Source organism: Homarus americanus, unplaced genomic scaffold, assembly GCF_018991925.1.
Source record: "Homarus americanus isolate GMGI-L3 unplaced genomic scaffold, GMGI_Hamer_2.0 scaffold50924, whole genome shotgun sequence".
In the NCBI taxonomy this organism is placed as follows: domain Eukaryota; kingdom Metazoa; phylum Arthropoda; class Malacostraca; order Decapoda; family Nephropidae; genus Homarus; species Homarus americanus.
Genome location: NW_024718094.1, coordinates 3,217,080 through 3,289,168, shown reverse-complemented (window position 1 = coordinate 3,289,168; position 72,089 = coordinate 3,217,080). Strand labels below are relative to the sequence as shown.

The window sequence follows — 72,089 nt, the reverse complement described above, 5'->3', positions numbered from 1 at the left end:
TTTAATTTAACTAAGGGAGGTGAAGGGATGCAGGGGATTGGCTTTTCAGTGTTTAATGATTCATTTACTGTGATCACCCTTTTTATCAGGGCCAACTTTAAATTTGTTTCATAGCTGCAACTCCAAGATTTGCTCATCATTCTAAGTGGTTTTGCTTTCTACTGAATATAGAATATTAAAGACTGGTATCTTAACCACTGATTATTATTACAGATGTTGCTGGAGCACTTGACATAAACTGGGCCCTGTTGGCTCGAGACTCCTCCCGAGTAGCAACTAATGAAGTGGCAGCTGGGACTGCGCTCAAACGTTTCAGTGCTCCCCACTTGCTGGCTCGTCTTGGAGTTTCCACCAGGTTTGCTCGACCAGAAGTGGTGCAGCAAATTAGAGAACTTTGCTCTGTAGATGCTACCCAAGATGATACAGGCAAGTGTGGACTGTAGTGTATTCGGTGGGTACAGTACTCCCTCAATTTAAATGAAGGATATGTTCTAGGAAAGGGCCTTGGAAGCAAATTCATATAAAGTGAATCTCTTTTAATATGGTACACAGGAGGATAGGTTCCAGACCTTGTCCCAAGACCCAATACAGTACTGAACCTTTTTCTATTAACTGACATAACAGACAAATAATGCATAAATATACAATTATATAATTCAAGAGAAATACAGCACAGTATGAGTACTCATCAATACAGGCTGGTTTTTATTTAGACTGAAAGATGATGTGGTCTGTGAGATGGTTATGCATATTGTCATTGTTTCATGTAATGAAACTATGAAAGTTGTGGAAAAATAATTACAATACAGTACTCTAATGTACCTTAGATATAAGGAAAATATAATATGAAACTTTAAATAAGAAAAATTAAGAGCATGGATGTACAGTATATGTGTGGGAAGTGAACATATGTGTGGAGGCAGTGGACTGTAACTGCATTGCTAGCCCAGGCTACCTAGCCTGGCTGTCTTCCTTTATATAACATTACAGATTACACACAGTGCAACAGACACACACATCTCTGAGTCAGCTGGATGGCTGCTTGGTTGAACTGTCTCTCATCAGCCAGAGGAGGGTTTGAGTGCAGGAGCTGTTTTTTTGTACTATTGTATTTTACGAAGTGTTATGTATCAATTTTATTCTTTATCATAGCATTTTTTGTAAATGTTTGGAGTATACAATTTGAAATTTATTCAAATTAGGCTCACCTTGTTCTCTCTAAATCATGTAACCCTGAACTGTACTGTGTTTATGAAGAATATTTGGTGTTAATAAACTAGTTGTTTAACATCAAAACCATTTATAGCAAACTGATGTAATGCGAGTGAGTGCTGCATAGCTGTTAAATGCTGCAGTTCTATTTCCTAAATAAGGTTGTGATGCTTTGCTAACAAACTGAAACTTAACTTTTTACCCCAAGCATTATTACATTGGTATAAGTTGCACCTTATAAATTTTTTTATCATTTTCCACAACTTTCATAACCTGATCTAACATTTTCAAGGATGGTTTGATTAGCTGCATTTGAAATATTGTCAGTTTTAGTTTTTCTAAACACTGTACCGTAATATCTTCTTTAGCCGGAACTCTACAATAGCCGAAAGTAAAAAATTTGCTTGGAATTTTTCTGGAAAATTTCTCAATTCCAAGTTTGGGAATGATTTTCCAAAGATGAAAATCAGGCGCATTTTCTAGAAGATTACGAGATAAATTCCAAAAACTCTCTCCAACTTTTTTCCGGGTCTGGAACCAAGTTCCGAGACTGAAAATCGGACGCATTTTCTGAAAATTCCAGAAGCTCTCCCCCCAAAAAAATCTGTGTCTGGGAGCAAATTCCGAAGATGAAATAATGTGTAATTCTGAAAATTTCCAAGAAAATCATGGAAACTCTCTCCAATATTTTTTTTTTAGGTCTGGGAGCAAATTCCGAGGATGAAATACTGTAATGCGCAATTTCCAGAAAATTCCAAGAAACTTTAACTTGTACTGTACTCAGGAAAATTCCAGGGATGGGGAATTTTTTCTAGGTTTGAGAATCATATCATTACACAGAAATCTTTCATTTCTGGTAGTGCTTTGCACCAATTGTTCCGGCTCATGAGGATATCACTGCTAACATTAATTTTCTAATTGTTGTTTTTTATTGTTTTAATTAATTTTTGTGTTACCATTTACAGAAGTCAAGAAGATGGAAATACCTTCAGTAGTTGAATCAGGTGGTGTGCTGCGCTTACTAAAGGCCCGGGCTGAACACTGTCAAAGGATTCTAGATGGCATTGGACCAAATAGAAGGGCCTTGTGTGCCCGTCAAGATATAGCTCTTAGGTGAGTAGTTACATTTTCTCAATCCATTCCCATTTTCCTAGCTTAGAATTGCACGACAGCTCCACAGTACAGTATTACAGATTAACATTTAGTGGCACTGCTGAAGTACATGTCTTAGAAAATGATTTTTGTGATGGTTTTTCCAGCAAATGAAGCGTTTTCGCATAGCTACCATATTGTACTCGAGTATGGTTCAATTTTTTTATGATAAAATTGTTATGCAAAAGTAGGGAGCAGAACTATACACACATAATATTGTTAAGGGGTTATTTACAGTGAACGATAGCTACCCAGTACATGCTCAAAGTATGCTAAACTTATCAGTAAGCTCCTTTAACCTGATTTTACCTCCTGTACCTTTAGATTCTTTCTTTATATTGCTACATGAAGAGCAGAACCTTATTCACCTTCTGCCACTTTAAATCTACAAAACCTTGTACAAGTGGAAATTTACAGATAATTTTCCTTTCGTTTGCATCTATTCACATCGATGGTGGTTGAGCTGTTAGTTATATACTGTACAGAATTCCCTTAAAGCTCGCAGTTTTTAAGCGTGCATCCCTCGGAAACTCACGGATTGCTATTAAAATATATCTGAGGCTGTGTGCCAGGGATCAAGAGGAGTCAACACTACAGGACATTAGAGAGCACCATATTTCCCAGGTCATAAGATGCACCCTATAATTAGCAAGATATATTTTGAAAAAATAATTTTTGTAGATTTAGTAGCCTACTGTAGAACAGTAGGGTCGGGATATATCGCGAGATAGGGTCCAAGGATGTTCGCTGTATACTAAATTGCGATATATAATTACATGTAATCAATGGGGAAAATAGGGTTAGTTTCTGGAGGCCAATAAAAGTGACTAAACTTGACATAAAATGGCACAGTCTAAAGTTAGCAGAATATAAATTCATAAGTAAATACCACTCGGTAAACTTGGCCGGCTGCTGGGCCAGCTGTCATAATACATCAACTTCTGGCAAGATTGAAAGTGGTTTTAGGCTTAAAGTTTTTATCTTATAAATTGTCATAGACTAAAGTTAGCAGAATATAATTTGCATTGCTGGAATCCATGCAAGACAGCGAATAATTTGAATAGAGACATCATATATTTTGCACAAGAGATAGAAATTTTAGTACATTAGTGTAGTACATTTAAGTACTGTACAGCTTTTCAACTCGTATTTTTGGGATGATTTAAAGGATTTTTAGGAGTGTTTCTGGCTTTATAGGTTTTGGCTTTATGTGAGGTCCCAGGAACATAACCCCACATAAGTTGTGAGTTGCTATATATTGGAAAATGACGATAATTTTGGAAGTCGTGGTAAATTTGAAATATTTCCTGCCTGATTTTCCTCATGGAAAAAAAAATATATATCGCTATAGTATATAGGGAAATGTCGATAATTTGGTAGCCGCGATATAAAAAATTCATTATATAAAGTTGCTATATATCCTGACCCTATTGTACTGGCTATATGCTATCAAGTTTCTCACTACCACAGCTCAGGACTTACGGTAAAAGTAATCGCAGAATTAGTACCATCTAAATTAGTTCAGCTTCATTAGTAAGATGATTAAGATTATATTTTACATTAATTTCTAAAACTTATCATTGTAAACAACAATATACTCTAATATTAATATATTGCTTGCTTTCCAGACGCCAACTGTGTAATCTTCCAAAACAAGATCTCATCGGAGACAGTCCTCTTCTGGACAAAGATTTGTTCAAACAATCCATTTCTCTTCTGAAATCGTGTTGAGATTGGGACATCATTCAGTGTTTGGTATATAACTTGAATTTTTATTAAACATTACATATGCTTTACATACATAAGTTTTCACCTAAATGAGTGAACCCATTAGTTTAGAGGGAAAACTTGCATGGATATGAAAATATCGTTAGTTTTAATAAAATCATATAAAAAAATCATCCAATGTGTTTTAGTAATTATTTTCGGTGAATTGAATGACATTATTTTAGGAATGCAGTAGAAGGGAGTACAGTAATTGTTTTTTTGTTTCTTTGTTTTTTCTTCACTTAAATATGAGATCAAACAATATAAGAGACTATTGTGGAAAGTTAATACTTTAATGAGTGACTTTAATGAGACTATTGTGGAAAGTTTGTACCTAAATCATCTGAGCAGAATAAGGTGAATTTGTTTTGATGGGAAAAATTAATGTGTTGCCTCGAAAACTGAACCGCTACCGCAGGTGGGTTAGGGTTATAAGTTGTGGATGAGATCCTGAATGTAATTTATATGTCATAGCTGTGGAGGAGATATTTTATAATTAACAACTACGTGTATTTTGTTTTTTTTTAATTGCCATAGAAGTTGGTTTGTATGGAAATATTTTTGGATATAAAAGTACAACAGTTGTCTTATTCTGCCAATACATTTGTGTTAAGCCTTTGCTGACATATTCTACAGGCTCATTTTAAATTTTCCATTCTTTGTGATTTCTGAGCATCCTTGTGGAGCCTCCTGGCAACTGCCCCAAAGCAGCTGCAGGTCTCTTAGCCATAAGTTTAGGTTGGCCAATGGCTGAGTCAAGACAACAGTATGACTTCCACTCATGTCCCTCGCAGGAGAAAATTGATGTCATATTATGTAATTTGGGAAACAAAGATGACTTTCTTGTGCATAGTGACAGTGATACAAGTGAAGATGGTGACTTTCCTCGAGATTTGAATTGTGATTTTAGTGAATCTTAAGGGAATTTGAGTGACAATGATTTTCTTGTCAATTTTGATATTCACCCGTCCAGCTGGTAATAACCAGGAGTTCCTATCACCATCTTAAAAGGATTAAAGAACCTTGATTGAGGTGACTGGAAAGAATAGTTAATAAATATTTATTCACTAGAGTATGCATAATGTTAAAATATCAGTTACATTATTATTAAACCCAAATAAAAAATTGTTTGTGATACCTGGAATGACGATTAAATAGAAATTCAAAATATAATTTATCTTCTAATAAGTGTGAAAGTTTTCTGTAACTAAGGGTGGGCAATCTGTGTTATGTATCATTAGATTTTTTTTTGAAAATTTTCAGGTTCCTGTCAAAAAAAAAAAAAATGCAAGATATTTCTGCCCATAAGATCAAACTCATTTTCTTGCTCATTTTGTGACCTGACATCATCTGGAAACCCAACCCACTGTAGCTGAGCTCGACTATTTCCTAGTCTTATGGTTACATTGATTGAAAAAGATCCTGGTAACTTATATGAACACAGATGAAGAAGAAAACTGGAGAGTATTAATCATGGAAACAAGAGAAAATGGGACCTCATTTATTTTTATTTAATGAGAATCCCCTGATTTGCAGTATTGAATAATGGTTCCACCGTCCTGGAATCAGACAATGACTTTAAATACTTGGGTAATGAAATTTTTATTTGTAATTCTCCAGGTAGGCCCATACTAGATTATCCAGGTGAGTGTTTTATATTTACAAAATTTAGTAAAGGCTAGATTGACCATTTTCTATCTTTGATATAAAAAAACACTAGATTAAAGGTCTATTCAAACTGACTGGATCAAACTGTTGACATCACAGCAGCAAGTCACAAGACAGGTGAATACAATGTAAACATCAATATCACGTGTATTATGACAAGATTCATTGTTCTAGAAACATATAGATGAGAAAAACAATGCATTACACAGCTCTTATATGCACCAAAGTGACAGTAAAGGCATTAACTGATTTGGTCTATAAATATACTTGTATGGAATGCAGCATAAAAGTTCAAAAGAGAAGTAGAAAATACTGCAACTCCTCGTGCAGATTTATAAAGAACTAAAGAAAATAGCACAACATCTTCTCATAACTGTGTTCCTAACAAAACTTAAATTAAGTGTGACACCGGTGACTGAATCGGAACACGGGTAACTCTCCTTCTCCATCTTTTCCCACACACACACCAACCTTATACCTCTCAGCTCCCCACTTCTCCCTCTCCGATGCCAGCCACTTTCCTCCACACCGAGCCAACCTCATATGATCAGCTTCCTGGCTGCCTCACCATCCTCATCTGAGGATCCAGATGACCCACCAGTTGACTGTGATGCCAGCAGCAACATTATCAAGAACTTCAATATCATCATAATAAACATCTAGATTATCATTACTGCAGCCTCCTTTCTTTGGTATCAAGATTGTTAAAGGTATGTGCAGTGCTTTAGGTACATATTTATTATTGATTGGATTGTATTTAAATATTGTCGTCTACTTACGTTATTTGTTTTAATTTCACCTGATCCAAACACAGAGCACAAATCAAAACATAACACACAATGCCAGTCCCCTGTGGCCGGTGAGATGCTTTTGCAGTACACACGTTGCCATTGTTACATTATGAAACTTTATACAGTATGTTGTGGAAAAATCATTTCAATACTCTAATGTGACTTAGACCCTTGATAACTCTGAATTTGATCACTTTTATTCTATATAACTCGGCACGGCAATAAAATATGTTACTAAATTATATTTTACATACTCGCAATATTGCGAATTATAATAAGGCAGTCTCAGAATGGCATAACATGTGGTACCCACACAAGATGTGCGGGAGGCTCTGCCTTTCAGATAAGCATCAGTCGGCCTTATTTTTCTTATTTTCAGTGTTTGTCCAAATCGCTAGTCAACCTTATAGATATAGGGCATTAAAGTTGAACTCTCTAAATATTGGGGTGGGAGGCAAGGGGTTATGAAAACAGGAGGCAAAAGACCAGGAGGAAAGTGCCCCAATAACTCAGAAAATCTGTTAACACTAAATGGTTACAGTTCCATATAATCAGAATTACCAAGGGATTACTGTACTGTACTTTATATAGTAGGGAAAAGGGCCATTTTGCTATGTGATAATTTTTGACCCCTATGCCTCACAGAAAACTAGGACTTGGTGTACTGTTTTCAAAAGAAGGCAAATTGACTGCATTTTCCTGTCAAACAGACAGTGAGCACAGATATTCCTTAGTTAATATGCATTTGAACAGTACAGGTATTTTGTTTTATACACTGTACTATTCACCAATTAGAGAACAATTTTCACAAAACTTACAGTGCTGTACTAAGCACATAATAGGTAATACATTAATATTTGTGACTCATTATCTCTCACAAACATGCCATTTGTTTTCCTAAGGGATTATTAATTGCACCTTACATGACAGCTTTTGTCTACTGTACTGTGTTCAGTGAGGGATACTTGTATCAAATGTATGTTAAGACAAGTCACACCAAAAAACTTTGTAATTAAATGTGATTTTTTTATTGTTTCACATTTTAATTATAGATACAGCATACAGTAGTGTATATCCTCTGTTATCTGACCATTCTATTCTTAACCTTTATCAATATCTTAAAGGTGTTCACCCCATCACCTGTAGTGCACCAGTTGTACAGTAGATACCTATTTTATTTAGTTTATTATGTTTTTTTATGCAATATAATGTTGTGTTTATTGTTATTCATTAACCAAATTAATTTTTTTAGATACAGTATAATATTGTTGAATTTATTGGTGGTTTATCATAAGCCTCTCTCATTGGTGACTCTTGTGTGTAGTTCAGTCTTTATATGGGTGTATTTGTGTTATCTTGTTGTGAATCTGTTCACAATGTCGTCCATGTGTTGTACTGATTCCTTAATTACACCCACCATCATCAAGAACTGTGTAAGCCTGTGATAATTTAAAACAAACTTGAAATAATGATGCCATGGACACAGGAAGGCCCTACCAGGGTCAGGAGAGCTGCCTCACCAAATGTAATGTACTCCTTGTACAGTATTCTGTGCAGACAGTCCCAGAGTTACAAACAGGGTATGTTCCTGGACCAGGTTCATAAGTCACAAGTGTTAATCCCATGGGTAAGGTTAAAACACATCCCTGCCCATACATAACACTCTTGGGTTTAGGGTATGGCTAGTTACTTACCTCACCACATGACAGATAATTGAACTTTAATGAACCGTAGCAAACTTGTTATTTGAGGTAAAAGGGTGGGGTTTGTTACTTTTGCTTTGCAAATAATTTGTCTACAAACAGTTTATATGAGTAATCACGATAAAATAATGGTAAATTTAAATTCAGCCACAACTACTGTTCAACCAAATTTTTTTGCTTTCCCGTGGTATTTGGTGTGATTCATTCGAATTTGACCATCATTTCCATCGGAAATTAGTAGTTATGGAATTATCAACCCCCCCCCCTTATACAACCTGACCTAACCACCAACCAAATAAACCTGCCTAACCTTACCTAACTTCCTAGCTGTCAGCACTATATTATACAGAAAGTACCCATGAAGGCAACTTTGTTGAAGCATAATGGTATAATTTTGTTGTGGACGTGAGAGTAAGCTCAGACTGAACGAGTCTGGCTGTAAACAAACAGACAGCATGCGGTGACTGCAGATTTACATTAATTTCTATGTGAATTTACTTTCTCGGTTAAAATCCATTAGCTAAGGAAGTGGTATAAAAAAAGGTTGTTCCTTTTAACAAGATATAATTAATGGTAAACACAAAATTACTCTAACCGAGTTGTGGCTGAAACTAATACAGCTCCTCCCCGACTTACTACCGCCCGGTCATACGACAGTCTCAGTCGTACCAAAATTTTGTCAAATTATGTATTTTCGAGTCCCAACGTCAGTGATTGTGCTGTGTACTGACAAAATTTTCATTTGTAATTCTATTTAAAATGGCTGGCAAGCTTAAAAGTGAGAGTTTTTGGTGCTGAGAATAAAAAGAGACACCCATTTTAGATTTCCTATGTATTATTTAAGCATTTTTGACTTATGACCTGGATTTGGGTCCCTAACCCTGTCGTAAGTCTGGGAGGAGCTGTAATACCAAAATAATTATTTCTATACATAAGCTCGAGTAGAACACAAAATTTTGGTTTACGCTTAATGAAAACTATTGTACATCACTTTATATCTTTGTTATTTCATGTGATCGCAATACGAACTTTATTCCATTATAAAGTGTACATGTTTAGCAAAAAGTAGTTAAAGGAAAAAGTTGTGAAAAAAATACAGTATTTCACTAGGTAATACAGTAGTGGTGAAAATTGTGCGTTCTGATGAGCGTGCCCAGACCAAGTACAGATTACGAGTACAGTATTAATTTTTCCCTCTATAGCAAGCTTACTATTGGAGATAAAAAGGTCAGGTTTGTTGCATTAGCACTGTAAATACATTATCTACAAATAGCTCTATATAGGTAATTACAATAAAATTATTAAATTTATATGTAGGTGCGAGTATAACACAAATTGTAGTGCATGGCAGCCACTCAAGCTCTCTAATGTTAATATTTCTTGCTAAAAGTTAAGATTTTTTTACATAAATTTTACATCTGCTTATTAATTTAAAAATTCATATGAAATAATAATTGTAAATTATTGGTTAAGTGTAATTCATAAAAATATTTGATAATATTTTTTACAAAAATAAATGAATTTCTGTACTTACATGCTGTTAGATCTTGGAGCATTTGGTGATGTTCCTTTCTCCTCCTGCCCTTTCCCCTCCTCCATGCCACACAGTGCCATACTTAGCCTGAACAAGGCGACTAAATCTAGTTGTAGTGGTAGTACAGGTTGTGCGCACTTGTGAGGGAGATGAGCGGTCACGAGGTAAGCCACATTGTGATGGCTGAGATACCAGGTGCAACACTTTTATTTTTCCTTTTAGCCACAACGACATGCCGGGCAGCTCCTTTCACACTAGGACTGCTTGTTGAAAGGCCAGACAAATAATCACTTGAACTAGAAAGGCCAGGGACACTGGGACAAGCCTCAGGAAGCACCAAATTATCACCATGTGGTGCAATCTCCTTGTACTTTTTAAGTTTTCCCACCTCTCCACCTTTGCCAGCAACACAAGGCATGGTTCAAAACTATCACAACACTGTTCTCACTGTGAAAAACGAGAAATCACCACAAGCCATGAGAAAATGGTGGGAAATATATGTCAAGGTTATGTCATGTGCCATTAAACCACAAAGGGAGACTGGTGTGGTCACTCACATAACCTTGGAGGCAGTCTACATAGGTGCCAGATCACACCGACATTGCTAAATGTGTATCCTGCTTATCTAGCAGTCAAATGCAAACATAAAATTATTTTATTGTAATTTTTTAGTACAAAATACACAAATTTGCATATGCAAACCCCAAAGCAATAATTTAGATCATACGCAAATTCACATAGGAAAACCCCAAGAGTGTTAGTATTCTATATATAACAAATAATGTAAATACAGTACTCTACAGAACTGTAAATAAAGTTATATTAAATAATACTGTTGTGTATGAAGTTATGTAAAAAAAAATTAAAGAATTTTGTGATGAATATATTGGGATGCCATTCGTAAATACAGGTGTTAGTAAGTCAGGGACTGTCTGCAAATATATTTTATGTTATTTATAATATTATTATTTTGCTTCATTAACCAAATGATTATTTTTTGGTTTAATATTTTGTTTGTTTTTTGTTGGCGGGAAGGTCCGGGCCGACTTCATTATTTTTAGGTATAATATTGGGTGTTTCTTGTAGTTAGGTACTAAATTTCAATATTATAGTAGGTACGAATATCCTCATTAGCCGGAACTCTACAATACCAGGAATTTAATTTGATCGGAATTTTTTTAAGGAAAAATTCTCTCAATTCCAGGTCTGTGAATGAGTTTCCAAAGTTGAAAATCTGGCGCATTTTCTGAGACAATTCCAGAAAATCTCTGCCAAATTTTTTTCCGGTTCTGGAACCACATTCCGAGGTTGAAAATCAGGCACATTTTCTGGAAAATTTCAAGAAAATTTCTGTTAACTCTCCAGATTTTGTCTGTGAGCAAATTCTGCAAATGAAATAATGTGTAATTCCTGGAAAATTTTGAAACTTTTCCCAGTACCCAGAAAAATTCCGGGATGCAAGATTTTTGCAGGTTTGGGAGTCAATTTTTTTTTTTTTTAATGGGTATTAGCCCACCCGGGCACAGTTCACTGACCCACATCGGGGCCTTGGGGGTGAAAATTTAATAGTAATAATAATTATAATAATACTTGTACAGGTAATAATAATAATAATAATGATAGTACAGTAATAATAATAATTATTCATAGTAAATACAAATTTTAATAAAAAATACACAAAAATAAAATAATAATAATAATAATAATAATAATAATAATAATAATAATAATAACAATGATACTGTAATAAAGAAATAATAATAATAAAGAAATACAAGAATGAAAAAATGATCAAGTGAGAAACATGGCCTAGGCCTATGAATAATTATTATTATTATTATTATTATTATTACTACTATTATTATTATAATTATAATTATTATTATAATTATTATTATAATTATTATTATTATTATAATTATTATTATTATTATAATAATTATAATTATAATTATAATTATAATAATAATAATAATAATATTAATAATAATATTAATAATAATAATATTATTATTATTATTATTATTATTATTATTATTATTATTATTATTATTATTTATTTTTTTTATTTTTTTTTTTTTAGCCCCAGGTCCCAATGTGGATCAGTGACCTGTGCCTGGGTGGGCTGATCCCTGTTTAAAAAAAAAAAAAAAAAAAAAACCTAACCATTCTGAAATCCGAAAAATTCCAAAAACCGAAATGCATCTGGTCCCAAGGATTTCGGATAAGGGATTGTCAACCTGTAGTAAAAGCTGCATTATTTTAGCATAATTTCAATACAGTATTACTGAACTGTACTATATGTACTCATAGGGGGGAAAACATACAAAAATGGCAAAAAAAATCTTCTGATTTTTCATTCATAGATCAAATCATTGGACTTTTTTTAACAAGATTTTCGTAAACTGAACCTTCAAAAATTGGAGATTGCCAGCAATGTATAGTAGTGCACTACTTAAAACAGTCAACTACATAGTCACAACAGACGTGGTGAATACAAGCATGAAAACATTGGCAAACATGTCATCAAATCCCAAATGTATGGGATTTGCCTAATGACCACCACACCAACACCTAGAGGTGGCCAAGATAGGAGAAGGAGACCAATGGTCTGTTTAGGATCAACCATTTTTCTTGAGTCTCGATGATGTCAAAATCTCTTTTGAAGCCCAGTACTGTACTGTCCACCTGTGTGTGAGGAAGTACAGGTACTTCCTTTACTTGTCCTGTATGAAATCTTGGCAAATTTAATAGTTTGTTCTCTTGTAATAGTGGCACGTGACATCATGAAAATTTATCCGAGCTTACGTCTTCCATCCCTTTCAAAAATTCTATGTCTCTATGAGATCTGCCCTATTGTCTTGTATGAAGAATTGTCAGTCCGTAGGCCCTCACAATCTACATGGCAAATCAAGAGAGAATTTAGTTCAGGAATATTCTTAGTCACTCTGGGTTGCACCTTTTCTAGGGATTTTATGCCTTTCTGGAGGTATGGTCTCCATGTCTACATCTTTATCACATCTGCTATATTTGACCAAATATTCATATTCTGTTAACTACAAGCTTGCAACTGGGCCAAAGTAAAGGAAAAGAAGCTTGTGATTGGTCAAGTCATTCTAGCAGCCAATCAACTCCATTGATAAACTCTGCTCTAGGCCCTGATTGCAAAGCTCATGTGAATGGAGTATAGCATTATTCCTGCAAGATCAATGAAACAAGAGTGAACAAAATATTATGACAAACTTTATTACATTTATTCACATGAGGCAGTCTAAAATTTTCTGAAATGTTTAAACAAACTCTTAGTATAACTGTATCACTAATATCAATCATACAATAGCTGTAGAAAATATAAACAAGTAGGAGAAGACCTGATGTACATACTAGTGTTACTAATGACCATTCAATAAGCATGAACAAATTGTTTTTGCATTAAAAGTGAATGATAAGCTGCAAAGCATGTCAAATGTTAACAATGGGTATCACCTGATGCAAGTATCCTGATGATTTTTCTTCCTAATTATTCTTGACAACTGCAAAACATGCATTACTTTGTGTATGTGTGTGAGGGGGAAGGGGGGGGGAGGGGTGTTGTACAGTACATGCTACCTGATGACTTAATCACAGATTTTTAATGGTTTGACAATGGGTTTTGGAAGCCTAATGGATAGTGGCACAATTTTTTTTTAATTAAACAATATAGGATCAACTGTTGCATGTGCTTAATGATACTAATTATTTTATTACATTAGAGTATAAATATTGTTTTAACAAAATACATTTCTAGGGTAGAACTCAATTTGTTCTTAGCTGGCCCTTATATATGAATGCATTCAACCTAATGTGAGCCCCAGTCATATGAAATCGTTGACACAAGGTCTGCTCATTGCATATGTACAATCTATGAGTGAGCAGCAGTGCAGTTGCAATGTTCTTATAATAGACAATAATATAATATGTACATCAAAATACACTACAGTACTATTATACATTATTCACATCCATAAAGGAAGTCAGCCACTGAAAATCTTTAGCGTTGACAACACTTGGAATAAACTGATTACATTGCGTGCACGCAGCAAGATTCACCACAACTTCTAATACATAATCATCTACATTTTATATATGCATTTAGAGCAGTCATGTAAAACTGACAAAAGGAAACCTATTAAAAAATTAACAAAAACTAGTTAGCAGACAAAAATCAATATAACCCTGGTAGATTTATGACAACCATTTTTAAAGGTACAATCAGAGTTTTATATATATATATATATATATATATATATATATATATATATATATATATATACAATTATCAAAGTCCTTAGTCTAAAAATAAGAATACAGCGTATACAGTATTACATTACAAAAGTATGATTAAGAAAGAATTAAACCACCATTACTTAGTATTTCCTACATTTTAAGTGGAAAGCCCAAAATCAGCATACAGGTACTTATTAAAAATTTCCTGACTATTTTCTTTGAAGTTAACTTTTGAGAATGAGAGGAAGCATTGTTTTGATGAAATCACAAGTATCCATGAACTGCTTTTGAAGAAGTTATAATCAAAAGTAATTTTTTTTCAAATGACCTACTCAAGGAAATGGAATACCCACTGTTGATGACCTGCCAATAAATACTCTCAATCAAGTCCAATTTTGAAAATACTCTTTGGTATTGAGAACCACATACTGTTCAATATATATTTTAACTTCACTTGATTACTCTATATAACAACTACAGTACTGTACTCAAAAGCATAATTATGAATGCAATACCACTACCATCATGCATTTTTAATAAACTAATACCTACAATCCTCGGCATTTATTGTAAGTTTTTGTAATGTATCTAGTAAAATTAGTGCAACAGTATGTGTGACATACTGTACGTCCAGTCAGTAATGATTCAGGTGGAAACAGTTTGAGACTCATCTTTGCATACCTGGCTAGTAATACAAGAAAATTATAAAAGTAATACTCAAATAAGTTACCGCAATTATTTATAGTCCTTTATACAAGCAGCGTACGAAATGAAATCATGTAAGTATTGCCTCAATAAAAACTACAGGTTACCATAATTTTTGCACCATTCACCAAGTGGCTAAAAAGTACAGCTAGACCCCGACTTACGACAGGGTTAGGGACCCAAATCCAGGTCGTAAGTCCGACATAAAAATTTTTTTTTTTTTTTTAATAAAAAATCTACAATGAAATACAGTACAGTAAAAGTAATAAATAATGAGGAATGGATACAGTACAGTGAAAGTAATAAATAATGAGGAGTGGATACAGTGTGACTGAGCACTTACCTTCAATGTAGTCAGCTGAATGCACATGGGGCCCCCATAATTTTCTAATTATACATGGAGACTACATTAACTGGAAACGTTTCGGTATAGAAAATGCGTGTCATTTGAAAAAAAAAATGGTCACACCTGCAGCGGTCGTAAGTCGAAGCAGTCATAAGTCGGGGTCTAGCTGTATTTTACTTACCTGGATATCACATCAATGAACATGGACAGCAGATGCCAACAAAGTGTCAATTATTCCACCCTTCATGATTAGTAAAATTGGCTGAAAATAATTATTTTCATAAATAAAAAAAATCTGGAAATGTTTTGAATTGGATTCATAAAATAGGACCAGAAGTATTTGAAGAGAACAAATTGTAGTACAGTAATGCAATCATTATAACACAATATTATCCCATCCATTAATGCCTTAAAAAATCATCCATATCAAATGAACTACGTACTACTTGTGCAGTTTTGAATAACTGCACTCTCTTTTTACATAATTTTCTCAAACAAATCCAATGCCATTAACTATAGATATCTTTACCCGATACACAAGTCTGAACTTTTGACCTTCCTTTACCGGATACCTAGGGTTGAACTTCCTACATCCAATACCCATGGATGAATCTAGAGTTTCCTCAACCTAACCTAATGCCCAGAGGTAAAATCTGGGTTTACTAAAATTTGCTCAATACCCAGAGGCAAAATTGGGTCTTCCTCTACCTGATATTTGGAGTTGAACCTAAGTCTTCCTATACCCAATAAAGTATAGTAACCTGGGTCTTCTCAAGTCTTTTAAATAAGACTTAACCTTGATCTCCCTAGGATGTATCATACTGATCTTAAACTAGTGTCCTCATCAAATTGTAAAATGAAGAGATAGATATTTGTGAAAAAATATTTCTTTACAGGTAGTCCTTACACTATCTAGTACAGTATACTGTTTTGTGATGCTTCATATTACAGTACGTATATAAAAAATACCTATTGTACAGCCAATCCAAAAAGTAACGAGGCCCCAGGGTCCGGTGGAATAAGAAACGAGCAATAACTTCAGACAGTTTCATGTATCAGTTGGGTTGGTATCTCAGACTATACTAGTACAGTACAGTACAGTCAGTCCTCGACTTATGACGGGGTTAGGTACCGACGACCAGGTTGTAAGTCGAAAATGCGAAAATAATACATAGAAAATCTAAAATGGGTCTCTTTTTCTTCTCAGCACCACGAGAACTCTCACTTTTATGCTTGCCAACCATTTTAAAGGGTATTACAAATGAAAATTTTGTCAGTACACCGCACGATCACTTAAGTCAAGACTCGAAAATACATGCAGTATTACCCCGCTTTACAGGTTTCACTTTCCGCAATTTCTGATTTCTCATTTATGCAGTACCTTGCCAGAACCGGACTTTCACTTTCCGTGGTGCATCTACTCATATACGCATGAAGTATATATTTGTTTTTTTTTTATTTAGCTCATAAAATTCATACAAATTACCCGGCCAGAATATAATTTACATTGCTGGAATTCTTACAATATGATGATCATTTTGAATATAAACATCATGGATTTTGCATTCGACATACAAATTTTAGATCTAATGTAATAATTTGGTTTACACAAAGCAAGTATTTTATCTTTTGTGCAAAATATATGAAGTTTACATTCAAAATATTCCCTGACCTGCAAGGAATCCAGAAATGTCAATTATATTATCCTAACTTTAGTCTGAGGTATTATTTATTACTAAACATTAAAATCTAGTGTTTCACCCAATCATTTCTCAGAGAGGTAGGGGCCAGTGAGCTGGGAAGAGGGGGGGGGGATTTGAGTCCATTATTTGAATGGACATTAACCTGGCAACTGTATTTCTCTTAAATATTAATTGTGTGAGCATACCATCATAAAATTTAGATGTTATTTTTACTACAACATAGGTATTGTACCTGTGTCGGAAAAAGTGGAGTTTGGGGGTCGGGCCAGTCTCTATCGGAATTAATCCCATATGTTCTGTTGTTCACTTTACGCGGTTTTCACTTTCCGGGTACCCTGTGGGTTCAATTGACCGCGTAAATCGGGGTACTACTGTAATTTGAAAAATATTTTATATGACTGCGGTCGGAAGTCGAGGAGTACCTGTATACATTATGAGGTTCAAATATGGAGTGGAGGGTTTATTCACCGATTCAAAGTTGACCTGGTAGGTGCACAAAACACAGCCATATGAAATGTCCACAAGCACCTACAAAGGATGGAAGGACTATTTTATCAAGTATCTCATAGAGATACAGCCGAGGTAATTGGCGTTGTTTTCTCCGTGATAATAGCTTTTACCTTGTCCTGCTGGCTTTCCTTTTATCAAGTTTGGCTTTTAAATTCAGCCATTGCCACCTGTATTATTAAACCATATTGTATGTAGCATAATCCTTTTTCTAGCCATATGGCAATACCTGTACTGTATTTTCATATTTTGAATATGTATAACATTATACAAATGTGTACACTTACTAAAAAAAATATTCTGCACCCTTGGCTCTGAAACCATCTGCAACAATCACTATGACAGAAGCCGTGATGAGTGTCATCAGATTTCTTGGTCCGGGGTGTCATATTGTATAACCTAATAAAAGTGCAGAACAATCTTTCAGTAAGTGTACATATTACATAAAGTTATGGCATCACAAGCAATTGTAAGCATTTCACTCAAACATGAAATTGAGCTGAATATATACTGTATATTGTTCTCAAACACATGACTAATAAGCAATACATAATTTATCAATCAGCCATATTATATGCTGAATACTGTATGTCCTGGTTATACATTGCATGATATGACCAGAATAATACGCTACATACTGTAGATGTTTCAATACACACTCAAAGCACCATATCCACCTTCTATGATGGTTACTAAACAGACACATCTGCAGCACCCATAAGTCAACAACATTGTGACAATGGTGTAGCCATGTTTACCACTAATATTGGTATCAATGTAATATTGTACCATAATTATACTGAGGTATAAGTAACAGGTTGGTGTTATGAGACCTGAGTGTTAACTTTACCATATGCGCCAGCTAGTCATAATATATCTTTTTTTAAAAAAATATTTCAAATGTATCCAACGAACCATATATATTTTACATACAACCAAGTTAGATACATATTGGGACACAATAGATATGGAAGTATCATTTAATGTAATTATGGTAACACTGCCATACAGGTGCAGCTGGCCTACCACTACCGGTACCTGCCTAAACCACAGGTATATATTTCACGTCCACCTGATATTTCCTTTTCTTTCCCCCGTCTCGAGTCTCGATACTTTTTGGATTGACTGTACAGTACACCATTACACTGTCCTACATTTCAATGTCATTGTGTTTCATTTGCTTTTGAGCTCTTTTGAATGTACCATATTCAAAATAATAGTACACTCTTCCTTAAAAACAATCTGAGCTGCACTGAAAGATTTTGAGATTTAAACACAGATTTGTGTCAAATCAAAAACAAGAAGCAAGCAGTTAATATTAATCTGTAAATGAAAAATATATGGGCATAGTAAAGTTGTCACACTTAGTCTGGTGTAAAATGACTATAGCTGGTGAATTATCATAGAAAAAATAAATAAATAAAAAAAAAAATTCAAACGATCCAAAGAACAAAAAGTCATTTGATGACCCTACCACACAATGTATACTGCAATATTACAAAACACCCAGTCTACACTGAGCACCAATGTCTTCTCCAGTATACAAAACTACAGTACTTGGTCACAAAAGATGAGATGACCCCCCCTACCAAAAAAAAAATAATATATATTGGTTGTTCAGGAGACTTCATCTTAAAGAGGAGAATAAGGGAACCTGAGGGTCATATTTCTACCACCCCCTTTTTACACCTATTTTACAGTTTTATTTTTTTAATTCATACATATGCTTGCATGCTGTAGTAAATTACAATCACATTTGAAGACTTCTCTGGACTCCTTGGGTAGGGTTAAGAGCCCATTATTCTACAGGCATTCCCTTCCAGATCACTATGCTGATGCATTGGAACAAATATCTTGATGGCATGGAATCGCCTGTGGTTTCAATGACTAACTCCTATGTCTCTTACCCTATTAGGGCAAAGCAACATTCCAAGCTCTGGTCCTATATTTTGCTTCTTCTAGGTTTTCCCTTGAGCTTATCACCCTCTGTTCCAGCATAGGTAACTTATTCCAATTGCCTAACTTATTTTAAAGAGCAGGGGAGCCCCAGGCAGGATGTTGATTGCCCGGTGGACACCTCTGGCAACCAACAAAATGCTCCTCAATCATTCGGTGCAGTGCTCATCAGCTAAGATGATATCACATTTAGAAATGGAGGGCAAGACCTAGTGCCTCTCTTGTGTGTCATCACTTATTTGATATCCCCTAAAACTGAATCCACTGAACCTGCCAGTGGCATCATCATAGAGCCAAGGGCCGTATTCACAGTTTTGTTACACCACCAGACCGATAAAGCGTCATTGTGAGTGATTATTCAGATGCCTACAGACCCAAAGACAGTTCTGGTGAATAAGGTTTCCTATCGGGATCATTGGAACAATTCATCAGGAGGGGGACCTGTCATATGGCAGTCCCCGATGAATATAAAATCTTTTTCACCCTCCAAATTATCACATACTGTATCGAGATAGAATATATTAAAAACTGTTAGGAAATTAGTTTGTTCGTCAGTCTTTTTTCTTATACTGTACTGTACATTCAAAGTGTCAGTTATTTACAGGTGTTAAATAATCCTGACTGATCATGAGCATGCTGCAATGCATCCACACACAAACATAGCAATTCTCTTCTTATCACAGCTCCGAGGGTCAGATGCCTTTTATTGTATAATTTTCCCTTCACTTAAATGAGGCTAACTGGAGCACTGCACTGTTTAAAAGACTGCTGTAAGCTACATTCACAGTCATTCACATTTCCCCCCGCTGTGTTGTGACAGCTGACTCGCGGCACACCAACCACCGGCTATCCCAGTGTGGCCAACGCCCGGTGAAATATAACCTTCAAATCAAAATTTACAAACACCAGAGAATAATAATTTCTATATCCCAGATAACCGTTTAACACTTTTATGTTTGTTTGGTCATATGATGTAATTTTTTTCTCATTGTTGGTTACTTTTTTGTGTGTGTGTTTGAGGGAAACATTATTGGGATACTCAACTCCTGGGTTGTGACAACAGTGGGCCATCCAGCCTGGTTGATAGGGATCCCTACCCATCATAGTGCCTGAAGCACATTCTAGAATAAATTCTCCCTACATAAGCTTCGGGTTCCCAATGGCTGGGCTCACCCTATGGCATGGCGACTGTTGAGTTCACTGGATAAACTGTCTATGAGCTCCTTTGTCATTAGTGCTGAACACTTTCACTTAAGAAATCTAATTTCTACCAAATACCAGGACTGCATCCTTGCCAATCCCTGCTGATAAGTAGGTCAGAAGACAGAAATGGCAATGGATGGCTTTGATCACCTCATCTCTTTTGGTCTGATTAAAATAATTCTGAAAATCTAATTTGACTACTGTACTGTACCAAATTGTCATTGTTGATTAAGACCCTTGGAGCAAGCTCGTCTTTGCTGGTAAATAACCCCATCTTTCGTATTGTTTCCCCCTTCCATTATTTTCCAAACTCACACCCTCGGTTACAACTGAGTTCCCCTCAGTGTTGATTTGAAGGGCTCTGGGGATGCCTGATGGAATTGCAGGCTCTAGAGAAATTTATAGTCTCGGAGATTTGCCTCCCCTTGCTGGTTTGGGAAGACAAATATTGCCATAAATATGAATGTGTGCATTTGTATGTACATGGATACTGTATATACAGGTATATATATATAGAGAGAGATTATAACAAAACATGGGCTGAATGAATACTTGGACTATATTAATATAAGAATAATAAAAAAGGCAGAGGTGCCACAATATCTTGGGAAAAGTTATATATCAAGGCACTCATATGAATTTATCAATAATATATGGAATATAGCAATAATAGAACAATTACTTATTATATATTCTTATAAGAAATTACTGACTAATGCCATATCTATACATATGACTATAAAGTAAAACTTTGTCATAAAACATAATACAATCATCATGACAAATAATACATAGCACTGGAATAGTATTTTCCCCTCCAAATCTATCAAATACAAATCAACATATTTGAGCCCAAAATCCTGAAAATATTTCTGTAATACTCCCTTCTTTAACCTTTCTGATACAGTATATATATATTTTTTAACTGTTTTATCAAGCTCATGAAACGAGTCTATTTTTGAATGGCCAACACTTCCCTGTAGTCCATTAAGCTTTGCCAGTTAAAGACCAAATGAAATTATCACACACTTCTTTGGTTGAAAGCCCCATCCTTTAAAAGTTATGATATACAGTATGGAGGCAAAAATTTCTGATACTAAAAAAAAAGTTCACAAAAGTTAGAAATCATGCCAATACACCCTTAAAACACAAATGTGCTATAAAAATCTAATAACATTCAAGTATTTTAAATATTGTAAAACCATTTTTTGATGATACACCATAATGCAATAAACAAAAACAACAACAGTGAAATGAAATGTTTGTGTCTTTTATATGAACTTCTTTGCCCAAAAATATATCAAGAAAATTTTTAACCTGCAATGTATAATATTAAGAGGTATCAATAATAGTCATTAAAACATACCCTCAAGTGATCATCTCATAACACAGCAAACAAAACCTAGGTACAGGCAGTCTCCGACTTACGACAGGGATACGTTTCTGAACCCTGATCGTAAGTCCATTTGTTCGTAAGTTAGAACAGTGTTAATTCCATAGTTTATGTTAGGCTAAAGCCCACCCCATTCATAAAAAATAATGTAAACACTGTAAATAGAGTAATGTTAAATAATATAGAATAATGAAAATAATGTAAAATAGTGGGATTTTAATTACAAAGTTTTGCGATGAATATATTGGGATCCCGTTAGTAAGTGTGGATGATCGTAAGTCGGACAGTCGTAACTCGGGGACTGCCTGTAATTATGATTAAGTATGTGGCTGATCATAGACTCAATAGTTTCCAAATTAGCAGATTGACTAGCATACCAGAAGACTATGTACAGATTATCTGATACAATACAAGCAAACCCAGTAATGCCATGGGATTCTATTACAAGCATCAAGTTCTCCCATGTGTAGTACAGTATGTACGATAGGACGGAATTCTCAAACTCACTACAGTAATGGAAAACCTACAGCAAAATATGGATCCTTTCTTTCTCTACTTTAACATAACTGCTTTGGGGGGGGGGGGTATTTGTTCATATTATCTCAAGAAACCATAGATTTGCATTAATATTTCACCAATACCCTGTACTTCAATACCAAGGACCTTGTTGACAAGAAAAATAATTCATGAGTTTAGTATTATGTGAAGAAAATAAAGTTTATGAAAAAAATAAATGGAAATGAGTTGTTTTAAAATGCTGTATGTAGAAAAGTTGGAAGCTGAGGACATGGGAACCAAGACAAAAAAAAAATTATTCAATGTTTCAGCAACGCTGTACAGTTGTGGACAAAATGAATTCGGCAGGGAGGAAGTATAAGCTGCGCCTTACCTCAAACAAAAATATAAATTTGTGGTGTAAAAAGAAAATCACAGACTTTCAATTGCTATGTCTATGCAACTTTGTCAAGTCTCCACTAACCCCTACCCTCCCATACACCACCTCCCTCCCTGCCTGCCAAATCCTTTTTGTCCACCACTATATATAAAAAGAAAATAAAGAAAAAATATTAGTATAAATGCATATGTTATATTTCATGAGAGGAAAAAAACAGAGTTGTAAATTGTATATCTAAATCTTTGATGACATTTCCCTCACACCAAGTGTAATAAGATACAAAATGTTAGTTACGTTCTACATAATCTAAAGAAAGGATGTAATGTGGAAACACTCTTGTTGTACAAGTTACTAAATGAATCCAGAAATGAACCCAAAATTCATGTTACTGTATTCTAATTTGGGTGCTGAGAAGAGAGAAGAGGACAGTAGAGTACAATTTAAAGGATACACCATACCCGCACTGTACTGATAAAATTAAAGATATGAGCTGTTACACTAAAAGGGAATAGGATAGTAATGAAGATGAAACATTTTAAATCAGTACAGGTATTCCTCACTTAACAACGGAGAAGCGTTCCTGAAAACCTAAAGTAAAGCAAAATTATCGTCACACGAGGGATAACGAGGAATAATATCCATGAGACGGCATGTAATTGTGTAGCTGACTCACCACCCAGTAGCACTAAGGGTGGTTGAGGCTGAGCTGTGAGCTGTTATTCCAACTCATAATTTCGGGTAGATATACAGTACAATATTACTACTTTTCTAAATTTTTCTTTTTACTCTGTTACATGCACACACATTTGTTCATACAGAATGTGCAAAAAAAAAAGTATATAAAAATATTTATCATAAGGTCGAAAACAAAGGGAATAAACATTTCTTACATGCGCGGCAGTTAGCGCGCAGAGCAGAGAAGGGGGGAAGAGGCATGGGGGATCTCTCAGCTGTTCGCTGTCTCGTGTCCCGTGTGTAGTGAAACGATTGCCAAATGACAATGCAGTATTTTTTATTTTAATTTATTTATTCCTCACATTTACTGGTACAGTATACACGCAACACAGTTCAGCTGGGCCATCAATAAGCTGATTCGTGAGACGTGTGTGGCTGCTGCCTGTAGTAGGTAGTAGACAGCTATCAAACAGGGAGGAACTACCATCTGGGAAGATATTGGAAGCATAATGTGTTGTCTAATGGTAGACCCTGCTGCCATATGGCATCACAAATATTGTGACCAAGTCCCAGGTTGGTGATCTGACTTTCTGCCTCATTTACACACAACTGCAGGGTCTCAATTGTTTCTCTTACTTTGACAACACAACACACATAAAGTATATCGTTTCTCATTCTTGACTTATTTTTTTTTTTTTTTTTATTTATTTATGGTTGTTATTATTATTGTTAGTTTTTTATTTTTATTATTTTGTTATTAATTTTTATGAATTATTATAATAATAATAATACTGTAGCTATTATCATTATTATATTTTCGCCCCCCAGGTCCTGATGTGGGTCAGTGACCTGTGCCTGGGTGGGCTAATCCCTGTATTATAGGAAAAAAACATCACATGCTCGAGGGGGGGGGGGGGTTGTGCAACTGGCCCCAGTTACAGCTCACTGCCTCAATACATACATTCACTTCTTACACATACACACCCATGCTCTTCATTTTCCTTATTTTATAGTTTAATAGTATATTTTCTATGTTTCTAACCCACATTAGAGTACAGTACATGTACAGTATTGTAATAATGCGCACTTTGAGCACAGAATCTCCAGTTTTTCCGATTTACCTCCTGAGTTTTCCCAGTGAGTCAAACATCACTAAATCGAATTTTGACCAATCGTTAAACAAGAAAGTGTGTTAATAATTTTATAGCTATCGCTAAACCGAAATATCGCAAAGTGAATGAATGTTAAACGGGGGATACCTGTATCTTAAAAAATTTCATGTTAACCAGCTTATCCTAACTACAATGGCTAGAATAAAATGTGGAAACACCGTATGTCATTTAGGCTCTAGGTATATCAGTACTGTAAAGGGTTGAAAATCAATACCAGTTATTTTTAAGTACAAAAGCTTTAGTCTCTGCTATGGTCATGATGTAATATCCTGGTTATCTAAAGTCATAGTAATTCCCTCATTAAGGTTTCTGTTCTATGAAACATACAGACTGTAATGTCTCCTGATATCCTAACAACTTACCTAATATAAATGTTGAGCATCAAATGATCTTAAGTTACACCATAATTTTTTCAAAACTATTCCTCATTCTACCTGGACAGTAATTTTAAGTTGATCTACTATAGCTGTACATAGTCAGTAGATGACTCATGATGTTTATCTTCATATTGGAAAGTACTTGTAAATATTATTTAGTAATGTAAATCACTTCATAGAAGCTATGCCTCTTGTAAAAAATATTTACAAGCCTACATCCAAATAGGTAACAAGAGTCTACATACAAAATCACGTAAATTACAAAGCTAACAGGGAGATGCTCAGAAATAATTAGAAAATCCTACACATCATTGAATTTCTCAAGAGAGTCTCGTAGTCGGTCAGTTATCTGAAAAGAAAAAGAATCACAAAATAATAATCAAGCGTTTCTAAATTTCCTCCATACAGACAGACATCCTACTACAGTATTCTTATCTCCTGTTGGATCATCATTTTCCTGCTCTCCCATATTTTCCTTGCAGTTGCACACTCATTACTCTCTAATTAATGTTGTATTTTCATCTGTCCTTTATCTTGAACAACATTCTTAACTCTCATCCTTTTTACAGCAATACTCTGAGACTGACCTTAAACACATTCACTTAACCTGTAAAAAATACAGATACTGTACCTAGTTGTCTACGAGTATATTGTAAGTATAGTATTTTTATTCAATTTTCTTCCAACTTCACAAATGACTTTTCCAATCATAAGCAATACTACCCAAATACTTCTGGAGCTACATCTAAAAGAGTGCATGTAAATATACTACAGGTACATTAATGAAAAGTTCACTTAACCCTTAGGCAACAGGTGACGTTCCAGAACGTCTGCCCATTTTCCCACTTTTTTTTATTATTATTTTTGGAAAAGTTGACTTTTTTTCCACAATTTAACCCCGCAGGGGGGGGGGGGTACTGCCAGCAGCACCTTAACCTGGGGCTTAAGGGTTAAATGAGACCAATTTTTCCCATTCAATTGTTAAGAAATTTGATCACAACCTGATGTGTGATTATAATCACGGACTCTAAACCCCACAATCCAACCAGTTTGTGTTGTACCAGATAACTAAAATTTGACCAATGCAGCTGAAAAAATAAGAAACCTCTTCAGCTATATCTAATATTAAAGAGAATGCACTCACCTTCTGATAGAAATTTATTTGCTCAGTAAGGAAGGAAGTCATGGCTTTCTTAAAGTCCCTTGTCCGTTCTTGATGAAAGTGTGCCACCTCAGCATGGAGAGCATATGCTATTGTGTCTGATCGTCTGACCATAGGTGGTACTTGGTCATAATCTAGACGCCCTTCACTTGCCTCCTTTTCAACTTGTCTTCTCTTGGCTATTGCTCCCTGTAAGAAAAAATAAAGGCATAAATGATGAATAAAATTTTGATGAGAATGGTGCAAAGGTTCCCTGTGAATCTCCGTAAAATATCCAGATACAAATTAGTGTCAGCCCTCGTAGCAAGGAGCACTTTATAATTAAATACCTGTATGCATTATTTCAGAAACAATTTTCTGTAGAACCTACAAGTACGTATATGCAGATTTATCTATCATAAAATTAGTAAAGATGCTGTTGCATCTTCAATAATACAGCTCCTCCCCGACTTACGACCTACTCGACTTACGACCACCCGCACTTACAACCTGCCTCGGTCGTACCAAAATTTGGTCAAATTACATATTTTTGAGTCCCAAAGCCAGTACACAAACAAAATTTTTGTTTGTAATTCACTTTAAAATGGCTGGAAAGCTTAAAAGTGAGTCTTTTGTGGTGCTGAGAAGAAAAAGAGACACCCATTTTAGATTTTCTATGTACGTATCATTTAAGCATTTCCGAATTACGACAATTTCGACTTACGACCTGGATGTCGGTCCCTAACCCCATCGTAAGTCGGGGAGGATATATATATACAGTCGACCCTCGTTAATTAGGACCCCTTTAATCCGGATTTCGGATAAATCGGACGAAATCTGAACTGTCCATATCAAATTTCTGGTTCTGGGATTGTCCCAGTTGCAATTGGAGTTGCAATTTCAAATTCTGTGTCATTACTAAGAAATAAAGAAGTCACTGGTGTGCTGCATCTCTAAGATTAAGAGAAAACGGACGACTCAGGCGTCCTGAAGTGAGAGAAAACGGACTCCTATGACGGGGCACTCAAATAAACATACACATAGCTGTATAATGCAATATTATGCAATATTAACCCCTAAATCGGTTAATTCGGACAATCGGCTAAAACGGACACCCTTCCCCCCCTATTAGTCAGTTTTAACGAGGGTCGACTGTGTGTGTATATATATATATATATATATATATATATATATATATATATATATATATATATATATATATATATATATATATATATATATATATATATATATATATATATATATATATATATATATATGTGTGTAAAAACATATTTTGGGGCCTCACCATGATATAAAATTTCTCTCTTTATTCGGTCTTGCCTCATGAAATCTCATCCTCTTACAACGAAAAATTTAGTTTAAATTTATATGTATTTACAGTGCAGAATAAACAGGTATTGACAATCTATTTACATTGTTTTAATTGTGATGCATGCTATAGGAGTGAAGGGAGGCTGGGAACATAACCTACATACTTATTTCTTCTGTTTCTTATGGGAAAAATTTATCCACTTATCGTTGTTTCACGTAACATCACGGTTTGCAAGAATTTAACCACAACGTTAAAAGAGGACTTACTGTATTACAAAGATAGATGATAAGTTAACAGACCTTTGTTATGGAAATGACACTAGGGAAGCCATCAATGAGGCCTCTATACTCAAAGAGTAGGTGACATAATGGGTCCCAGTCATGCTTTGGTTCCTCCTCAAACACTGTACCAATATCCGAGTATGCTTCACTCATGTGGTGAATGGCTTCGGTTAAACCAGGAGCACCTGCCATCAAGAAAAAAATAAAAATGATATATATATATATATATATATATATATATATATATATATATATATATATATATATATATATATATATATATATATATATATATATATATATATATATATATATATATATATGCAAGTAAATCACTGTAGGTGCGCATGATCCAGGTATATGCTGATAACCACAAGGAAAAAGAAAACATGAAGTTCCCAAGTGCTTTCGTGTAATTCACATCTTCAGGGGTGAGTTCAGACTGTACTCACCCTGAGATGTGATATATATATATATATATATATATATATATATATATATATATATATATATATATATATATATATATATATATATATATATATATATATATATATATATATATGAAAATTACTATGCCATTAAATTTTACTTCATTATGATGAAATGTTTTGAAAATTTATTAACTGTTTGTACTGTAATATTAAATATGAGGGAATAAATGTAGTTACATGGTAACTAGTAGACTAAAGTACCTAAATATGCACAGAGCCAAATCACATGTTAAGGAAACATATTATGATAATGCTGCTTTATAGAAATTACCTTACCTATACTGTACTGTTTGTTACTTTGGCATAATTTTTAAATTTAAATATGATAATTGCTTTGCTATTTCTACTCAAGATCCAAAACAATGATCATATTGTACTTACAGTTAGAAGGGTCTGTGTCAAAGGCCCTACTGAGTTTGGAGAATGAATGTGAAATTTTATTATACTCCCGCTTGAAAGCCGTCTGATGCTTTTTGGCCTGGTCTATACATGTGTTCTGGACCAGCTTAACAGCATCATCCAGAGTGGAGAAGAAGCGATTGTAACCTTCCAACTTGGCCTCTCTGAAAAAATACAAATATTTTTAATTTGGGTAAATTGTACAAGACTACCTCAAACCTTATAAACACAGATTTAAAAAATTACACATTAAAACCTGTCATATCCAGATTTTACCTCAAACTGGTCTGCATGGAGGATTCAAGACCACGCCTATGGTCTGGACCTAAATGTCTAGTTGGCCCCGCCTTAAAATTACATACATGTACTACTATCAGTAAGTAGGACATACTGGAACCTGTTCCTATATGGTTCTTCCTCAACATGTGACATTGGTATAGTAGGTGGCCATATCTCTGTCCACATACTTTAAACTAACAGTCTGTATTGTTCATATCTGCATTAGGGCCATATTGCCACAGGTACTTTCTCTTAGTTTAGTAGTTTCAACATCTTGTGGTCTAAGGACCTTGTTACTTGCTTCTTACATGCCATCTTTATGTTGCGGTTTCCGGTTACTTATTGGAATCACTGACAATAAAGTCTGTTAACTCCTACGCCCCGGTTGACGTTACGGAACGTTCATCTAGGGCGCCCTGGTTGACGTTCCGGAGCTCACGCCTTTTCGCGCCATTGTTTGAATGCCCAGCACGGGTTATCAGTTTCCAGCATGATTGTTTGGTGGTCACCCCACACGCAGGGTAGCATGGGTGGGCTCATTGCAGTTAGTACGCATTAGCCTGTCTCCATGGAGAGTCATTTGTCCATTTTATCATGTTGTATCAAAGTAATATTGCTAATAGTAGTTGCATTGTAGTGTAGTATTACTGGAAAATAATGCTATGATTATGTTATAAATGTATTTATTTGTGGAGTTATTATTGTGCTCTCCCAAACACAAAGACAGCCTGGCGACTGACTGTGTGTGTCGCCGAGCACTTTTTATGAAAAATAATGCATATAAAATAAATTCTGAATGAATTACTTATAGGAAATAAGTATTATGCTCAGTAAATATATGCATTACTGGCCATCCCAGACACAAAGGCACGTAGAAAATGGCCGCTAAGTGCGTAAGTGACCACGAGCGCTCGCCGTTTAAACAAGCTGTCCCCTTATCTCCCTTGCCACTGCGGCCCCAGGGAAGTTTCTAGAGGGTCAATATATAGTTTTCTTACGTCATTTGATTGTTTTATCATTTAAAAGGGTTAAAAATTATTTTTGGATAAGTTGATTTTTCTCGATTTACCCCACGTGGGGGATACAGCCAGCGGTACCCTAGCCTGGGGCGTAGGGGTTAAGTCAGGATTAGAGGTGAACTGGAAGCAGCATTCAAAAATGTTTATGGGTTAAGTTTTCACACCAAATGGTCTTTTCTACATTTATTAAGAAAATAAACTATTCCACAATAACTAGGATATGACCGTAATTAATGCTATGAGCAGTGAGCAGTAATAAGGGACGAAGCTTATGTTTAACTAACTTCTTAGAGCACACGTCTGAGTGGTTCAGAGACGAGTCAAACTGTCGAGAGCTGGCTACTTAATTAATGACTGCAGTCAAAGTGTGAGGGCTCATTGGGAACACACTGTCACTTGACCAGTTGATGACTACTCACAGCTCATAGGAAAGTTACCATGGGTGATGTAATTATAAAAACTTAATGTATGTAACCCACATTTATATAAGTATTACTGTCTATTTGACAGGGGCTAATACATTATAATTGTATCCAACTGCATTTGAATAATTTCACAGGGTCCCTAGCCAGCAGACCATGTGCATGAATTTGCCCGAGGTGAACACTTTAGAACATTAAACAAGTACTGTGAGTAATTATCGATCATCAGAATTATGCCGAAGATTATCATATTCACTTCTTCACACATTCGTATTCTCTTATCTTTATAATTTTCTACAGTAATCAATAGGTAACTGCTAAAACATCAAGATAAATAAGACAGGGATTAAAAATAAAGATACAGTATAGTCTGCATTTACGCGGTCAATTGAACCCGTGGAGGTCCGCGTAAAACGAGAAACGCGTAAACGAATTAATAGAACTCATGGGATTAATTGAAATAGAGACTGGGCCGACCCCCAAATTCCACTTTTTCCGACACAATACATACGTTTTAGTAAAAATAACATCTTAATTTTATGATGGTATGCACACACAATTAATATTTAAGAGAAATATCAATAATATTAGGTTTTTTAACACTTACGTTAGTAGAAAAGATGGCTGGGCACACGGGGATGGGGGGTTGGTTCCGAGGCAGAGGGCAGATTATTGGCCCTCACCTGTATCACTTGTATCTATTGTATCACTATCCACCACAGAGGCTTGCAGGGCCTCTTTGTCAAACCCTTCAAAGTCCATATCCTCACTATCACTGACTTGGGCCGGCTGTGGCGGGTGAAAAACTCGTTAATGTTTTGATGACTGAGCGACCTTGTGCGCACCCTGCCCGCATAGCTTCCCGCGTAAATGATGAAATTTACCGCGTAATTAAAACATTTCATTCTGGCAAGGCACCGCGTAAATGACCAAACGCGTAAACAAAAACCGCATAAATTCAGACTATACCGTATTTAACTAATATAGTCTTACATTAAGAATAAAAATCTGAGTGATCACCATTTTCAGTAATTGTCATTAGAGGGTTAAAGGTTCAAGATATGAATACTGCATTGGTCATAACTGCAGATGTATGAATGTATTAAACAGACTGGCTTAAGCTGAAGCATAACAACAACACGCATTGTTATGTTTCCCCTGAAGTCAGCCAGTTAGGAACTATTTTACACCTTCAGGTAAGAGGATAATACATCATACATTCTTTTGTGAATCTGGACCCAAGCTTCACCTTGCCTAATCTCTGAACCCTCACAGGTTCTCTGCTGTTGCTACAATTCCCTCAATAATGTTTAGAATAAATTTTCCCTGATACACTTAAAATGTTTATTTGTGTAATTTTTGCATACAGTCTTCCTACTTTCCTCTTTATAGAGAGTAACTATAATAACAATTTGGAGCAGAAATACTTTAGTGGTGTCTGTGTAGTACATGGCAACAGAAAATTGAGAGTTAACTGACAAACAAGTAGATAAACAGAGTCCACTTATTGTCCCTGTCCAGTTTCACTATATCATCATCATCCACCATTACGGTCATTTTCTATGCTTCCATGGGTTAGCTGTGATTACCGGTACATGACGGCAGCTCTTCAAGCTGCATGGTCTCTAGCAGCCTGCAGCCTCTCGTCAGGTTCTTATTTCCGGGGCCTTTTCTCAAAACCTCTCCCCATATCATTTCTGGTCTACCCTTAGCCTTCCTCCACTCCAGATTCCAACTCATGCATCTCATAACCCAGTTGGTCTCCTCCCTTTTCTCCACATCACTAAACACTTTCAGCCTACCTCTAGGCAAAATCTTGCCAATGCTTTCAATACCCTGAAAAGTGTCTTATCTCTAATATCACATTACACATTCATTCCATCGTTATCATGCAATTAGCATGATAGGGTGAAACCTTGGTGTGCACAATGTAACATGTCCACTATTCACGAAAAAAAAAAAATTACTTACGTTTGCATTACATCCAATGCTGTGTCAGGCCTTTCAATTGCCAAGTAAAAATTTGCTCCAACCAATTTGTCATTTTCTGCCCTGCGTTTCCCAGTTTTCCATAATTTTTCATCATTTGGGCATGTAACAAAATGATGGAACACCTCACACTGTGATATTACTGGGTGCCGGCATATACGATCTACCCACGATTGAAGCATTGTCATTCTATATTCTATCAAGTCCTCTTCAAATCGCCCTAAAAGGAAATTTAGAGATTAGTTTCCTTACAATTGCTGAAATTATTAAATTTCAGTACAGTGGAGTCGTAATAATTTACGGGTTAGGTACCAGAAGACAACGTGAATTATCAAATCATGACTTAAAGTTTAATTGATTTTAATGGAAATAATTAGTTAGGTTGCAGAGGCCAAAAATAGGCATAAAATGTTCCAAAACTGCTTTAATAAACATTAAATATCATACATAATACATAAAAAATACAGTAACACAGAAATTATACAAAAAGTAGTTACTGTATACTGTATATACATGTGCAGCTGCTCCCCGACTTACGACGGGGTTAGGGACCCAAATCCAGGTCGTAAGTCGAAAATGATTAAATAATACATAGAAAATCTAAAATGGGTCTCTTTTTCTTCTCAGCACCATAAAACTCTCACTTTTAAGCTTGCTAGCCATTTTAAAGTGAATTACAAACAAAAATTTTGTCAGCACACAGCGCAATCACTGACGTTGGGACTCGAAAATGCGTAATTTGACAAAATTTTGGTACGACTGATCAGCCCCAGCCTGCTTACAAACTCATGTGTCTTAGTTCTCAGTTGGCGAATTCCGATATATTGAAGTCCGATTTATCGTGGTTTTACTGTATTGCCAAAAAGTTCATGAGACCATCAGACATGACCACCCAAGCTTCAGACTGGGTTAATCTTTTAATCCTTTAGAAATGCTAATTACTTTTCCCTCCCCAATGTGCTAATAACTTCAAAATAGGGAGACAAGATATAGTAATTGTTCTAACGAAATGGATTTCTAAAGAGACCCTTGAACATTGAACTAGGTAAACAATAGCAATGATAACTGGTTCCACTGTCTATGAACCCAAATAAATCTAAGTGAACCTGGCCCAGCCCTATTACCAAGAGCAACATGATACCATTGTAAAAGATTGTTACAACAGGAAACTATAAACATAACTATTTCTTATTGTGTGGGTGGAATACACCATTTTTACAGGTATAAACAGCACGACATTATTACCAATTAATACGTGGAATACAATATCATAGCTGTATGCTGTTATTACAAATGATATAAACATTATACTTACCGGAGATCTGTTTCTCAGGTAGTGGTGGTATTGGTATAAGAGGAAATTTTTCACTTAAACGACCGTGTATCCAATCAAAGTGCTTGTACCTCCTTGAAACAGGTGCAGATGCAAACTGTATGAAAACAATAAGGGTTTTAAGGACTTTTTCTAGATAAAACAATTTGTTTATGCCCACTTCTGCACTCAGTACGTACTTATAAAATTCTTAAAAACTTTCATTTTCACTCCATTAGTGAGCCCAGTAAATGCCTTTTCATTAGCAACTTAAAACTGATTTTAATATCAACCCCTCCCCCCTCACTGTGATATCTACTTACCTAAAATTAAGGCTTGATCTTGAACACCCATATTGAGACTGCACAAGTTAGGAAGAACACATATACTGTATACAGTAAAGCCAAATAACATCTGTATAAAACCAGATTCTAACTCAAGATATGTTGACCAAAGCTCATTGCTAGGCTTCATCTTACCTATCACAGTATTCTGATTTATGTCTGGGATGATCTCATTCTGCTATTTTAGGTCAATAATTACCTAAATGGCAGAACAAGCTCATCTCAGATATTAAATTTGACACACATCTCTCCAATCTCTTAGCACAATCACACCTTCCTTATTACACTATTTACTTAAGTAAGATGTGAATTAAATTCACATACTGTTATTTATTCATTCCTACTGCAGCAACTTATGTGTTCTGCTATGGTACTGTTTTCCATTTCACAATAAGATCTCATATATCTACATGGTCTGTCCCTGTTGCATTAAACAACATAGCATCATTGGTCAGCACTAAGTCTATCACCAAAAGAACTTAACATCATACCTTTTGGTTATTTACATACAATTCTGATTCTTGGATGTCCATCCCCTCTTTTCTTGCATTATTCTCTCCATCCTTCTAATTCCCTCTTGGTCTTCTCTTCTCTCTCTAACATCCAATTCTAAATTAAAGCCTCTTATTCCCAATACGTATTTAACTTCCCATTCTCTCAATACTGTACTGCATATCCATACCAGCTGAGGAAACCCAGATCAACTCGGTCCAACACTTCCTTTACTTCCTAATTTCCATATTTCTGCTCTCTGTATCTTCTTCACCCCAAACACTGCTGTTGCCTCTGATTCACAACATCCATGCTTCACAACTATATAATAAAGTCAGTTCAATGATTTCACTGTATGTACAGTCGGCAAAAAAGTTATCAAACGCTCTAAGTGTCATAAAATATGACAAAACTAATGAGAAATCTGAACATTGATTTCTGAATTATTTTGGGGGCAAATTAAATTACTTCTTTCCACCTGCAAATACTATAAAGACGAGCAACATACTTTATATTATTATAAAATATGTAGTCACTTCACTACCAGACACCAACCATTCTGAGCCATCACAAGCCATAGTGCTCATTCTGAAATATGTTGTTGCCCAGCTGTTTGAGAACTTTTTTGCTGACTGTACATCCCATTTTATGCCTCCTTTGATAGTTTTCTGTGAATCCACTCATCATTGCCACATTTGCTAACACAATCACTCCCAAATTATAATACAGGTTGACAACCCTTTATCCGAAATTCCGAAATTCCGAAAACAGAAAAGCTCTAAAAACCGAAAGTTTTTTGTGGGGCAATTTTTTTTTTTTTTTAACAGGGATTAGCCCACCCGGGCATAAATCACTGACTCACATCGGGGCCTGGTGGGCGAAAACGTAATAGTAATAATAATTATTCATAGAAATAAAAATTTTAATTAAAATACTGTACACCAAAATAAAATAATAATGATAATAATAGTAATAATAAAATACAATAATAAAATTAATAATAATAACAATAATACTGTAATAAAATAATAATACTAATAAATAAATACAAGAATGAAAAAAAGATCAAAAGTGAGAAATGCGACCTAGACCTATGAATTATTATTACAGTATTATTATTATTATTATTATTATTATAATAATAATAATAATATTTCCCCCCCCCCCTCCAGGCCCTGATGTGGGTCAGTGATCTAATATATATATATATATATATATATATATATATATATATATATATATATATATATTGTCAATCTGTATATCTCACTTCATCCATTCATTTTTCACTGTCTCCATTTTATCACTTTATGCATTCACCAACAATTATTTTTTCTTCCGAATCACTCATTAGAACAGAATTAGCTGTAAACAGCAGCTGACTCATCTTCATATCAATTGCTCTTGCTTTCACCTCTTTTACTATCCTATCTGTGATAATACTTGAACAACCTTGGCAAAAATACAAATCCTTAATATAATTTTGTGCTCCCACTTTAATCCAGTTTCCCACATACTGTATTTCACTCTCCTAATACAGAGTTTGGAACCATTCAGTAATTTTCCATTTACCTCGTGTATCAAAAAACTACTGACAACACTTACAGAAGGCATCAGACTGTATGCAATAAAACTCTTCATGCCATGGAACTTTGATTCTTTTTTGGGTGATGAGATACCACACGTAAACTCGTGTGGGTTAGGCCTCCACACCGACCCATTTCCGTAATCCTCTACAAAAACCTTTTCTTTCTCATCCACAGATGCTTTACCTGCCCCTGGAAAATATAATTCAAAAGTTAAAAAAAAATATATATATATATATATACTGTATATATATATATATATAATGTTATGCAAAATACAGTAGTAGAAAAGATTTTTTGCTGCATTATACAGTATTGTATTACCTTTACTATCTGCACATATCAATTCCTGGCATTGTAAAATGTTAACAATGTACTACCTGTATATTAAAATCATTAATGCTGTACTGTATTGTACAGTATTGTGGGGAAACGGCACAAAATATTCTTTAAATCCATTACAACCTTTACCACCTACAGCACGTGTATCTGTTCCTGGCCATGTGTGGAGAGATGACTTGGATAGAGCTGAGATCTCTCTCCCATCTGAGACCCACACAGCATATTACAATTGACAATATTGCACTGAAATTATTAATAAGATAAAGTTACTTTGCAAACAATTTCAGTACAGTATACTGTATGGATGTACAGTGAGATAATGACGTATCTTCTCGGCTTTGGCCAAAGTATAATGAAACCTGACTACTCAACAGAGTGAATGGTGTTACTGGCGACCCTTTTCCATGGTTCCGCAGGCCCGACAACTGTTTATGGGCCAGTGTGTCGAATGGCTCAACCGTTCTGCGATGTATTCATCAAAAACCTGGGAAGATACTTCATTTTTTTACTGTACACACAGCACAAAAAGTATCATTACGCTGACGGTGTCATACAATATGACACAACGGACAAAATATTCTCAACAAAGGTCTTTGTGTGTCATGTTGGAAGTCCTGATTACCTCTTACATGGGAAAAGACCCACATTTCTCTGTTTGCCTATTTGTATACTGTACATTATAACCATTTATTATAATGATGGACTATGAAACTAATAGACAAGATATTTCGTGGTGATTAGAATGGTGTGACAGGAAACGTAAATAAACAAAATGAATGGAACATATCAAAGTACAGTAGACAAGAATGTTATGCATAAAAAGTTGGATTTAAGATTTCTGTTCTGTGCATCGAATGCATATGATTTTAGAACTAATATAAGCTAATCATTTAAATCCTTAATGAGTAGCTTCTTGGATAAATAGGTTTAATAAAGCAAGTATTTCGTGTAGGAACCCGCTGCAGCGATCACACAATCTAGTCTACGAAGCATGGAAGTCACCAACTCGGCTGTCAGTACATTATCTTAATAATGCCTTACCCTTAGCGATATAGTGGGTGTCGACATCCCGGTTTGCCATGTAATTTCCCAAAAGCTAATGACTTCATCTTGAAGAGTGATAATGGCAGTTTGCGATGCTTCAGAACTCTCCATAGTGAATACCAAGATCATGAAATGAATTTACATTATCGACTCGATGGTATTCCATTTGTGAAAATAATAATAATAATAATAATAATAAAAAACACTTTGTAATCAGCAAGTCAACATTTTAAATGGACGAACATGACTGGGGTTTGCAGACTATTAAAATTGGAGTTGGCACCTTTTGCAGTTGAGCTCATATGTTTCAAAACATTTTGTTTCAGCCATATTTCCTTTCATATATTATTATCTTATGTGAAAACTATTCTCCTTTCATATGCTATACAGTATGTACTCCTACAGTGTATGGCAATATATCTCCTGAGGTGAATGTTTCTAAAGGTGCATAAAGGAAAGCAAACTATGGCATCTTAGTTTATTTTTAGCTTCTTTCTGTTAAAAAAGAGGAGCTACAAATATTATATGTAATGACATTATTAAGAAATGCATTTCGCAATCAAGTATACTAACCCTTTCGATACAACGGAAGCCATACGGCTTATTCCGAAATCCATTGGACCCAGTTGTAAAGGTACTTTTCGTGCTGTGTACATACATTAAAACCTCCATTTGTGCAATTTATGTCTACATGTATGTAATTGCTGTATGTACAGTCTCTCCTCGACTTACGATGGGGTTCCGTCCTGACGACTAGGTCGTAAGTCGAAAAGGCGAAAATAATACATAGAAATTCTAAAATGGGTGTCTCTTTTTCTTCTCAGCACCACGAGAACTCTCACTTTTACACTTGCCAGCCATTTTAAAGGGAATTACAAACAAAAATTTTGTCAGTACACAGCACGATCACTAACGTCGGTACTAGAAAATACGTAATTTGAAAAATATTTTATTCGACCACGGCGGTGGTATGTCCGGGTTGTCTTAAGTCGAGGAGTACCTGTATCTCATTAACCAAAATTTGAAGTATGTGAACTCGGCTCTACAAAATTATGCTACTATACACCCCCCACCTGATTGTAGGCATTTACCAGCATGTGGGTGGCCCCACCCTCTAAGGAGGGATGCCATTCCCCCAAATGGTAGTTCCATACTGGTACTGTAGTACTACACAGTATACTAACTTATTACCAAGGGCACAGGGTCTGAAATCAAGCTGAACCACTTGCTTAAAAGGTGAATGCTCCACCAATATCCATACACAAATAGTGAATTACTTTAGTCTGCAATTTTGGGAGTAGCAGCACAACTAGTGTAATAACAGTATTGTACTATGTTGATGAGCTACTTTTTTTTAGCGGTGGTAGCCTGTAGCACTGCCCCTTTTGAGGAAACGTAGCAAAAGTAGAGGAGTTACATTTTTATAGGAATTCAAACTGCTACACGCTACTTTTACAGGGCTTTATTTGTGGCGGTACATTCAATAGAAAACAATGCGAGCACTTGCAAGAACATGTCTGCAATCTATGAGCATGTGGCCTTCCATGTATGCAATTAGCATTTACTTTATTTGATAACTTATTTTTTTTATCCATGACAAAGTTACAGTAGCTTTATGACTATACCCATGAGTCAATGCTTTATGAAGCTAATGACCGCTTTCAAAATGTTATACACTTATTAAACCCCCATAAACGAAGTCTTAAATCAGGGCTTAGCTTCTCATGTAGTAAACAAAGGACCTGAAGGGAGTCCCAAAAATGAACTCCATTCAAACCACATTTAAGGAACAGTATAACTATTATCATATATAGAATCTTTACACTGTTCATGAACCTTGGAAATTTCAAAATGAATAATATCATATATGTTTTTTTAACTTTCTCATTTCTTGAGAACCCACTTCACAGAGGCCTAAAATTTGAGTGTTAGCCATGTACGTGAGGAATTACTATAAGTAGAAGAGGAGAAACTGCCAATACATTTTATAGAAGCAAATAAAAAAGACATAACTGTACAGGCTAGAAATAGAGACAAAAGTTTAAGCACAAGTTCACAATGAACCCAAAGGTATATTGAGTCTGGAGTCTGCGGCATAGTACGTGCATTTGTTGAGCCATTTCTGGAGGATGATGTGTCTAACAAGCAGCTTGTGAGGGTATAAAGTGTTTGTCAATATCAGACCAGCAACAAGCAAGAATTACAGTATAAAAGGTTGTCATTCCCAAAGCAACTGTATTCCAAGGGATTTTTTTTTGGGGGGGATGGGGGGTTCAATGACCCATTTTTACTTACCTACAAGAAAATCTTCAACACCACTCTTTGCTAAGTTTGAGAAACGGTTGAAGCTCTTCCTGACTGTTCCTCGACCATCTCGACCTGTTGTCCATCAACCACCAAAACACAGTAAAATATGCTATATTCAACCAAAATGATCCTCAAACAGAACTTCACTGAGACAAAACATATACCTTATTTCCATTGGAATGAAAGACTTGACTAAAACTGCTTGAGGGCCACTTGTTTTGAAACTAATACTATTTAAAATGAACTGGACTACTTAGACATTACATTAGACAATGCATTCATATACTGTAACCTTAAAAAAGATATTTATAGTTTTGCAAGGTCAACTATAGTAGGACTTCATTTTATCAGACCGATTCAAAGCAAAACCTGTGTTAAATGTAAAAATTTATTTTTTACTCTGCGCATATATTAGGTCTGTCAATGATTAAAAAAATCTACGTGAAGTAATGCACTGCCAGCAGTTTGGTGTTACTGCTTTAGATATGGTTGCAGATCAGTGGAAATGGTAAATTTATAACAAATAATAACATCAAAATAATACAATTGTTAACATTAGTTATAAAGATGACAATATTTTAAGTAAAAACTTAACATTCAGCTGTAATCACTCAGCTCTACATAGACACATGAATTATCTTAGTGTCAAGGGTCATGTCTAAAACCTACTAATAAATAATGTAACTGTCATTATATTTATTGTATATTAAAAAAATAAAAGACAATACAGTACATGTACTGATATAAAATTTCAAAGAAATGTAAATTTAAAACATTTGAATCCTCAATTTAACTCTTTGGCTGTTAAAAAGCCAGTAGAGCAGTCTGTTATAGAGACTGTGATAAGCCTGCAGGCTGCCAAGATCTTAATGTCTATATTTTAAATTCTGTGCCAAGTGACAGGCATATAGACTATGTTACATAGGCTTCTGGGTTCCCCTACACCACCCCCAGACCTCTAGTCATGCCTCACTACACACACAGTCATCATGAATAATATACTGTATATTCCTCTCCAGTGACATAGAACCATCCACTTTATGCGGGACAGACTCTTCACCATGCCTAAACCAATCTAGATAAATAATTTATTCTTTTGCCCATTATCCTGCATGCATATTTTTTTATTTGAAAATTAAAGTACCGGTATGTTTTTAAGAACTTTCATTTATTGTGATTATTGTGCATATGTTGCATGACAAATTAATCGCAGCCAAAGGGTTATTTAAAGTTCTTCCAGTTAGTCTACTTTTCTTTTTCATTTCAGGAAGATCACTTACAAAACTATGTCCTGCTTCACATTTGTTTTGTATTTTGTGATGGACTGGTAAAATAAATGTCAGATTATTTAAATAAAAACAGTAAAATGGATTTTAGTATTTAAGCCTTGTTATGCGAAGTCCTACTGTACATCAAACTAATTAATCAACCAGAATACCATCCTCATATCTGAGGGTTGGTGACCACAATCTTCCACTCTAAATGTTCTTGGGTTATTTTTACCAATTTTTTGAAGTTTTGTATCTCTCTGGAGACCCAGTTTTTAATTTCATTCATCCATCCCAATCACTGTCTTCCCCTGGCCCTCCTACCCTCAACTTTGTCCATGAATATTTCCATTATCATCCCTAATTATATGACCAAATTATATAATTTTTCTTTGTTCTATACATTCCAAGTATTGCTCTTGAAGTTTTGCTGATCATAACACTACTTCATTTGTTTTCCTGTCAGTGTAGCTAATTCTTCACTTTTGCCTACAATACCACATTTCAAAGGCCTCCAACCTCTTTCTGGTGTCTGCTGAAAATGTCCACCTATTTGACCCATACTTAGTCCTTGCCATATAAAAGCCTTTCAGCAGCTTTTTTTTCTCAAATTAAAGTTAATGTATCTTTTCATTGGGTCTTTTATATTATTAAATGCTGTTTTTGCTTGCCAGCATAGCTAATGTTACTTACCAAATACAAACATTTTTCCATTTGTATGAGTCCCCTGTTGCCTACCATAATTTTCATTTTAGGATTTATTTTCAATTTGGTAACAACCACTACTTTCATCTTTACAGCATTAATTCTTAAACCACATTTTTCACCTTTTTCCACTAATCTGTTAGCAAGTTTTTGTAAAACCTCTTCACTATCTGTGATAAGGGTAGTATCATCTGCATAGCGTATACAGTATTTGGTATTACTTTACCATTAACTTTTAGTCCTTCATTATCACTTAAAACTTTGTACATCAAACTAATAAGCTGTAATAAAAGCTAGGCAGGTCAGTAAGGAAATTGTAAAGGTCAACTCCAGTCCTATTTTTTTTCTGATTTATTATAATGCAATCAACAAAAGTGATTGAAGTGATGAAAAATTATACAGTACCCATACCCATGTGATGAAAGTAGGCAGGTGACTAGCCACTAACACAACCAGCTACCTGTTCTAATCCTGGGTTGGGCTTCCACATTTAGGCAACTGCCAAAGCACACAGTTTGAAATTTATATTCATATGCAAAAACTACCCATCATTTATGATACTTTTTGAACTTTACTTAATTAACAGTGCTAAATTTAAGTAACTACAGTATTATATTATGATTACCTTTAATGAATGGGGTTTGAAATCATAAAATACAGGTATGGCTTAACGGAGATGAATTATGGAGGCAAACATATTTTCCTGTGATGACATTAGGGCTACAACACACAAATAACCCCTTTTGTAAAACATCATTTATATAAATTATTGTTTGAAAAAGAGATTGTTTCAGTTTTTCTTTGACGAATGAAAATATGCTTTTACCTGTACGTACTGTATAAAGATTCAAACATAGGATTATAACTCTGAAATATTGTTTTTAGCTGGAGTTGACCTATAAGCCTTTCAGAGTTGGAGGCAATAATAGGAGTTGGAGGCAATAATAGGAGCTGGAGGCAATAATAGGAGTTGGAGGCATATTAAGATTTGGAGGCAATCTCATTAATAAAGAATTGTTTTGATAGAAAATAAATAAATAAGAAGGTCTAGCAATTCAAGCAAATTCCTTTGAAGTGAATATGTGAATGGAGAGGGAATCTGACATTTTATACATACAGTGTGTATGTATGTATGTATGTGTGTGTGTGTGTGTGTGTGTGTGTGTGGGGGGCAGAAGAGTAGAGATAAACATATCCCAAATATGTTCCATTAATTGCAAGAAACTTGGTTAGAATTAATGGCTACGAGAAAATAGATATTACAGCTTCTTAAGGTTCAGTATCTAGTTTTCATGTAATAAATCAACTGATTTTCCAACACTGCAATAATTTATTTGCATGTCTAGGTAATCCAAATCCATAAGATTTGAAGTCATGGCATTCTTTCTTTCATTGAAATAAAAACATTCACAAAATAAATAAAAGTACTACAACGTTACTAACACTTACAAAAGAAAATTTACTGATTATGCTAAAGATAAAAATAACTATTTCAAACAAAATAATCAGGCAAGCAAAACAAAATTTTACATCAGAAAATTAGCATGACACTCAAATATAAGTTCAAGCGAGCCTCACATTCCTAAGCCATCAACAAACCTGCTGTGCTAACATCCCCAACACTGCTTGCAGACTTAGCGGCACGATTAGGTCCAGATAACCCAAAGTTCCCAGCACCGTTGAGGTAGTTGTTGGTTCCTGGTTCTGAATCGTCATCATCCCAGTCATCATCCCAATCTTCATTATCATAACTCATCTGTGAGAACATTATTTTCATTCATGCCAGAGCTAATAAATTAACAATTAAGTAAACTGGTCATGGTTTAAAATAATCATGGTTTTCTTAAAAAAAAAATAATAATTAAATAGAAATTAGAAAAATTCTTTAGACCAATTTGATTAGACAGATAGATAGATAAATGAGATGATTGCACTTGTTCCATTCTAAATACTCTGAGTGAATGAGTTGCAGAGTAGATAGTAATTTACAAATCAGAACATAAAAAAATCTTAGTTATTGACAAATACTGTATAAATAAAATAACCTGTTGTGACAATGGTCGTTTCTGAGGTTCTGCATTGGCTCCAATGTTTGCAGTATTATTCTGAGCTTGATTCCAACTGTTGGCCTCAAAACCAGATTGCTTTTCTTCCCAGTCTACTGCACCAATGTTGGAATACTCAGTGGGCAAAGGTGGTGGAGGCATTGCAGGGGGAGCAGTTGTTGCTGCTGTTATCTCCTGTGTGTCAAAATAATACTGTATACTGTAGTTTTTGTGCTAGCAGGGAGAGAACATGACACAAGTGTACCTTAAAATGACTTGCAAAACTCACCTCAAAGAACTTGTTCTCCCATTCTCCACACCACCTGTATTTATCATTTTCTCCTCCCCATATTTCAAAATCTCGACTCTAATACCAGGATTGGATAGTACGTATTAGGAGAGAGAGGATGAATCAGAGAGAGAAAATATGTATCTTACAATGAGTATGTCAGATAGCAAGGCATAAAGGGAATGCACCATAAGAGCAGTCAAAGGCTACTGATGTACAATGAAAGACAAAAGTCGTGTCGTGAAATTTGGTGAAAACATATGCCGAAGGGCTAAACTTTTGGTGCGCTCTGCCTTGTGGTGGGGGACGCTCATAATGTTTCACGAGTTAAATTTAATCTTCGGACAAAACCGCGACACGACTTTTGTCTTTGATTGTACATGTACCCTTGTGTAAGTGGTCAGGGGAGTGAGGTACTGTATATACCCAGGTTACCTAGAACAGTATTCAGTAGGGTTGTAATTAATACGGAGGTAGATAACAAATTGCAGGACAGGTGAGGTACAGGGAGAATTTCGTGGACGTTGGAGTTATATTAACTAAATATTTTCTGTAAAAATGCTTGCAGAAAACAAATCAGAAAACTAAGAACCTACCGGTATATGCAAAATCAATTTAATCTGCAGAAGGTAAATGAAACAGAGTGTATCCAGGATATCCAACTAGGACACAATATCTAGAGGGTTTTCTGTTTGTTTAATATAATCATGATGACCAAGTTAATAAATCATTCCAACCATGAAATTATTAATCCCAAAACCCATTAACCTACATCAAACAATGACAACCAATCCATAGAATACCCATATATACAACTTATACCCCTGTACTGTAGAACTGAGGAAAAGAGCATAAGACCTTATCCTCTCATACTGTTTGATTCAAGATCAGAGACGGAAGGAGAATAGGATTTGGACAAAGATGAATCAAATGGGGAACCAAACCCTACTGGATCCTCTAAATGGCAAAAGGAATTTGAGAGGCATAATTTATCTACACAATATACACAAGTTATGCGGAGAACCAAGTACAGTAGTTATACGGAGAACCAAGTACAGTAAAAACCTGTAATTCATACCCACCAAATTTGAAGTTGCATAATTCGTATGTTCTGCTGTTGTGAAATATACAGGTACAGTTATACAGTATTACAAATCTCAAAATATCTGGTAAAAATTCCAATTATTAGAGACATTTTAAAATATACATGATGCAAATGTCACCATGGGATGCAACCACCAACCGCCCACCTCAGTGTAAACAAGTACTATACTATACTTGTCAAGCGTGTTGGTCACGGTCAGTTCAAGTTTTTTCTCACTTGTTTTTCCATCATTGCCCTGGACCAAGTACCTAAATCTGGTACTGTAGCTACTTAGAAACATTTCAATTTTGATTGGGGCAGATAACGTAAAAGTAAAATTGCTTTTTTTTTCCGCTCACGAGAAAGTGTCCTTCATATTTTGTAAAATCTTATAATTTGTAAGGGTTAGAGCCCCTATTACAGTATTTTGAATTATGGGGTTTTACTGTAAACGTCAAGTTGAGAGAGAGAGAGACTTCAGATTGTTGTTAAGCTAGTTATGCTTGCTTCCACAAGTACAGGTACCTTCAAGGAGTAATACTTGCCACTACATAATCCACAATCTAATATAATCCATTCATCCATAACTCATGCCGAGAGAGACAAAACAGCCTTCAACAATCCCTGAACATTTCATATTTAATCTACTTTCCTCTCAGTCGATTCACCAATGGTTGAAACCTCCTTGTCCACTGACTCTCCCACTAACCTACTAACCTAAAATAAAGGAAGATAAAATCAAGCAACCACATCAGAGTATTGTTTGGCTCACACACAAGATACTGCAATACCACAAGCTATTTACTTGTCACAGAGATAAGAGAATCATATGAAATGTTAGGTTGATTAAACATACTGTAGTCACAAATCCACTATTTTCAACAAAAGAAATATTCAATGATTTTACATTAAGTATTTGTATTACTTTCATAACACAGCATTACTACTGAGTACAAACAACCCCGACTCCATACTAAAATCCTGAATTTATTAAAAGTAAGAAGTACTACATAACATCACCTCTTTCCTTTAACATTTACAACTACTACTGTACTTTATTAATTTTGTAAGTCTTCATAATTACCCTCTACAGTAGTGTTAATATTATTCCTGTAAAGTTATACAACAGAACCTCACTAATTCCAAGTGTAGGCAAATGAAGATAGGTGGGCAGACTTTGATTATCCTGTGGGTTGGTGTTCGAAAAGGCATCAGCTGTTTTAAACTTATCAATTGACATTTGACTTCCTGAATGAAACTCGCCATAGGAAATGACACTGTTGTACTGTACTGTTGGAGATTTGCATATATGAGCAGACTTCTCTTGATCTGAAACTGGATATGAGATTCAAATGCATGAAAGGGCTTAAAAAAATAAGAGGAATGTAATATTAATCAATGTGGCATTACTCATGAGAGAATTATCACTAACCTCCACATATGCTGCAGGGAAGAGCCCAGCTTGCCCCTGAGAGTTTGAGCCTTCCCACCATCCTTCTCCAACATCTTGCCGAGTGACATTGAGTACCTCCCCCTCCTTTATACTTAGTTCACCTGTTCCAGGCTGGGAATCAAAGTCATACAACACCCGCACCTGAGATCAAAATATACATATGTTTTATTACCAGTACGTACTGTGCATGAAATTGTAACACTCACAAAGAATCCTCACCCACCTTGCTGTGTGTCTACAAATTGTATGTAAAAAAAAAATAATGGTAGTAATAAAAATGCAAATACTGTGATGTCCTCAACAGTACTGAGTAGTACTATAATGTATAGTGAATAATCTAACATTCTAACATAAACATATACAATTACTGCAAAAAATATTGATTTCCCTTTAATTTTTCACATGATATTCATACAAAAACTTATTTCAAGGATGAATAAAACATGTTTACAGACTTAAAATGTTTTATTCTACTACTATTTAGTACTTAGTCATTTTACCCTTACATTTTCTTACCAGTTGAAGTCTTTTTGGCATGGATTCTGCTAACATTTGAAAATACTCTCCGTCCATCTCAAACTCTCAAATGCGCCTGATTTCCTCCTGTAGCCGATGTACAGTGGACATGTCCCGTGTTGATAGTTTCCACTTCATCTTGTGCCATACATTCTCGATGGGGTTTAAATCTGGTGAATTCTCAGGCCACTCCAGCAATGGAATAGCCCTTTCATGAAGCCAAGTTATTACACTTTTTGACCTGTGACAAGGGGCACCATCTTGCATGAAGAATGTGGACTGGTAATGTTGATAATAATCCAATATAAATGTTTTTTCCAAGACAGTCTTGTCGTGATCAGAGTTCATTGTCGTGTTTTGGGGGAGGAAATGGAGGCCAGCACGACTACGTTTTCCACTGAACGCTCCCCAAACCATCACACTTGCAGGATGTTTCATGGTTTTAATGGTGTAACGAGGATCATACCGGCTGGTGTTGGTGGACCTCTGACTGTCCATTTCCCTGCAGTTAGGACACAAAAAGTGTTTTCATCAGACCACATCACAGAATTCCACTGTACCTTGCTTCAGAGCTGGTATTTTCTTGCAAAATCAAGCCGCTGACAGCACATTCGGTCCGTGAGAAGTGGTTTTTGTGCAGCTTAACGGGAAGGCAAATGAAGTTCCTTCTGAAAGGGATGTTGAATTGTTTGTTTTGATACGTTTTGCAGGAGGATGGGGTGTGCTTTCTTCAATTGTGATGCACTCATATTAGGGTATCTCATTATCTCAAGCCTCAGTAATGAATCATTGCATTTGGAGGTCTTCCTGGCGATAATTTCCTTGGTGGAATAACGTTGGCGGGAAGGTTGTGTGTCGATCGCTTCAGCCTCTTAATCGTTGCTGTTCCTTGTCCTGTTCTCCTCAAAATTTCTTTCACAGTGACTTTTTCCTCTAACAGGGCAAGGATCCGACCCTTCTCTGCCTCAGTCATGTTTTTGGGAGCCATGAATATAGTTTTGAAAGAAAATTTGGGGCTAATTGTAGGTGTGTCTTAATTTACACTCATCACCTTGGTGAGCGAAAATTAACGCGCACCCTGATCGATAGCAAGTGGGGGCACTGGCCAAATTTCTCCCACTTCTAGTCGTGCGGGAAACACCTTAGAGTTGCCAGATGTTATATAATTCTGCCTTGACAAATTTGGCGGGCTGCTTTTCGCGCGGTGAAAGCATGTAGTATATAAACACAGCTAATTATGTAGAGGGGATCAATATTTTTTGCGGTCATGGTGTAAATACTGATTTTACATTTTCATCCAACTGTTATACAGGGGGTATCACTCACATTTTTTACCTTAAAAAATTCTCTTCGACTCCTTTGGCTGTACTGTACCTTACAACAGGGGCACCAAAGACTTACTGTATTTTTATCATTATAAAACATTTATTAATTGAATATATGTACAGTACAGTGACCCCTCGGTTAACGAACTCAATCCGTTCCAGAAGGTCGTCCGTTAACCGAAAAGTTCGTTAACCGAAACCATTGTTTCAATGGGTTTTTGGGTAATTGGTTCCAGCTCACCGAAAATTTCCTAAATTCAACAAAAATGGTAGAAAAGATCACTTACTTTGAGGTGTGTATGTAGAAGGCTTCTGGATGATGATGATGATGATGGGATTTAGAATGGGGGTGGAGGAGAAGGAAGAAGAGAAGGCATTGGGGTGGAAGAGAAGTCACCCCATGGTGCCATTTCACCCATAAAATTTTAGCTCTCTTGGTGTAATTCAAGATTATTTTCTTTAAATCAACACTGCACTGCATTATATATTGTCAATATGTATAATATATTTCAAAATGACCAATAATTTGCTTGGAAACACAGAAAAAAAGCGTTTAGTTGAAGAGAGTCTCAAGCAAGATGTTACCTCCAGTGAAAACAGAGAGAGACTAACGCCTGTTTGCTGTGTTAAGAGGCTGGATGCCGCGCATTAAACGAGTCACTTTACCTTCAATTATGTTCAATAATTGTTAAAACGACTAAAAAATTGAATACCTGTATTAAACTTTAAAATTATTGAATAGTATAAACTTCTTGATATTTCCTAAAATAGTAAGGAATTTAAGCCCTAGAACCGATTAACGTATTGGCGGACTGATACTAAAGCTGGTTGCCCGGTCAGTGCAAGCGAAAACATGTTGAGGTCGGTTCGTAAGAAATTCGTTAACCGAATTGAAGATCCTTATGGAAGGCAGTTCGTTAACCGAGGCGTTCGTTAAACGAGGGGTCACTGTACTGTACAATACTGTATTTGCATACTACAGTACAATGGATCTAATACGATAACTGTACCAGGTATATACTGTACAGTACTGTATAAACAACTATGAATTTAGTGATAGAACAGCAAGTTAGTCATGTCCTCCACATCTTTCAACAACAAAAATCATTACAGAACTATATCTGATATCAGCAGAAATTAATCAATGAATACGTACACATATTGTAGTTCAGTGAGGGTTTTGTTTTTAATTGTCAAAGTATTAGCAAGCCCCTGAGGCTGCAGACTATTTGCCACACCTTCAGTATATTTTCCTGGCTCTCCTAACCAATCAGTATTCTGTGCATTAAAACAATTTATTTAAAGAAAACCTTAATATTAAAAAATAAATAATACATAGATGAAAATAAAAGTCCGGTTTAGGTTTAATGAATTAGAAGTTCTTCTGTTATTTACCCTAATTCCTGTAAAAAAAAAAACGGGGGGGTTGAAATGAAGGAGAGGTGTTAACACTGTTATGAAACTTTGCTAGAAACTTCTTGTTACTGTCTACAGGCAGGGCTATGAAGCAGTGAAAATGTGCTTAATAATAAACAATACAAATAAAGTTTCAACAAAAAAAGTAGGCGAGCCAAATTTCATCTACAGGCACTGTACTGTACTCTCCCGGAGTTGGTTACTGCCACCCATATTGTTTCTACATTTGACACAATAAAAGCTACAACCTATATTACCCAGAATACAACTTGATATATACGGTACTGTAATTCAAGGTGTGATACCTTCTGCCGTAAACAAAGAAATTGAGAATTTAAAACCTTTAGTGACCTTCATCTTAGTGTGAGCTTAAAAGCTAATTGCACTTGAAACAGAGAAACTAAGAATTGGAATCTATTATGTTCTTTTCTCCAAGGTATGAATTAGACCTGCCTCTGTCTTAATCTTGTGCTAAGGTTTATGTACAGCATTCTCGTAAGTGATTATTTATCTCAATTTCTGAATGACAAAAAATTGAGGACACTAATCACTGACAAACTGTTGAGAGACTACCAAGCATCCTAAGTAAGACAGGGAGGAACCTATATATTTTAGTGCGGGACCACAAGACATATGTAAGCAGCAAAAAATAGGGAAAACATATCTTTGCTAATAACAATGGCAAAAACTACAAATACATTGACTGTAAGCAGTGAAGGCTGTGAAAAGAATTGGTAAGCGTTCAATTTTCCTCATGCACAATTACTACAGTACTGTACTGTACTTAAAAATTTTTAATATTACAAAAAAGTGTTATCTTCCAATTAGTACAAATCAGGTGTCAAATGTTTAAAAAATAACAAATACTCTATAATACTGTGCATACAGGTTTAGCGTTAATTCACTTAAATATAATTTGGTTTAGCGATATAATATTTTTAACACCTTTTCTTGTTTAACGTTAGGTCAAAACTTGGTTCAGTGAGAACTCTACTCACTAGAAAGGTGGGAAAAATTCTGGAAGGAAGTGGGAAAAACTGGAGATTCTGTGCTCCAATAGCATATCTTTATTGTCACTTGTTTAAGTTTCCTGCACGTCACCTACCCACCCATGCTGTGCACAAAGTACTTTGCTGTTAATGCTACATACACTACCGCTGTTACCACTGGGCATTGTTGTTACTGCTTTTATCATTGTGACTTTTATGGGTTATTGAGTACTGTATGGACTGTTTGTATATTGTGATATAGTATAAGTATTGTGTAAAGCGAGTGAACTTTGAAAAAATGTCGGGTAAGTGTGCTGCTGTTTCACCACCCTAAACAGACAAGGCCAAGCTCTACCTCACATCCTTGAGCTTGGAGGTTAAGCTTGACATGATACAGTGACTTGGTGAGCATTACTTTACTGTAGTTTATTATTATTATAACAAAATCATTAAATACAGTTTAAAGTATTTAGATGAAAAAATTCCCAGAAGACCGATTCTCCATGTTATCCCTCATTTAGTGATAATTTTGCTTAATGTTAGGTTTTCAGGAATACAACCCTATCGTTAAACGAGTGATACCTGTACAGTGACTTTAAAATATGGGTATAGTAATACTTTACTTAACAAATTTTGCACACCTAAGCAACCTATTTTCAACTACAGTACTGAAAATAGTCACAGTACAGAACAGCATTGTATTGGAAGCAATTTCTTCCTTGAGTAAACTGTTTCTTTCTTTATTTTCCTTCCTGGAAATAATCTGTCTATCCAACACCAATTTTGCACTTGATCTTTAATTGACCTTTCTATAAACATACTTTATTTATGTATAATAAATATTTTTTTTCAACACCTGATTTGTACTACAGTATACCAGGTAATTTGGGGATAACAAACAACTTTTATATTAGAAATTCACAAATGTGAAATGGCATCGCTCAGTGGTTTGTTCCTACTCCTGTACGATATTTCTGAATTATGCCCACTTATTGTTGGATTAAACGGTGACACATAGACAGTTTGTAAATAGCCACCTGCTTACTGCAGTGGCTAACATATATTTCCAGTTTTGTTTTTTATCTTACCCACTCATCTATGAATTGTTTTCCACATTAGTTTGAGTAAAATGAGTGCTTTTTGTATAAGAAATTCAAATTATTCACAATTTAGTTTTAGATGACTTAGTTACACTTGCAGATTACTTTGTAATTGGTGTCCATATCCTGACAACTTTCCACAGACAGAGACCAGGACCCAACGAGAGCCAAGGTTACACCCGTTTTTAACTTGGACTAAACTAATTTTTCCAAATTTTCAGTCAGACACATTTCTTATATCTAATCTAAGTTTGTGACCCTTATGTGGAGAAAATGAACGAAATCAAACAACGCATTCTGGTGTTTGCCATCTGCTCCGGATTACCCAAAAAATGCTCTTAAAATATGAGTCTCCAACAAAAAAGCGAGTAAGTACATACACACAAGTATCACGTGACAAACACTTTTATTGAATGGTTGAGCAAGAGGTATACAATGCTGAACCTGTACAGTAATTTCCCAAGTGAAATTTAAGTCAAATTAACTCAAAAAATATAAACTTCCGACAAACATTATGGAGTGAAGTATTTATTTTTGGTCTATCTCTATGAAAATCAATATAGTTTAGTACATGGTCAATACCGAATATTAGCCACCATTCAGCCTTCAGGTAAATGGAGGAGTCATGACATATAAAAAAATCAGAGGAAGCGCCCGTAGAATTGTGTTCAGGAGAAGAAAAAAAAACGTAAAATCTAGATTAAGCAAAATATATTATTCATGCACTTTTCAACAGTTTCATAGGGTTAGAAAGCACTTATGTTTTATGGTTGAATTCTCTGAAGTAGATAGTTAAGGCACACAACTAACATGAACTAATACCACAATTTCTGTCAAGTGTTGACTCTTCTACAATTTAATCAATTTCAAAATGAACATTCAGGACAATACTTTCAATATTAGTCAATCTCTTCCACATAAACTGGCATCAGTTTCCATATGTTTCAACACTGCTAATAATTATCAAAAAATGTCTACATCAAACCTGTTACCTTTCTTGACTTGACCGTCATTTAATCATCTTTATAGGTCACAAGACCATCCACCAAAATTAATGACAATCAATTGCCTTACAAAAGTACTCTATACCTCCACTATGTTCACTTTCCCGAGTTTGTGAGTAAAGCACATTCTTCACAAGTGGTCATTGTGTACACTTCAGTCACTGCTAGTTGGCTGTCACTTGACTCACTCGCCAGGTAGTTTAAATTTTTGTCTTCATATGACATCTTCAACGTCTCTAAAGCATATGAATCTATACTCCACACCTTCACAGACTGATACCAAAAGAACTGTATGCACTGGTATGGTCCATAAGGTTCCCTAGCAGCAAATATCAACAAAAGGAGAGGCCGAGGAACAACCCACCTGCACAGACGCCATGTTTACTGTTTTGTCATAGACTGTGACGTCATGTCCGCAGCTCCCGTCACTGATCGCGGGATTAATTACTCATTGCCAGCACATATTTTTCTTTAATTAACTCCGAAAGTAGATTTTTTTTTCATTCCATGACTAAAATATGAGTATTGTTATTTCATAAAAAGTAGGCCAGAAATATTTCCCTGTGTTTACTGATATTTCGATACATGAACGTGTGTCAACCTTCGGTCGTCCGTGTTGTGACTCACAAGAGTTACAACACAATCTCCCTACTTTTGGGGATTTCTGTGTGTGAAATTATTAAACATTTAACATAATATTCCCTCATATCCTTCAATAAAAACTAAAATTATTAAACTGAATGGTTCTCACTAATTATTGGTGTTTAACGTAAATTACATTTATTGTGTAATACTGCACAGTGTACACACACACACACACACTTATTTGACAACACATGTATAGATAAACACTCCCACATAATATGTTTATGTGAATATATGCATGGATATATAGATATAAGACAATCAATCAGTCACGGTGTGCACTACCTGCACGTATGAGTTGAAGTGGCACGTTTGGAACGTGTTACGCGTGATTAGATGATGAACGACCGTATCTTCCAACCCTTCACCTCCACACGTTTAATATAAAAGGAGGAAAATTAAACTTCGAATATATGGATCGAAAGATGGATATCAGACAAATAATTACAGACATACACACAAACCTATACTTGCATGATACCTACAGCCACGCATACATGCATACATACGTACATACATACATACGTACATGCATACATACGTACATACATACATACATTCATACCTACAGACAGACAGACAATGAAAGGAGATTTTAAGAGGAAGCTGCCCCAAAATGTTTAAAAAGATCCCAAGGTCTTGAATATATGAGCATGCTAGAAGCAATTGAAGATGAGATGCTGTAAGCCCCCTAAAGGATGAAAACGACCTTGTGAAAGGTGAAAAGCAGACGGCAGACACCCTCCATGAATACTGTACATCAGTGGTGACATAACATGCACTGGAATTAATGTTCATAGAAGGAAGTACACTATACTGGAAATAAGCACCTATTGGCTTTGTTGATTATTCTTGGTAGAGTTGACTTAATGTTTATCATCGTTTATATACCAGCATTATCTATACCTATTGAACTGTCTGCTTGAATTGTCTATATACATGCTGAATCAACTGAGGGCCCGTAGTGCAGGCACCAGTCTGATTTTCAATCAGCTGACATTAGTATTACATATCTCAGGAACCAGACGAAGTGATGGTACTTTACTCCAAACGAAAAGGCCCCTCACTCTTGAAGACCTCAGTAGATCAGCAACTAAGTCGCTTGATTCACTCCTCACAATGGTCCGAAAACTTTAGTTCGGTGTCCACATACACATCCGAGTCCTTTTCAGATTTGGTTCCCGTTAACTTTGTTTATTCGCCCCGTTGAGACGTGATATTCCTCCTTACTGTTAGTACAGTACAACCAAAGTACTTCTTATTATAACCACACCTTCGCCATCATTTAATGACCTTAATATTAAATATCCTAATACATAAGTAGCTATCCTATCTGTGTTAAATTAGTTGAGCCGCAGATCTATGCGGCATTCAGTGACAGGAGCCTCATAGTCAATATCTGCAGCAGTTGTCGGAGTAGGGGCAGAAGCTCTCGTTCCCCTGAGGCAGAGCAAAGCCGACCGAAGGAGAGAGAAAGACAGTCGACATCTCATCCAGGCTGTAACGAAACTTCTGGGCTGCTGCTTCTGTTCGGAGATCACCTCCGCGAGTCTGGCGTAGAAACATCTTGCACTTGGTCCCATCCCACCAGAGGTTGTGAACACTAGAGGAGTGAAGCTGCCTTGGTCAACGTTTTGGATTCTCTCTCCATATGCCCTTCTCTTGTCGTTCTCGTTCCTCCTATGTGCAGCATCGAGAGCTAGGTTACGGTGACATGCGACCATGGGATCAAAAATCCTGATGTCGAAGAAAGCTCGCTGTCCCCGCGTCCAGAATCCTCGAGCACTGACGTCCACACGGGCTTCGTTAGATGTGTTTGAAGTCCTGTGTTGGAAGATCTCACCGTCCAATGGAAGGAGGGTCGGTTCTACCATGACATCCCGGCAGATTTATACTACTACTACTACTATTATTACAACAACAACAAATACTACTACTACCTCTACTACTACTAATAATAATATTATTATTAAATAATAATAATAATTATAATAATAATACGAAGGTCATTTTCCCAAGTCGACTTGTTCTAAGTGACCTCATCAAAATTACACCGATTTCATTCACTCACCTTGACGTAAGACCACCTCAGTGTTGAAGTAAAATTGAAGTGACCGTGTAGGGATTGAAGTGAATATGCTATTATTAAAATTACGTTGTCGGTGTTGACGTGGCTGTGTTAGTGTTGACCAGAAAAAAATCCTCGTTCTTCATACCTAATTTTTACAGTTTATTGAATTTCTATCTGTTCACTCTTATGTACACAAACAAACAAGTAAATCAGGTGCTTAATTTGCATATATATTCACCCAAACGCAGTTGACGTTCACTTACAGTAAGTTAAACAATTTATTTTTATTCTTATTTTTTCGCCCCCTAGGCCCCGTTGTGGGTCAATGACCTGTGCCCGGGTGGGCTAATCCCCATAAAAAAAATTGATCGAATAGTGGTGAGTTGACAAGTGAATGATCCACTATGAAGCACAATTGACAAATGTGCAGATTAGGTCTCCAAATATCTTCCTGATCTCTTAATCATGCTGACTGCCATCCCTGAACCCCAAGTTTGATGAGTCAGTCTACCAATGGCTGAGTTATCGTGTTAAACACACACACACTTCCTGCTGTCTCAAACGTGAATATGTAATTGTGGCCTTTGTGGGTGTATTAATAGTGAATGTACAGTAGCATCAGTTGAGTGTAGTAGTAGGTGTACCACTAATGCAGTAACGGATATATATATATATATATATATATATATATATATATATATATATATATATATATATATATATATATATATATATATATATATATATATATATATATATATATATATATATATATATGGTGTGTGTGTAGAAGTTCAAAGATGTCATTATCTGCCTCGGCACAATTTGCTTAATTTGCAGACCACTTTTGTTATTATCCTGCAGGAGGGCTGCCGCACTTGCGCTCCTCTAAGGCTGTGTGTGTGTGTGTGAAAGAGAGCATATCGGGTGCAATAACGATTTCTGATCTTTATGACATTTTGTTCTAAGAAGCAACATGTAAACACATATGAGAATATTGTCGGTGGCTCATTTAGCGTCCGGTCGTCTTTTCCAGTAGTTAAACGATAAAACGAGACATTTAGCCTACGGAGAGCAACAAAAATGTAGTTTATCACCAGGAAAAAAAATCTTACATTATGACTTTACAACCTACATAGAGATTTCCCTAGAGGTATAATACTGTTTTAATGTAATGAGTTACGCTCACTGCGTATATTGAGAGTATACTCGTACTACAGGGTAGTTGGTACGCACCCGGCCACACACTCCTGTTCGTACACCCGGCTACACACCCCCCTGTTCGTACACCCGGCTACACACACCCCCTGTTCGTACACCCGGCTACACACCCCTGTTCGTACACCCGGCTACACACCCCCCGGCCACACACTCCTGTTCGTACACCCGGCTACACACCCCCCTGTTCGTACACCCGGCTACACACCCCCCTGTTCGTATCTGTTGGTACACCCGGCCACACACTCCTCTGTTGTACACCCCAAGGTCTCTACTCTATATTGACCTAGGTACACCCTGTCTCACACCCCTGTGTTGGTAGTCTCGTCAACACTCCCCTGTGATGGTACACCCGTCAACACTCCTCTAAGTTAGTACACCCGTCAGCACTCCCCTGTGTTAGTACACCTTCCAATACACCCCTGTGTTAGTACACCTTCCAATACACCCCTGTGTTAGTACACCCATCAATACACCCCTGTGTTAGTACACCCATCAATACACCCCTGTGTTAGTACACCCATCAATACACCCCTGTGTTAGTACACCCATCAATACACCCCTGTGTTGGTACACCCGTCAATACACCCCTGTGTTGGTACACCCGTCACTCGCAAGTGTTAGAATTTCTCAATAACTATCCAGCACAATGAAAGTTTGTAGGTGTGTTTATATACCTGTGTGAGTTATAGTGTTGATGTTGAGTGTTCATGTTATCGTTACACACACATACACACACACACACACACACACACACACACACACACACACACACACACACACACACACACACACACACACACACACACACACACACATTATATACAGTACGTGAAGCTGTATTTTACGTGAGTACACAACACTCGGGGTACGAATCAACAGAGACCAGTGCGTTAGAATCCCCCATAATTAGTAACACAAAGAATAAATGAGGATGTATCTAATTGACTCACTAGAGATACAAGTCGACACTGGATATACGAGTGACTAGTCTGTAACTGAACGTCTATCTCATCCCAGTTAAATGAACAAAGTTAATTTACGTAGCTTTGATATTTAGGGTCTAAACCTGAACTGAATTGCTGATTAGAGATGAGAACTAGTCTGACACAGTGATACCTGAGAGCAGCATCTTGAGTAAGGTTATACGAGTCAGCAACTGGGTTAGGTTATCCACGCTTAAAGAGTGTTATTTTGCTCCTTATATCTGGAATGATAGGACGATTATTTTAAGGCTAACATCTCAGTGTTTTTCAATTATGTGTCTCTCGTAGGTTAAATAAATTAAATAAATATTAACGTAGTCATATGTGAGAGTGGTGAGTGGGCGTAGAGGGGGGGTGGGTGATGGTGCTGAGTCATGGTGCAGGGGTGTGTGTGTGAGAGTGAAGGCTGAGTGCACATGAACGTATCTGAGCTAGTTTATTCTGGACTATTGTTTATCCCAATCACTTATGTGTGTGTTTGTGTCTGTCTGTCTGTCTGTGTAACTTTATACGCACAGATATAAACGGATGAGTCTCGCGTATATTTCGTCTATCAACGTCGTAGTTGATCGCATCCTATCGCGTCGGGGTCCAGTCCAGGCTCTCATCATTGACCTACTCGTTGCCACACCACCTCCTTACCCTTACTATATTATTACAGTCTCTCTCTCTCTCTCTCTCTCTCTCTCTCTCTCTCTCTCTCTCTCTCAGCCATTCATCTCTTATCCTGTCTCTTCTGTGTGTTACCTCCGGCTTCAACGAATAACTGGGACTCTTGGTTTCATTAATTGGTTTCACTTACCATGTATCACACTTATGGTACTTACTAGACAGATACACTTTTCAATAAATATGACAATGATGTTACTCTTGAATTAGTGATGTAAGTCACATCCGCATCCTCGGAGCGTCTGCACCTGCGGGAAATGATGTTGGGGATGGGTATTGTTTATGGAGTATTATGTTGGTGAAACACGTGAATTACAACGCTCTACTTCGATATATTGTTGAATGTTGAAGCAAAACTGTCTCATGATTTTGATCACTCTCATGAACAGAATTACAAAAGACGGCACCGAGTGTGAGCTCTTTCAAGACAAGACTTGACCAACACTGGAGCAGGTTCAGGTACATTCAGGAGCAGGTGCATGCCCAGTTCTTGCCAACAGTGCGTCACAGAGACGTGACCGATGGCCCAAGCGGCTAACGAGCCGATCAGTGGTGAAGAGGATAAAAGTAAAAAGTGAAAAGATCCCACTGATATACAACAGTAACGACACACTCCGTCTTGCTGCCGTTGTGGCGCCCGTTTTTAAGTTTGTTTCTTTTCATTTTTTATTTTTGATGAAAGACAAAATCGACTGAAAAGAAACAAGGCAGAAGTATAATTTGTCACTCATTCAATTAAAAAACTGAAGCTTGTGCAACTTTTACTGGTTCTTCACAAGCTCACTCCTTTCCAAAAGGTGGAAGGTAGGGAAAGTGGACAGTGGGGTGCAAGACGAGTTACCCCTTCCCCTCGTCCAGCATCCTGTAAGCACAGTCGTGTGATGGTAATTCGTCCAGAAGAGAAGAGTGCATGTAAGTGAGTATTACAAAATAATAATATGAATTAATTTGTGAGAAAATGGGCCAGTTTTAAATGGATACCTAATATTTATAATCAAAAGTCAATTATTGAATTAAATATGAATTTAAATTAGCATATTATTACGCTTATAGATATTCCCATAGACATCAGCATCCGCGCGGATGGTAGAGTTTAACACCCGCAATAACAGCATCCTTTGTTGAAATCTGACATATGCGATCATCACTATCTTCAGTCTAAAACTTCATTTTCCAAGGCTACTCCAACTTACTTTGACGATTCCTTTCACCAAACTGTTGGCTATTACTGAACACAAATATCCGAAATAGTTATGATTTTTTTTCGTGTTTGCTTTTTTACGGAGCATAGCCCACCCGGGCACAGGTCATCGACCCACAACGGGGCCCAGAGGGCGAAAAAATAAGTGTAAAAAGAAATTAAAAATAGAAAAGAAAAAGATTACATTAATCTACACGAAGATGCCGGAAAACCATCTTTTGAAGTGAGACAGATTGTATGAGTATGGAAACACAGAAGAAGGCAGAGCATTCCACAGTTTGGCTGTGTGAGGAAAGAAGGATGTACTATAACGGGTTATTCTAGTGTAACCGACATCCAAAGAGAAGCGGTGGGCACCACGGGCAGAACGAGTTACGAGTCCACAGCCTTGCCGGCGGTACACAGGATGCCAAATCCACCGAACATTGCCCGGTTAGTACCTATAAAAGAGAGAGAGTGAAGTATCATTGCGGTGAAGAGAAAGGGAAGAAGGATTATCTACTAAAGGAGGAGAGTTAATAAGACGAAATGCCTTTGATTCCACCTTATCTAACAGTTGGACAGAAGAAGAGCCACCCCAGATATGAGAGCAGTACTCTAAGTTAGGACTAATGAATCCCTTATAAATTTGAGGCAACTGCTCAGGAGTGAAGTAGCTATGGCATCTGTACAGCATTCCCAGCTTTCGGGAGGCAGCTTTAGCAGTGTTGTGTATGTGTTGCTTCCATGACATATTAAAGGAAATGGTGAGGCCTAGCATAGCTATTTTAGAATTTGTCCAGACTAGATATATACCAGGTAAGATTTTACAGGTTAAAATACCGGTACCATCAAAGCTCTCATTATGGACGTAATTAGAAATGGGTTTTATAAGTTGAAATCCAATCAACGAGTGAGTACTGATTAGTCAAGAATAGATGAAAGGAAACTAAAATTTATAAATTAAATTCCAACCATAAGTCATGACTAGAATATGGTGTTGGTGGCACTACAGGTGTAACACGTGTATCTCTCACCAATGTCCCGGTAAAGTCTGACCCGGGACAGACGTGAGAAGGCAAGACGATCATGTGTCACAGGCATCAAATATCATGTGGTATAGGATCCAAAGAAATTTAACATAGGGTATTATTATACAGTATACCCTATCAAACATCTCAGGCTTCCTCCTGTACTAACACTGGGCAAAAAAGATCATAACAAAGTAGCAAAGATCAGACCAACTGCGCGAACGGCTTGTGAGCTGATGGTGAAATGATAAAAAAAACGTGTATTACCCCATCATACAAGGATATAAGTACGTTCAGTAATTAACGTTTAAATCAGATACTGTGAAAGGAATCAGGACTTGACTTAAATTATGATCATAATTTGTCAGTTAAACTCCATGTAAAACATAACTGTATACGTAAGTTATGTTACGTTTTATAAATATAATCAATCAATCAAAAGTGACATCGTCACAGCTGAGGGTTGGTGACCACGGCCCCCCACTCTAAAAGTTTCCCAGCTGTGTCTACTAGTGTAGTTTCCCCAGATTTGGCATATGTGTCTCCGTCTTCTTCTACCTCTCCTTCCCTCAATTTTGTCCCTTCTTCATTACTTACATGACCATGTTATTGTTCTTATATTGTTATTTCCGCGTTTCAACAACTAAGGTCATTAATAACAAGGTTAGTAATTACACTAATCCATCAACAATTGAAAATAAAGAGACAGCATGCTTTTCAAATAAATCCTCCCTTCATTAACACACGAGAAGATAATAAATTAAAAACTTTCATTATTTTTCACAGACTAAGAGTAACTGAAGGGACTATTACGTACTATTCATTTTGAACCTAGTTGACGTAAACAAATATTTCGGTAGATCTCTGGCAATTTTCTCGTGACTATCAGTACTGTATATGCATTATCTACACACACATACCGAACCAAGTGTAAACATATATGACATTTTTACTGATTTAATATCTATCTATCTATCTATCTATCTATCTATCTATCTATCTATCTATCTGTGGTGAAAAGCGCAGGGCCAGACATCTTATCACCAACTCCCTCTCTTATCTGTTACTGTGGGCCATTATTGTCCAGTCCTTCATTGCTCCCACCACACTACTACCCCAAGGTTAACTAGCCTCCTTGGGTGAACCTCTAGCCTTGGGTGAACCGCTAGCCTGGGGTGAACCACTAGCCTTGGGTGAACCACTGGCCTTGGGTGAACCACTGGCCTTGGGTGAACCGCTAGCCTGGGGTGAACCACTAGCCTTGGGTGAACCACTGGCCTTGGGTGAACCACTAGCCTGGGGTGAACCACTAGCCTTGGGTGAACCACTAGCCTTAGGTGAACCACTAGTCTTGGGTGCTAGCAAGGGGTGACACACACACACACACACACACACACACACACACACACACACACACACTAGAAAATATAAAAAATAACTATTTCTACCACCTTCCCTCCCATCCAACCCTCCCAAGTGACCCTCCCCCATCCAGTCCTCCACCCGACCCTCCCTCCGTCACCCTCCTCCCATCCACCTCCCAAGTGACCCTCCTCCCAGGTCACCTCCTCTCATCCAACCCTCCCAAGTGACCCTCCCTCCCATCCAGTCCTCCACCCAACCCTCCCTCCAACGTCACCCTCCCTCCCATCGAACCCTCCCTCCCACGAGACCCTCCCACAATTGACGCCCACGGTATGACAATGAAAAATCCTGATAAGATAAATTGCAAGTATTAATGGAAGTCGTGCTGTGTGTACTCTTGGTTAACCTGACCACTAGAGATGATTGAAGTCTGTATAGTGACCATGTTTATGAAATTTTACTGACTTTGGTTCGTAAAAATGTGTGTGTATGAATGTAAAAATATCTTAAGAAGCATTAGACGATTAGAGTGATTCTGATGAAACTTGAATTAGATGTTATGGAAACTTAGGCATCTCCGTTTCGTCTCGTCTTGTCTCGTCTCGTCTTGTCTCGTCTTGTCTTGACCCGTCTCGTCTCGTCTCGTCTCGTCTCGTCTCGTCTCGTCTGTGTCCGTGGCCTGGCCTTCATTTAACTTTAATTCTTGAAAGGAAGGAAGAATTTTGTTGAAACTTGGTAGGGATGTTGACCCAAGGAATTCAAGCGAGTGTGAAAAGATAATCTGAATATTTTAACAAAGGGAACGAGAGCATTTAGTTGAGTTTATACCCACGCGACATCTACTTTTATTTTGTTGAAAGTAAGTCAACTTATATTTTTCTAATAAGTTCTAAGTACTTCAAACACGTCAATGAAAGCAATAGTTAGTTCTTTGACAATTGTAGAAACATAACAAACCGTCAGGGAGGTTTTTCCCGGTACACAGTTGGCGCCTGTAGCAGTGATGTCAGTCTTGGGATTTTCAGCAGCGTCTGTCCTGCCTCCTTGTTGACCGGACTCATGGACGATATCAACACCCGATTCTACACTTTCGTTGGGTACATCAGTGTCGCATTTCTCGGGACAATTAATCGTGTTGGGGCTCGTTATGTAATTTCCCTTAGTTTCAACTGCACTGTATCCGTCGGAAGTGCTTACGTCACATTCTTTGGGTGCATTATCGTCACTTACTCCGGGTGCATTAATGTCACTTATACCAGGTTCTTTAACGTCACATTCTTCGGGTGAACTAACGTCACAAACTTCGGGAGTATTGTCTTCACGTTCTTCTAATGTAACCACGTCACTTTCTACAGGCGTAACATCAAGAGATGGATTGAATGTAGTAAGACCAATTTCCTCTGACTTCTCCATGTCGTCTCCCTCAAACGTGACTGTATATCACCAACTCAGAATAGCAGTTAGGTATAAGCGGGTCAGTCCACACCAGACACCAACACACCATGAATGGATCGTCCCAATATCTCTACCGTACCACAGCCGCACCTGCTGATTGGCATACAGCTCACACTTGGTCCAATGAGCGAATACTTTTACGTCACTGATCAGATGACATCATATCGACTAGGGTGGATAAATAACGCCCATCGTGTAATCTAAAAGCGTATAGCAAATATGACAGATAGACGTTTATTTTGAGGATTAATGTACAGTATACTCATAAGTTGATGCAGGAAGTAAAATTAGATCATTAACACTCGCTGTCATAGTTAATACAACTTCATTATCTTAATCAGCATCTTAGTCAATACAACTAGCTAGTTTAGACAGCAGAGATCACTATCTTAGTGAACACAATTCATCATTTTAGTGAGCACAGTTTATACTTATCCTCTTCAGCATGTGTATTTTATTGTTTCTCTGAATAGTAGTAAAAACCGCATATACTGTACATACGGTATACTCTCATACACATGCATATATATAGAAATGCAACCCACAGCTATATACATGTACTGTACTGCACTATACTGTACAGTACACATAAACATACGTATATGCAGACATATACAGTTAAAAAGGACTTTGAATACATACCATTTATATACAGACATAATAAGAAATCTCTCACAACTGTCAAATCACATTTTGTCGAAGAGTTGGGTCTCTCTAAGGTATCTTATCAGCGCGTCGGTGAATGGTATTTTGGCCCTTGGGCGACGGCTTGGTGGCGCCTCCTCGCTATAGTGTAACTTTGACAATGACACAGGAGGTGCCTAATTGATAAATGATAATCTTGTTCGATATTTAGTACACTGCGATGGTAAAGATTGTTCGTTGTACGGCCCCAGGACCTGAGTCTCCAGCACCTTAAGCAATTACGTCAAGTAGGAGCGTCCCTGCATGAAACCATGTTGGCATTCCTTTAAAAAGTTGTTAAAAGTTCCATCACGGCATCTCTAATAATGCTCTCTAGTGTTTTACACACTATACTGGTCAAGCTCACTGGTCTATAATTATTCGTGGAGTGGCGATCTCGCTGAATATTGCACTTACATAATCCATTTTCCAGTCACTGGGGACCATATGCATATCCAGGCATCTGCAGAACAGGATTTCAAGGGACTCGGCAAGCTCATTGCACAACTCTCTTTAGCGCTCAAGGATGCACGCTGTTAGGGCCCGGGCTCTTAAGAACCTTCAGTTTTGACAAAAAAAAAATTAAACACTCTTCTGAGAACATAATGTGCGTCAGTGCTGTGTTAAATCGTCTTTCCTCAAACCCAGGGAGATTATTCACATCCTCTCTTATGAACACTGAGGAAAAGTATTTAACGCCTCCATCTTGTCCTGATCTGAGTCTGCGTAACTACCATCTTCAAGCCTCAGATTTGATACGATCACTCGTGTTATTAATTTCGACTTTGCGTAACTTTATTTTACTGTTATTTTTATCCTCTTCGCCACTGATCGGCTCATTAACAGCATGGGCGGTCGGTCAAGTCTCTGGCACACAATGTTGGCAAGACCAGATTTGATCAACAGTGGCGCAGGTACAGATACATTCTGGAGGCAGTACATACCAACAGTGAGTAACAGAGAGTCTTACATTAGTTTGCCATTTTACGAATCGTTTTCTCTCACCTTATTCTTAGAAAACGAGAGAGACCCAAACGCAATCTGTGAGTCAGTGTCCATTAAGGTCGAGTGAGGAAAGGTGTGTGAGATGAATGACTGACTTTTTATCGGATTATAACTACAACGTAGGTTATACAAAATGGTAAGATATACATCTAGCGTTTTTTGTTTGGTTAGTAATCAATGTAATCAATGAAGGATAGTTGAAGGATAATCTGAAGAAAGGAATAACACAAAGAAACAACATTTGCACAGGTGAACGTCGTCTGACTTTTTTTATTTAGGTTTATTAGTTTATCATTATTGTTCTCGGATAATTGACGCACTCTTTATCCATCTCAGTATTTCTCGAAAATTCAAATTTATTTTGCTTTCTAAGAAATAACTTGGGTTCGTTAAAGTAAAATGAGTTTAACATGGCGACCATATTTAGACGAGCATAGAAGTCTCTGCCGGGATCCATGTTTGTGTTGATGTTGGAAATTGAAACATTTAGGATAATTTAGGTGATCTTAATGGAAGCAATAGTCATCAGATTATTGGATAATTTTGCAGAGTTTATGCCGTAGGGTACTGATAATTTCAGCTGCAATTGCGACTTTTTAACTGGCTTACGTGCTTAGTCAGGTGATTTTACTTGTGTGTAATGGAAAAAACCCTTTTCTCTTGAACTGTGACATTTTACTTTCACCAGCTTTTTAATTAAGAATACGTTTGTATCCTTCATATTACTGATGGCATGTATCATTATAATTCATTACGTTTCATTGTTGTGTTCTCCAGACATTGGTTGGAGGATTTGTACGATCTATTACTGAACAAGATGAAACTTAATGAACGTGTTGTTACCATTTGACTCGACCAACCTTAAGGCTATTATTATATCCTGAAATTAAAAACTAATGAAAAAAGTGACAGGTCCTCATTTGTAAAAATAAAAAAAGGGAAGTATCTTACGTGGAAGATGGATAAAAATCCCAGTGTATATTTATTAAAACTTGATAAACAAAGGAGTGACTTGTGGGTGGGCAACCCGAGACGCTGTGTCGCATACAAAGTACTCGTTAGGTGGGGTGAGCTCACCTGCCGGGCTGCCTGCCTGGTTGGGATATCAACGTCCAGCCAAAAATATTTACTGCTTCTGAAACTTGAGGAGCAAACTACTGACTTGAACAAGTATGATTAGATAAGCAGGAGTGGGATAGTATAGTGTGACCGTAAGAGATAGACGATCGGATAGTATCGGTCATTAGTCTTCGTATTGTATGTATGATGTATAGTTAGATCGCATCTAATATTGTACATTTTAAGGTGACAATAGTCAGCGAGGAAAAGTTACAACATGGTAATTAGCTTGTAATGGAAATCTTATTCTTAATTCTTATTTGTTGGTGGCTAGAAAACTACAGTATATTAGACTACGCGCTTAAAGCAACACAAGTGGCTGCTGGAATTTTATTTTATTTGTTTTGTTATGTCGTTTCATAGTAATAATGAACGAAGTACATTAATAAGACAAATATAATTTGCCGTTAATGAATGAAATTGTGGTTTGTGGGGGAACTTTTATGGTAATTGTAATAGTGGCAACTGGTAATTATAATCTCCGTAATACGATTTTCCACCGTTGAATGATTGCACTATCAAGCAAATCGTATGACGTGCATTTGAACTCCGTCGTATTTATGAGTTAATGTAGACGTTCCTGGTACAAATGGGTCAAAGCTCAAGGTTGAAGAAGCCACAAGTCCAGAAAATTAGGAAGGCAAACTTTTTCAATGTGATTATTATAAACTCTTGCAACACCCAGCCAGACTTGACCAACACTGAAGCAGCTGGTTCCGATACATTCAGGAGCCAGTTCATGCTTGCCAGCAGCGCTTAACAGAGACGTGATTGACCGTCCTGGCGATCAATGGCGAAAAAGTAAAAGTAAAAGTGATGGCACCAAGTGTAAGCTCTGCTTACTGTCCACTTTGAACAAATAATATTGTTGGTAATTTTATCGGTTGAAATACTCGAAAAATATAAATTTCCGACGAAAACGCCATAAAATAGTTATTAGTTTTTTCTCTTTCAATATACTGTACAGTATAAGGTATTGGCGACTTCTAAATATTTATCTAAAAAAGAGTTAGGGTTGTGTTCTATATGTCAGCTTATAATAAACACTTGGCGAATGGCAAACTCAACATAATACCCCCCCCCCCCCGAAAAACTCCTGAATCTGCCCCTGGTGTGTGTGTTTTTTCTTTGTTATCAGCTTTTACAATGAACAATACTTTTTTTTTTAATGTTGATGACATGTGAAAGACTTTTTTCTATTTTAGGTGTTGGAAAAAGTTGTAGTAGCTGCTGCATTGTGGATGCTGATGAGCATTGGCTGCTGCGCTAAAGTGGATAATACAGGCTGCCCTGAAAGCTTCAAGGGGCGTTGCAAATGTGGAAATATTACTTCCATTTACTCCAGCACCAATAAATTCACTGTCAGTTGTACAGATTCTGGTTTTACAAATGCTTCAATGTTACAAGATATCCCAGAAAAGTGAGTTTTTGTTAAACTGTACACTTAAATTAAAATAGACAGTCAAAGTAAAATACTGTACACACTATACCAGTACTGCATATACTGTATACTGTATAGAATTTTCATATGTTTTATATGGACAGGCTGTACAGGTACTATAGCTACAGTACAGTATATGAAATCTATTGTATAAAATCAATCATCAAACATATTTTCTGATTTCTCCTATATTAGTTTGATTACTAATTGTATGATATTTTAAACTGAATATTTTACATAGCTTACGAATATTACCTCGAGTTAGTTGTGTTTGAAATTATCACCTTTTTGGGTACTTCTAACATTTATTAAATTCATTCTTCCACTACAGCACTGAAATTCTCATCTTCACTGGTAATAATGTGCCTGAACTGCCATTTAATATCTTCAACAACTACTTAAAATTATTGGATGTCTTGGAGACTGTAGACATGTCCAATAACAACATACGCTTCATTCAGGGTAAATCATTCCACAAGGTAAGAAAACTACTCCTTAGGGCAATGTGTTAGGTACTGAGGAATATGGTGTACATTGGTTGAAGCAAGTTTAGTATAACAGAGTACCGGTACTTCTGTAGTGCTGTTAGAGGATTATTGGACAGCTAATTTAAAGATATACCCGGTATATATTTTTGCTAAATGTATGCCTCAATTTTTTTTACTGAAGATTATACTGTACTGTTTATATGTTTTTTAAGTGTCTTAAAGAATCCCGAAAGGAATGAGGGCTGGACTTGTACTTTGAATATGATTTAATGCCTAGAATGAACAGAGGTGACGGTGCTGCCATTATATCTCTCATATTCAAAATCATGTACACGCATCCAAAAAAAGTTTTGCGACTCTTGCTCTTCTTCACCTTCTGGCATACATGATGAAGTATTTTGATAGGAACCCTGGATATGATGATGTGTTGGTATGTCTACTCTCCTTACTACATATTTTCTTATGTTAGAAATACAAGTCATTTAGTGGGTTTTCTTAGATGTTTCATTTCTGTGTCTGCCTTCCATTTCGTTTGGATGATTGTTGGAGAATGAATTGGCCGCCACACATACGGTACACCACTTCTGTTTCTGTTACTTAATAATGAAACAAAAAATGTGAGGTACAGTTCCCTTCACTCATGCGTTTACAGGGGCTAGTCAGGTTTTGTGCAGTGTGGCAGCCCTGTGTTGTTTACATTCGACAGAAGAAAACTAATATTAAAACAAATGTATCAAAGATAATGATTTGTGGAATGTTTATATGACGAGCCCCTGTAAACGCATTAGTGAAGGGGACTGTACAGTACCCCGTAACCTGAGGCTTGAAGATGGTAGTTACGCAGATTCTGACCAGGATAAAGCTGAGGCATTGAACAGCTTCTTTTCCTCAGTGTTCACAAGAGAGGATGCAACTAACCTTCCTGCGTTTGAGGACAGACGGTTCGACACAGCACTGACCCACATTGTGTTCACAGAAGAGGGTATTAGAAATAAACTGTCCAGGCTAAAGGTCCATAAGAGTCCTGGACCTGACATGGTGCATCCTAGAGTGCTAAGGGAGCTGTGCAACGAGCTTGCAGAGCCCCTGAAGATTCTGTTTTGTAAATGCCTGGATGAACAAATGGTCCCCAGTGAATGGAAAGTGGCTTATGTGAGTCCTATCTTCAAGAAGGGCGATAGGCACTCCACGAACAACTATAGACCGGTGAGCCTGACCAGCATAATATGTAAAGTACTTGAGAGTATTATCAGAGATGCAGCGATGGAACATCTACTACGAAACAACCTTGTAAAAGATTGCCAACACGGTTTTATGCCGGGGCGCTCTTGCTTGACACAATTGCTCAAGGTATTGGATATTTGGACCCATATTCTAGAACGGGGTGGTAATATCGACAATATTTACCTAGATTTTGCCAAGGCTTTCGACAGTGTACCCCACGAAAGGCTGAAAATCAAACTGGAAGGGTACGGAATTCGGGGAAATGTCCTAGCGTGGATAGAAGACTTTCTACATGACCGCAAGCAATGTGTGGTGATTAATGGCACGAAATCGTCATCTGTACCTGTAACAAGTGGGGTACCGCAGGGTAGTGTATTGGGCCCGCTGTTGTTTGTTTGTTTCATAAATGATATGCCTGACGTTGTACACTCCTCCATACAAATGTTTGCCGATGACGCCAAGTTATTTCGGGAAATTAAGAACCAAGCGGACTGTGAAGAGCTGCAGAAGGACCTCTGTGGGCTCCAGGAATGGTCGAAGGAATGGCTGCTGAGATTCAATGTCACGAAGTGTAAGAGGATGCACCTGGGGCGTACCAACGGTAAGGAGGCGTACCATATGTCCCAACGGGATGAAGAAAATGTACTAGTTGAGACTGTGTGTGAGAAGGACCTAGGTGTGTATGTTGACAATGAGCTGAAGTTCTCGGGCCATTGTGAGAAGAAGGTAAATCAGGCAAATAAATTATTGGGTCTTATAAGAAGGTCGTTCAGATATCTAGACGGTCCGTCCCTCGTGACGATCTTCAGGAGTGAAGTGCTTCCCCATCTGGAGTACTGTCACCCCATCTGGTCCCCGAGATATGCTAGGGACTGTCAGTTGGTTGAAAATGTTCAAAGGAGGGCCACCAAGCTGGTGCCTGCACTTCGGCATCTCAGCTACCCTGCGAGATTGGAGCGCCTGAACTTGCCTAGCTTATACTACAGACGGGCAAGGGGGGACCTAGTTGAGGTTTATAAGCATCTCAGGGGGCACTACTCAGTTGAGTGTCCTTACTTGGAGCTGGCGGACGCTCGCCCCACAAGGGGTCACAGCTCAAGATTGAAGAAGCCGCAAGTCCGGAAAACCGTGAGGGCAAACTTTTTCGGAGTGAGGGTTGTAAACTCTTGGAACAATCTACCAGAAAGTGTTGTGACGGCACCGAGTGTGAGCTCTTTCAAGAGAAGACTTGACCAACACTGGAGCGGGTTCAGGTACATTCAGGAGCCGGTGCATGCCCAGTATTTGCCAACAGTGCGTGACAGAGACGTGACCGATCGCCCGGGCGGCTAGCGAGCCGACCTTTTGGTGAAGAATATAAAGGAAAAGAGTCGTGACCGATCGCCCAAGCGGCTAACAAGCCGATCAGTGGCGAAGAGGATAAAAGTAAAAAAAAGTAAAAAAAGTAACTTATGCCAGATGCTACTTGGACCATCTGCACACAATGCCACTTGGACCACTCTATCATATACCTTCATCATATCCATAAATGCAGCATATAGCTTCCTATTGCTTGAAATGAATGCCTCTTTGAGCATTTGTATTGTAGATACCAGGACAGTACAGTACAGTATTGGCCCATACAACCAATGCCTTCTCATATATTTTTTCCTGTTCCTCACCCATCAATTATTGAAAAAAAATTTTATGAAATTCTTTATTATGATGAACATGTATGAATTTGCCAATTACATACTGTACAGTAAATCATGTTTTAACTTGTGTTTTTTTTTCCAGGTGTATAATGTAAAAACTTTAATCTTGAATCACAATGCCTTAGAGATCACAGACAAGAAAGAAAGGCCCAGAATTTTCAGTAATTTTGAGAGCCTGGAGAATCTTCATCTGACTAATGCATTTACTGAGGATACAAATGCCTCAGACTATCTGCTGAGTCTTGACGATATCTTTTATGAGAGTGAACTAAGGTAAGCAATTCTGTAATCTGTGAAAACTACTTTGAAACATATAATATGATTTACAGCATTTACCTTACCTTCCTTATTTATCTAATTGCCACCCACTAGAGGGGTCCAAACTGACCTGTGTAAGATCTCTCCATTGTTCTTGATAGTTTTGTCAAGGGCTATTTTGGACCCCAGTACTGTTCTTGATTCCACAGCTTCAGCTGGTAGACTACTGTACTCCTTATGTCTACCGCCCTTTGTGTGAAGAAGTATTTCCTTATGTTCATTCTGCATGATAATTGTGCAAGCTTGAAGTTATGTCCCCTCTTGTTGCTGGTGTGTGACATCACAAAAATAATGGCTAAGATTAAAATTTTTCATCCCCTTCAAATTTTTCATGTCTTTATGAGATCTGTCCTGTTGTGTTTGTCTGAAGAGTTGTTAGTCCTAAGGCCCTTGGTCTACTTAGATAATCAAGATGAAATACTTTCGGAATCATCTTAGGTACTCTGTGTTGCACCTTTTCTAGGGATGTTAGGTCTTTCTGGAGGTAGGG

The 72,089-nt window shown here is 36.7% G+C and overlaps 3 protein-coding genes across 11 annotated transcripts in view; 2 read left to right on the top strand and 1 right to left on the bottom strand.

Moving 5' to 3' along the window:
- Positions 1 to 4,265, top strand: part of LOC121859120 (zinc finger CCCH domain-containing protein 13-like) — a 47,393-nt gene extending 43,128 nt beyond the window's left edge. For all 4 annotated transcript variants that reach the window (XM_042355825.1, XM_042355824.1, XM_042355823.1 and 1 more), the window contains 3 exons: positions 214 to 426; positions 2,178 to 2,325; positions 3,993 to 4,265. In XM_042355825.1, coding sequence (XP_042211759.1) covers positions 214 to 426; positions 2,178 to 2,325; positions 3,993 to 4,095 — 464 coding nt within the window. In that variant the 3' untranslated portion in view covers positions 4,096 to 4,265. The remainder of the gene's footprint in view (positions 1 to 213; positions 427 to 2,177; positions 2,326 to 3,992) is intronic.
- Positions 4,266 to 24,377: 20,112 nt separating this feature from the next.
- On the bottom strand, positions 24,378 to 63,640 carry LOC121859119 (sorting nexin lst-4-like). 6 transcript variants are annotated; one of them, XM_042355817.1, is made up of 12 exons: positions 63,129 to 63,638; positions 46,636 to 46,797; positions 43,831 to 44,043; positions 43,385 to 43,541; positions 39,801 to 39,884; positions 36,139 to 36,311; positions 33,701 to 33,815; positions 32,368 to 32,605; positions 28,659 to 28,840; positions 27,802 to 27,968; positions 26,170 to 26,376; positions 24,378 to 25,374 (listed from the first exon to the last, which is right to left on the bottom strand). In XM_042355817.1, the coding sequence occupies exons 1-12, from the start codon at positions 63,582 to 63,584 to the stop codon at positions 25,327 to 25,329; spliced, it is 2,202 nt and encodes a 733-aa protein (XP_042211751.1). In that variant the 5' UTR covers positions 63,585 to 63,638; the 3' UTR covers positions 24,378 to 25,326. The 6 variants fall into 6 exon arrangements, with proteins under 6 accessions (XP_042211751.1, XP_042211753.1, XP_042211752.1 ...); XM_042355818.1 differs by having other exon boundaries at positions 24,379 to 25,374; positions 43,831 to 44,025; positions 63,129 to 63,633; XM_042355820.1 differs by lacking the exon at positions 63,129 to 63,638 and adding an exon at positions 53,092 to 53,307 and having other exon boundaries at positions 24,380 to 25,374.
- A 3,574-nt stretch (positions 63,641 to 67,214) lies between these two features.
- LOC121859117 (SLIT and NTRK-like protein 2) overlaps positions 67,215 to 72,089 on the top strand; it is a 13,206-nt gene continuing 8,331 nt past the window's right edge. The window contains exons 1-4 of the mRNA XM_042355816.1: positions 67,215 to 67,235; positions 67,640 to 67,854; positions 68,207 to 68,354; positions 71,364 to 71,554. Coding sequence (XP_042211750.1) covers positions 67,676 to 67,854; positions 68,207 to 68,354; positions 71,364 to 71,554 — 518 coding nt within the window. The 5' untranslated portion in view covers positions 67,215 to 67,235; positions 67,640 to 67,675. The remainder of the gene's footprint in view (positions 67,236 to 67,639; positions 67,855 to 68,206; positions 68,355 to 71,363; positions 71,555 to 72,089) is intronic.

Coding starts and splice junctions, on each gene's coding strand:
- LOC121859119 (XM_042355817.1), bottom strand. CDS start 63,584: ATGGAGAAGTCAGAGGAAATTGGTCTTACTACATTCAATCCATCTCTT. Junction 44,044..46,635: donor TCCCTGCAGCATATGTGGAG/GTTAGTGATAAT, acceptor TACAGTATACAG/TATTATTTTGACACACAGGA. Junction 36,312..39,800: donor TGTTGAAGATTTTCTTGTAG/GTAAGTAAAAAT, acceptor TATATTTTCCAG/GGGCAGGTAAAGCATCTGTG.